Source organism: Gymnogyps californianus, chromosome 3 (genome assembly GCF_018139145.2).
Source record: "Gymnogyps californianus isolate 813 chromosome 3, ASM1813914v2, whole genome shotgun sequence".
NCBI lineage: Eukaryota > Metazoa > Chordata > Aves > Accipitriformes > Cathartidae > Gymnogyps > Gymnogyps californianus.
Window position 1 is genome coordinate 16,877,752 of NC_059473.1, and position 72,089 is coordinate 16,949,840.

The 72,089-nt window shown below is 40.9% G+C and overlaps 1 long non-coding RNA gene across 2 annotated transcripts; it reads left to right on the forward strand.

Annotated features, from left to right (window-relative positions):
* Positions 1-9,592: 9,592 nt before the first annotated feature.
* On the forward strand, positions 9,593-36,151 carry LOC127014904 (uncharacterized). Of its 2 annotated transcripts, none has more exons than XR_007766239.1 (8): positions 9,593-9,687; positions 12,494-12,688; positions 20,307-20,393; positions 22,724-22,856; positions 24,261-24,352; positions 30,472-30,669; positions 30,767-30,896; positions 34,653-36,151. It is a non-coding gene; the product is annotated as an uncharacterized LOC127014904 (long non-coding RNA). The 2 variants fall into 2 exon arrangements; XR_007766240.1 differs by having other exon boundaries at positions 30,497-30,669.
* Positions 36,152-72,089: the final 35,938 nt, after the last annotated feature.

Genomic DNA, 72,089 nt, shown 5'->3' on the forward strand with positions numbered 1-72,089 from the left:
TTATCCTTGTTGGCTGTGGGTCTGGTCATGCCACTATTGAAGTTGATAGCAAGGCTTGAACGACTTCAGTGGCAAAAGACCCTAATAGCAAGGCTTGAATGACTTCAGTGGCAAAAGACCCTAAAGGAGAGTACCTGTCTCGTATTTTTTTATCTTTGTAACTAATTATAAAATGTTTGAGCTAGATGAGCATTCTGGACTATTTTCTACCTACCCTCCTACCTTCTACTCTTATCCTCCATTTATGTATAAGTAATGTTTAGGAAGCTTGTTACATCTGATGTAAGGTAAGAGAGGCTCTGCCATCCAGTCTGTAGTTGCCACATGTCATCCTCTCCAGGCTTTTTATGTTATAAACATTTCTTTTTAATACCTCAAAGAGAAATACTCTAGTAATTATAGCAGCAATTTCCTTCCTTAGCTTTACTGTTTCTTCTCTCCTGTGCAGATTATTTCATTTAAGCTGATATCCTGAGCAATTATAGTACAACATCATTTGAGACGTAATCACCTCTGGCTAACCTCTTCAGGATCCCTTGGATATAAATGTGTTGATGTCTAAGCATCCCAGTGAGAACATTTCAGTGAGAAAAACCGATATGAAATCTAATATTTCCCAGGAAGCTTGGTCAGGAATAGAGCAGAACGAGTGCTCTCTGTTAGGGAGAGGCAAGGAATATCAGAAGAAGATATTACATTGATTTTATGGCCAGAAAGAATAACTGTGATCATCTATTCCCATTGCCTGCAAAACACAAGCCAAGATTTTGGCTGCAGCCAGTGCTACTGGCTGTAATGGGCCACATCCAAAACCCTGTGCAGTCACTGGAAAAAATGCTATTGGCTTCAGTGAGAGCTTTGGATCAGGGTCAGTGTGAACAGAAGCCCAGGAGTGCAGCACAGCTGTGGGGAAATCCCTGGCTCGTACCGAGCAGTGATCATCTGCCAGTAAACGGGGAGTATCAGTGGCTTCCTGGAGGCAGGACAGTGCCTCTTCCAGCATTTCTTCCCTGGCTCTGTAGCTGTCCTCACTGGGGTGGGAAAGAAATTCAGGGAAAATGGCCAGGCAGGAACTACTTTTCTCTACCTCCCAGCTCTGTCTGCAGCCACTGCCCCTAGGGCTGCTCTCAGCAGCAGTTCCTGTTGCTGCTGAACACCTGCACAGAGTAACTTCTCTGTTCCCTGTTGTGGATGATATAATACACACAGCTGGAGTCTGGTGCGCTCATCTAACGTTCTGGTAAAAAAAGAGCTATTTAATTCTTTGGTTTAGAACTAGTTTAATAAAAGTTGATGAGAAATATGAAAGGTGTTTGGGGGGGTTAGGTCATTTGATAAAAAAATAAACAGCAACAAATTGCTATATCAGGAATGTAGTAGATCAATCTGACTAGTCTTGGTGAAAAATGCAAACAATCTAAAATAAAAAGAATGCTCAGAAGTGCTCCTCTGGGGCTTCTTTTGGGCTTCAAAGCACAATAATTCAGAAATACTGCATTTTGTGACAAAATTGCAGTTTGCATTTTAGCAGTGGCAAAACTCAGCATAGATGTATAATCAGTGTTTCCCACTCCTACAAAAAAAGCAGAATCGCATTGTGAAGGAGATGATACAACAGGATAACTCCCACTGGTGATGTAAAACCTCTCCCACAGTTACGGCTACTCTGGCATGCACGCTCCCCAGCACAACTCTTTGCAGAAGCAGGGAAGGTGAGTGGAAGCTTGCAGGATTCAGTATTTTGCATAAAAATATTCATTTTCAGACCACAGTTTAATTCCTTCCCAGGTGACTAGTAACTTAAAAGTGATAATTATGGTGCAGGGTTTTGTGATACACAAGCAGCTGGGTCCTGCTGCTGTTCCTGATGAACAAACTCACCAAACCAGGCCACTGGCTGACCCCTTCAGCAGAGGCAGCAGCCATTGCAGTGGTCGCTGAGAAGCAAAAGCTCCCACTTCTCAGAGGATGCTCTCTCCGAGTAAGAGTTGCCGCTCACTCGTAGGAACATGTGCACTCCTCCCTGCGCTGGCCTCTTTGCAGGCCATTTGCAGCTTTGACAGGGCTCACTTACAAATGAGCTAAATAGTGTCCTCTCTCCCTTCCCCTTGAGTATCCTCATAGATAAGGGAGGGATATTTAGGAATACTTTTTTTTTCTTTCAAGTTATGATCTTTTGCTGTAAGACTGTCAAGCAAGTTGGCCAAGACAGACAGAATTTAAAGTTTGGATTCCCGTTGCTGAAAGTACCTTGAGGACACTGACATCTGAAAACTCCCCATCCCTGGGCAGCAGGTAGGTGCCTGAACACAAGTGTCTAGCATCATTTTAAATGCCCTTGGCACCCTGACTTCCAGCTGCCTCTCTGCTCCCAGGCAGAGATTTCCCTGTGTCACATCTGTCTGTCCTGTGACAGACCCACACTTTTCTGGAAAGGCAAACAGAGGGCAATCAGGTGAAAGGCCCTGACAGCCCGAAAGGATTCAGCTGCTCAAGGGGCTTTGATGGGACATGGCAGGGCAACATAGGGAGATGAGAGCTAGCTCTGCACAAGCTGATGCTGGACTGTCTTGCCATAGCATGCCAGCTGGGCCCATAAACCCTGATCAGCAGTCAGCACAACCACCCTGGCAGAGCAGCTTTTTGATGTAGCTGTTTTGTTCCTAATAACTCCATTAGTCCAGGGTTAACTCTGTTATCCTTGCACAAAACTTCATTGCACCATGTAGATACCCCCTGATGAACTGTTCTGAAGCCTTTGATAAAACAGTAAGTGAAAAACTGTGGATCGGAACTTGGAGCACAAAGCTCCAAGAAGTGGCACTGGAAAACACGTACCACCTCTTAGGACTCACAGGCAAGTTGAATATTTGGTCAAAACCTTTATCATGGCTGTAGCCGTAGGCTGATTTACACCAGTAGGGAATCCAACCCTTTGCTTTTCTCACTTTCCTGTAGCGTTAAGGTGAGCATGTGCCAGGGAGCATGGAACAGGCCAGGATATATTTTTACTTCTTCTGTAAGCTAAGGGGAAGAAATACAGCTTGTCTGCAGCTACTTGTTTCCCTTGATATGCACCCTCTTGCAGCAGCAGGAGGAAAGACAGCTCCTTTTGGGCACAAGTAGTGCCTGCTGCTCTTAGGAGCAGCTTGTGAGCTCTGCATTGGTGTTCGGGGGCAGGTTTACTTCTATCTGATTACTTTTGAACAAACACCAGCGTGGGGCTATTAGCAGCATCTCTATTATGTTTCTAATAATCTTGTTAACATGCAGGAAATGGATGCTAGGAAATGTTAAGGAGTGTACAGAGGGAAGTTAGTGTACTGTGCGTTGAGGCCCATCCAGATTTTGTCAACAATAATTGCTCTTCTCCAGGGATCACAGCTTTTTGTTTGTCCTCAGTAAGACCATGCCAATAATTGACACTGCCTGAGCTCTTTGCCTCTTGCTCAGTTATCTGTGGGCAAAACGTCTGTGCCCCAGCAACAGGGCCCGTACAGTGTTTGTCTCAGGAGCAGTGTTACAGTATAGAAGTGAAGAATTGAAGGTCTCTAAGAAAATGATTAGAGAATCAGTGAGGAAAAAGGGCCCAGTGGGAAATGAATTAACCTCACATTTCAGAAATCTTTTTCAACTCTTTCTACATTGTAGGCTTCCTCTAAGTCTCCTGGTCCAATCATTTCACTTCTGCTTCCATGCTGTTAAATGTGGATGCTAGTCCTCTGCAACACAGAAATACTGCAAGGTACTCAGATTTTAAGGGGCTGGGAGCCACTTAAGCATATTAGTGGAGTTTACTCCTCTAGTCACCATCCTGGTTCCTTTCCTCTCAGTCATGTAGGGCCTCCCCCACCTTATTTTAACCTGGAAGATTCAGAAAGCCTCTGTGACCTCTAGGAGCGAGAATTCCTCCCGCTTTATCCCTGGAGAGTCTCTGTTGGTGAACAGCAGAGTCCTTATGTAGGTGCGCTCAGGACAGAAATATTAAATACCACTTTCCCCAGTATTCCCATGCAGAAGGCACTCATAATGCAGGGATCTGCATTTTCTGAGTATAAAAGGGACCCTGAAATACCTTGCGGCAACACTGCAAAACCCCAAAGGAGTTATCCGGAGCCCCCATTGTTAGCACTAAGAGAGGAAGAACTGAGGAAGGACAAAACAGAGGTACAGGTGTAGTGAGTGCATTGCCGGATATATTGCTCCTCTGCTAGTTTCCTTCCCCCACTGCTGTCTCATGGAACAATCACTTCATCTTTTATGCTGAAGAAAAGGAAATACGACACTGCTGATTAGCACTGCTTCTGCCATTGTAATAAAATGAAATGAGATCCAATGTACTCAGCCGTTACTTGAGCGAGTCAGACTTACTGACCTTCACTGTGGCTATTAATGTGCAAAACTCTCTGTCTTCCAGCTGTAAAAGCTGTGTCTCATTTCTGAAGTGAGAACAAGGAAAGAAAAAGAGACAGAAGGAAAGAATTTTACACCTATGGACCCCTCCTCTTTTTTTTTTTAACTAACAGTGAGTATTTTATCTGTCATAGGTATCACCTGATTCATTACCTGTTCCCATAGGATAAAGAAAGTCTTGCTGTTTGCACATGCAGTCTTAGTGTCTAAATAACCTATTTCAGACCCTCAAAATATTTCTGTATTTTCAGTCAGAACCAATGTTTCTCTAACAACTACAAATCATTCATGATTTATCAGTCTGCCAGGTGGGATTTGCCCTGTGTTCACAGGGAACAAACTGTCTTGTGGCATAAGCATACAGTGGGATGAACAGCACTTGGGCTGGTGGGAGAAGTTGACTGAATGGAGGCACTCACTACCCAACATTGTCATTTTCTCAGGGAGATGTTAATGAGGCTTGCTCAGCGTTTCATGAAATTTTCATTTGCAGCACACAGGGCTCCCTGACAGAAGGGAATCTCACAGAGGTGGTTTAAGCCATTACGGTCTCCTGCCATGTGCTCCCTCTGTCCACGAGGCTTCTCATCCTTGTAGCTGTGGTAGCTGAATAAAAGAGGGGCCTGAACCTCAGCTGCTGCAGCTCAGAGTCTGATGTATTATACTGTCAGTGAAGGTGACATGCACAGGGAGGGGGTCACGCCATGATCACACCCTGACTCTGCCACAGTGCTCCGAGTCAAAGGGGAAAGGAAGGGGCTTCTCTTCCCTGAGACATACACGAAAATTGCTGCTGAGTCACAGCAGCAAGGACACCAACTGAATTATTGGGTTGTTTTAAGTATTATTACTTTTAACACCCTGCTCTTGTATGTGTCAAGGGAGACCTCAAAAAAATAGGAAGGCTCACAGATCCCACAAATTCTCAATAAACTCAAAGGGTGATATTTTAATAATTTCCTTCAAGACTAGGAACTCCACTTCCATTTGCAAAACCAGCTTGGGTGGCCCAGGTACCTCACAGCTCATATGCATGATCCGTTGTAGACCACTGCATGTTCACTGTGCCTGCCCAGTAAAAGACAGTTTCAGTTCACTGCCCAGACTAATGTAGGTGAGCATGTCCATGCTTTTAAACCCAGCTTTGCTGCTGTATGGTTTAGAAGCTGGTTAAAGCTGACTGGGTGCCTAATATCTGACTGAAAGCCAATTGCTGAATCTGCACTGGAGCTCATGCACAGACTGCAGCTGTGTGCTCCAAGTTTAATGTGGGTGGCTTAAGAGGGCTAGCATCCTATGCAGCTGTCCCTGCTATGCAGGAGTAGCCTGCGAGGAGGGAGGCCTGAGAGCGGGAACCATTTCAAGTGTCTGGTCCTCATCTGTCACACAATGTGTGGGCTCAGCTGGATGAACAGAGGTGACATCTTTAGGGACAGATGATAAGATTACTATATGTAGTTTTATCCCCTGGGACAGAGAGACATCTGAACACCTGAGTAATAACTCCTGAGCCACCACAGTTCACAGTGTGGTGTTTCAAGAAAATCAAAGTCACTGATAGTCTGTGATAGATCATGTGGTTGGAAGAGCTAATTGGTATCCAGTGGGGTTAATCACACCTAAATTCCCATAAGATGGCTCTCTTGGGCACTAGTAACAGTGAAGCTGTGAGCTGTGTGACTGGCAGTACAAGTCTGCCTGCACGTTTACCTAGCCATTGCTGTGAGAAATGTAGTTATCTCCCTAGAAGTGAAATGAAAATGTCACTTAAGCTCTAACCAATTCCTTACAGAATTATGCCAAAAGTTATGTGTCAAGTTTATAAAATCAGATTAAAAGCATCCATATTGTGCTTTGTTCCTGCTTAACTATGTTGGTAACTGCTCTGGGAAAGTGATGCAGTGTTGAATATCTTTCTGTAGTAATTACAAATGAGTGTGAAAATGAGCTACAAAACAGGGAAGTGCTTTTATCCTGATTTTGCAGATGGAGAGGTGAAGCACTAAAGGCCAAATCTAATAAAGAATTACAGTACTGCAGCACCTACCTTGCAGTCATCTGGTGCCCATATGGGATCCAGAACACTGTTAGACACCTAGTCTCCATTTAGAGGAGCCTACATATATAGGACAGGCTCATCCTCTCTAAATGGGAACCAAAATAGCCAACTTACTGAGAAAGAAGCTGCCTTAAATCAGTACTCTTGGGTGTCTGTGATTTGAGCTGTCCAGCTAAGAAACGCTATGAGCAAGGATAGGTGTTAGACTGTACGCCTTGGCTACCTCACTCAGGTTTTCGAAGAGGAGTTTTGGCTTTGGATCATCAGCCATGCTCTCCTCTAGATGGGTGTCCCACCATGTTCCCAGTGCTCGGTAGGGTTCCCCCAGCTCTTTTAAAATACCGGAGGAAGAGGAGGCCTTCTCCCCCTCTTCACAGTGCTTTAGTGGCCTGCTATGTATTCAGGAAGATCCAAGTTTAATCTCCCTTTCCCTTCCTTCCCACACTGAAGCTGTTCCCTGCATCAGAAATAATTTGAAAGCAAGGCAAGCAGTAGGAGGGAGTTTAGCTCTGCAATGTGCTGCCTGGGGATAGTGTTCAGGGAATATAAATGCATTCTGGGTATGAACCAGGACCCACTTTGCTGCATCCTGATGAATACCCAGTATGTATCCATACAGTAGAATGGATACAGTCTCCTTACACAAAATTTCCAAAATAATTTTTTGCACAATGATGCAGCTGTAACATAGCTGTGGGGATCCCCCTCTTCAGTCCCTCTGGACAGAGACAGTTCAGACGCTCCTGTGAGGTGGCAGACATGTCTGAATCCCCTTAGGCAGGTGCAGGAACTGGACCTGGGTGCCCCAAGTTGGGTCCTTTATGACAGTTATTTTGATGCCTGTCCAAGTTTGATAACAAGGAGCTTGAAGTGCCTGTGTGTAAGCTTTTTCCAGATTACAGTTCTGCCTCCTTCCTTCTGTAGCTGCCTACATGCCATTTTGAATCTGACCTTGAGTAGCTTATTTAGGTACCCAAGCAGAGTCTGCGACAGAGCAAAGAGCTGAACCCAGTCTCCCAAGTCTTGATGTATCATTGGATCTGTCTTTCCCTTCAGCTGATACAGATGAGGCCTTAGCTTTACTCACCCCTTGCCCAAGCAAAGCTTCTCTTTATGTTTAAACTCATGGCCAAATATTAATTGGAGACCTAGAGACAGAAAAACAGACGCTATTCCCCACAAGAGAAGATGAAAAGCACATTTAAGTGAAATCTTTCCACAAAAGAAGTTAGATGCTTTTGTTGTTTTTCTCATCTAATGCCACAAATACAACAACGCGAGCTCCTAACAGTCAGGCGCACACAATAGCGGCTGCCAGTTTTACTGGGTGATAAAAGCAGGATCAACACCTCAAAAGAAAGACATTTAGCTGGGGAAACCTCTGAAATAAAAAATTCTGCAGGACATTGCAAAACAGGTGGGCACCCTGAGCCTGGTTTAGCAAGTTCACCCATCACTGAGACAGTGCCCAGCCTAGCAGTGGATAAGATATTCCTGGCTGTATGCACAATATCAACATTACAAAGGTCTTAGAGACAAATACAGCTTGAAATGGCAATCCTTAGGGCTTTCCAGAAGGGGGACTGATTAAACCAGATGGGGAGTATTTAGCCACAGCAGGCCAGATTCTCAGCTAATGTAAATCAGCTTCACTCCACAGGTGATTTACAGCAGCTGGAACCTGTAGCTTCAAAGGATGAAGTTGCAGTCTCCTGAGCAATTGAGACTGCATAGATTTTTACCAGTGAAATTAAAAAGGCTAGTGTGTGTTGGGGGGAGAAGTAATCCTTAATTTAACAGAAAATGCTGAGACTTAAATAGTAATTTCTCTAGTTACAGGCTCAACAGGCTTTTCTCTTAGCTTCTTAGACCTTTTTGCTGAATCTCCCAACATAATCAATACAGAAATAACACATCTGAATGGCCTTGGATGGTAGCAAGCCGTAAAAGCTTCTGGAGACTGTTAAAATGAAAATCTTCCTTTCTAAGTCGCAGGAGTTTTTAAGGACAAGACAGCAGCTGCTTTGAAATGTCTCTGAATTCTTTTTCCTTGCAGTTAGTAGCAAACAATAAAGGCCTCTTTTCTGAGCACTGATGGCATTTCCTTGGCTTTGGCAGCTTTTGTCTTTTCTAAATGATAATAACTGTGCATGTTTGTTTCTGTTTAGTAGGGAATGTGTATCCCCGTAAAGCACACTCATTCCGCGTGCTAGCTGTAGGCATGTTGTTCTGAGAAACTGTTTCAAGTCTGGGCCTCTGTAATTAGTATTTTTACTGATACATAATACAAACCTAATAGTGCTGTTATGTTGAGCTTACATGAAATTGGTAAGTAGTGAAATCTCTCACTTGCCCAGCTGCTCAGCAGTTGTCTCTCAGTCCCCCATGCCCTGCAGAGCTTTGTGCTTCTACCAGGAATAAGAATTTGCTTTGTGTAAGTGAAGTAGAGGGACAGAGGAAAGGTTTGTTTAGCTGCTTTCAATTATTTGTTGCTGTGTAAATGGTTTCAAGCAGCATTTGAATGGAAAATCTCCACTGAATTGGCTTGTATCTCCCTTTGCTGGGGATAACAGGGCATTAGTTCTTAGAAAGCTGAAGCCTGTTCCAAGATATGCCGTGGACCCGATGTAAGAGCTATCTGTTTACCTGATAACATTTTCAGCCAAAATCCTTTTCTCACTGAGCATAGTGCCTTGACTGCTTCAACAGGCTCAGCTCTGAGCTGCAGCTGATAGATGTTTGTAATCTACAGAGTCCTGAGCTGGGGAACAGGTGCCTGGGAACACCTGATTAGCTTCAAATATGCCTACTTTATTTCTGGGCTAGGAGGTCCTTTCAGAGGAGCTTGCTAGTTGCTTTGTTCTTTGAGGATAGCTTCTATCTTCTACAGATGGTGAGGGACTCTCAGGAAGGTGAAGCTAGACATTTCATTTTAAGTTCATGTTGTCTATAGAGTTTTCTTTGCTGGGTTTTCTTCTCCTTCAGGAAATTCTTGCTTTTTAGAAAGTGAGATTCTTGGAACTGGAGAGGACTTAAGCTGCTGTCTTGAAATGCATTTCACATAAAAACAGAGAGGATCTCTAGCTTCTCCTTTAGTGTTTCTTCTTCTTTAGCAGGTGAGGACAAGAAGAATTTCTGCTTCAGAACTTGGCTGCTGAAGGCTGAGTTGCAGGGTTTGCTGGGAAGCTCCTGCCACTGTGCTCCAGGAGCTGATGGTAAGCCTCCAGCTGGAGGAGATTCCTGTTCTTCCAGTTAGTAATGGTATACTTCTAGTCCTATGCATTCAAATATATGATTCAGCTGTCTAAAATCATGAAACAATTTTACATCTGAGGCTGTATTTTTGCGGTGTTTGGGTCATATGTTCAAGTTTTATTGCTTACCATGAGGGCTAGAGCTCTTCTGGAGGCTGAGATTTTTGTTGTCCTTTGATCCAGGAGTTGGGGCTTTAATTAAAAGCGTCAAGCAGTTAGAGACTCACAGTAGAAGCATGAGGTTGCCACCTTGGACTTAAGGGAGAAGTAGAATTTTTCAGAGTGCATAAAGGCTACAAAGGTCACTTGTTCAATTTGAGCAGGGTTGGGTTGTTTGGTTGGTTTTTTTTTTCTCCCAACTAGAATCTCATCTAGGAAACCTAAGGGAAGTAGGGAAGTCGAAATGATTTGGATATGGTCTGAAAACAAAATCTGTGAAGAAAAACACCCATTTTAAGCATTTAGATAAAGATAGAAAATGTATTCAACTGATGAGTCTGGGCAAAATACTTCTTAAGGACAAAACAAGGCATAAAGTACTGCAGTTTGCAAAGAAGGGAGCACAGCACCAAAATAAATGATGTATTTATCTACAAATTAGATTCCCATTTATAAGGACGCATGTCACAAAACAATCACAGAGCAGAGCTGGTGATGGACATGGTAGATCTTCTGTCACTTGAAATATTTGTATCAAAAGTGAGCATCTTTTTAAAAGGTATGTTCCAGATCAAGCAGAGCTTGCGGCAAAGATTACACATGAAATTCTCCATGCTGTGTTATGCAGGAGGTCAGACTTTATGCTTATTATGGTCTTTTGGTCTTAACATCTATTAATCTCTTTCTGTGCACTTACAATGTTACGTGCACCAGATTTTCTCATCTCCTTGGGTTAACTAATCCAAGGGAGGGGGCTTAAGTTTCCTCTGGTTACAGCCTGTGAATTGCTTTAGGTTTTAGTGAAAACTCTTCCATCAAAATGTGTCTCGTCTGCACAAGACACAGATGCTGCAAAGAGGTGAATAGCACCCACAAGAGAGGACAAAATTAAGGTTGCTTCAGAGACTTTAAATATACATTTCTATGCAAATAGCTGTGTTGTGGCATTCTGGTTTTTTTTCTTTTTTACTATAATCTGAACTTTCAATTCCCAGGATTTTTTTAATGTTTTTTGACAAAACTCCAGTAGTGTCTTAAGGTTTTTCCCGTCACCAATAAACAGCTGTTTAGAAGCTTAACTCTAGTTTAATGAAATTGTTTTTGTCTGGGAATTTTCTGTAGGCCTTGTCGACCAGCCTTTCTTCTGCAGCACCAGCACAATTTAGCATAGAGATGGGGAAAGGGACCACTCCATTTTTCAGGTTTTCACAGTGACCACCAACCTGGCAAGTGGGGCATATTCAGCTGTCAGCTACGCTGGTGCAACCCCTGCTACCCACAAATCTGGTTTTGAGCTTGCTCTGCAGTTCAGACAGAAACATGCCTCCAGAGCTGATAAACCACTTCTAGTGGAGACAAAGCAAGGCTGTTGACTCGATGAAAGCAGTGTTCAAAATCAATTCCGGCTGGCAAACCTTAATGCATGCATTGTTTTCCAGTGACCAAGGCAGTGTTAGCAGGCTCCATAGCCTTTGCGAAAGCAATCACAATGGAGACACCAGAGTCCAGAGAGAGCAGAAGTGCTCTTCTTGACTCCTCACCTTCAGGGACAGTTGCTGGCTTTTCTAGCCATGAAGATAAATCATAAAACAAAGGAGGAAAGGTTTTTGTTTTTTATTTTTTTTCCCCAGGATAGCCGAGTGTCTTGTTCATCAGTATGCTGTATGAGATGTACTTTCTCTTATAAAAATGTGCTTGTTTCACTGTTCATTTATTATAAGAAATAACAGCGCTCACACGCCAGTTTTCTTCTATTTGAACCTAATTTCATGAATCCCTCCAGAAAGCTAAATATACCTATTCAATTTGCACTTAGGAAGTATATTGCTGCATTTATAAATACTCTAGTCTTTTCTCTGTAATAGTACAGATATTCTACTTCTGGAATTAAAATTCATCCTAATCTTCTATGTTTTACAAAACTTTGAGCATTCTCCCTGCTCTCAATTTCTGTCTTTTTTCTATCTTAGTGGTAGGCCACTATCTGGGCTTATTCTCAAGGGACCCTTCGTGAGGCTGTTAAGCTATAGTGCAAATACCTATATAATTTTTTTCTTTTTTTTTTTTTTAGGTGCCACATAATTCTTGAGCATGCTTCATAAATCCACCAAATGGCTGTTGCTTTTCCACCTGATGGCTCATCAGCTTGTAATTTTAGAGATACAAAAGAGAAAGACTAGTTACTTAGGCAGGTTTGGAAGCATGTAAGGAGCAGAGAGGGCAAAGTGCTTCCTTGGGGGATATCAGGGAGAGGTGCAAAAAGGGATTTTTAAGCCCTCAGATTGCAGCTGTTTGTTCTAGGTCCTTCCCCGCCCCAGTCAGCATCAGTTTTTATCATACAGTTTTCAATATTCCAGGTAGTTCAGTAAAATCTTCCCATGAAAAACAGGAAAACAAACGTCTTGCCATGTCACATGAGTCTGTGCCACATTCCACAAAGGAATTTTACTCACTTTTTAAATCTTTTTTCCACCTTTTCTGCATGCTAGGATCTGCTTCTGTTCTCATGGTGTAATATAAGAATTACTACTGAGGTGGAGAATAAGTGTAATAAATTAAAACCAGATCTGCTTAAGGCATGACTGACAATTTTTGTTTTGTCCTATAGTAAAAACCAGATGCATGATCATCGAAGAAATATTGCAAAACTTGTCAACTTATTCAAGACTCCTGCTGTTGAATTGCATCAATGTAACTGAAAGCCTACTCAGAACAAATGAACTGCTGTGCTGGAAACTTGTGCTTTTTATTGTAAGCCCTGCAACATTGGTGTTTTCCTTGTATTTTCAGCTCCTGGAGTCAGGTGATTTTAAAATTATTTTTCTGAACATATAAATATATATGCGTGTGTGTGTGTTTGATAGCTTGCTTTTCTGTACTTGTGGAGAAAGTTATGAAAATATGATTTAATTCCTAAAGTCTCAGAAGTGAGAAGGTAAACAAGAATTCAAATGTATTTATTTTTTTAAAATAGAAGGATTTCTTTTAGATATATCTCATGATTTTTTTTAGATTGGTTGTGTGGTTTGTTAACATTCAGGGTTGGAAATACTTAGGTTGCATATTGTTTCCAATTACATCTGTCCTGTACAGAGCAATCTGTTACACTGGTTTTTGATCTAGAGCAATATAACTGAGAGGAAAATTCTCCCTTCAAATGGACTTCATTTTCTCAAACCCTGGCAGCGTTTAAAAGTGATCTCCACCATCTCACTTTGCTTTATATTCAGTTCAATTTGAGATGTTTATTTTCATCCCCCCCTTTATATTATTTATTGCTCCCTTGAACAAAGCAATACATATTTCTTTCTCAGCAGAGGAACAACCTGGGCTTGTTTCCAAGACATTTTTGGAGAGAAGTAAACCATGGCCGCTTGCGGCAGTACAGAAGAGACTCTCAGCTATACCCTTATCAGGATAGGTTTGTGGTTATTAACTTAAGGTGCATCAGTGACCTGCTTAATTGAGAAATTCAAAGCAGAGAAAAAACAGGCCCCTGCTTCATTCATTCTGTAGTTTCATCCAATGAACAGCTTAGAAATAAACCCAACGTTGTCCAAAAAATGGCTTGAAGTTACTATGACTGCAGACAGGAATTGCTATGAATAATGTGTTCACTGGACAGATTGTTATGGGGAAGAAAAGGAATAGCATAATAGGAAGGAATAAAGGTAGTAACCTGTAGGTAATTACTTGCTATCTACAACTTACTGCAAGTATGGAAAAGAGTCTATTTTTGGTCCACATGGAGTGCTTTGTTTAGTAATTTAACCATCAGCCTTTTGATGTACATTGTATGCCTCTAGCAAGATGTTCTAGCATCCTATTTGCCTCCTTTGTTAACATAGCAGCGTATCAGGTTGAATGCTTCAGGAGTGTTTCTGAAATAACTACTAAATCTTTTTCTTGGACAGGCTGCTGTAACACCTCTCTATTTAGTGTATAATACCCACTTTGAGTTGTTGCTACAAGTCTTATTATTTTGTAAGCCTTCACTGGCTATGTATGGCATTATTTTAATAGGTGATGTTTCAGTAGTCCTTCCCTATCAGCTTTTTTTTTCCTCTGCTGCATATAGCCTCTCTGTATAGTATATAAATATAGATTATCACCGTTGTCTTTTTTTTTCTTATCTGAAGCATACAGCAGAAACAGAGGTGTCTGGAGAGCTAAAAACGATTAGAGGTATGGAAAAGACTTCCATAAGAAGACAGACAGAGAAGATTAATACTGCTTAATGTAGAGACACAAGGCCATGCTATATCTACACTAAATAATCAGTGTTACAGGGAAGGCAAATTGTGTGCATTTTGCTTCTCTCTAAGAGCAAAAGGATTTAATGCAACTGTCAAATTACAATGTAATATATGTAAAAATGCAAGGCAACACCTTTACAAAGAATGTGAATCAGGGAAACTTGTTGCTGTAAGGCAGCAATGGCTCTCTGTCCTGCCCTCTTTTACACCATGCTGGGGGCCTGATTCATTAAAAGCTGATGTTGCCACGTGCTTGTAAAACCAGTGGGAATGGAGTAAGTACAGGAGTGCTGCTGGGTGACCTGTGGGAGGGACTTGCTCTTCCTGGAAGATGGTCTGTAGTAAACATCTGGATGGCTGGCATGTTGGAGCACCTGCAGGGGGGTGCCCAAGGGCTGCCCACATGTACAAACAAGTCGTGCACATCCATATCTTCATGAGTTGCCATTGCTTTGAAGAGGTCCGTGGCATGCCAAAGCATGCAGCACCATCCATACTGAAGCATGGTGCACCCCACCACCTCGCTTAGTGCCCCAGCAGCCACGTGTCAAGTGGTCAAGGGTGCTGTTCCCAAAATTAAACTGATCCATCCTCAGCGCATAACCAGCTGTTTGGCATCACAGCCCTGGCAGTGCCTATCCCCCAATTTGCACCAACATGAGGAGGTTGTTTCCCAGTCACGTAAGCAAGACACCCGCACCCCAGCTCTTTCCTGCAGAAGGCCCCAGCTGTGTCCAGAGAGCATGTTTGCACTAGCCACCACAGCAGTGACCTAAAGGACAGGCAGGTTTTGAAGCACTGCTGACTGGCCGTTTCCAGAGGTAGGGACTTTGGTATGGATAGATGGATACATCGTTTTGATAATTCTTCAGCAAGTGCTAGAATCAGACATGAAGAAACCACTGATGCCCCTTCAGTATCAGGTTCATAGTGGTGTGACAGCCTGGCTCCACTGGAATTGCTTTGATGCATGTCCTCTGTCAGGGAAAGGGCAAGCTCTAAATTCCCTGGAGACAGCCATGTTCCTGTTGCTGAAAATCCTTTGATCCTAGAGTTATCCAGGTTGCCAAGTCACCTCCCTGGTTCTGGATGGGTGAGTTAAATTTCTTTTTGGAGATCTGGTGGCACATGGACTTACTCCAGGCTTCGTTTTATGCTGCTGCAGTGTGGTCTGTAATTATATCACGTAAGTTGTTAGTGTTGAGAGCTCTGGGCTATCTTGTTAGGTTTTTGCATGGTGAAGAGGAAAAAAAAAAAAACTTGTTCTCACATTCTATTCTCCATCTCTTTCCAGGATTTATATGCTATAGTGGGGGGCCTGTGTTATGTAGAGTTTGCATTGCATTGAGGAATCTTGAATGTAGAAGCCTACAGAGACTTAGCTTTGGACATGAGGGGGAGGAATTAAAATGGCATGCAATCTGCGGGTTTTTCTTTCTCACTATTATCTAAATTAACAGTTTACTGTTTTCTTTGTGTCTCTTCTATTATAGGCTTAAATGCTTAATCTAAAGCTTAAGGGCCTTAGCATGAACAAATTGAGAAAAGTCCATAAGGAAATACAGCTCTGGTTTCTTGAAACGGGCAGTATTTAAAGGACCAAATACCCAGACCTCCCACCCTGCAATTTTCTGTCACAGGGAGAGCGAGTGGCCTATACATGTGTGGCTCTGTGCTACCAGCACACCTGGCAAATTTGAAGGTGGGAAGCTTGCTGGGGAGAGGTAGCTCTGGTTGGCAAGCCTGATGGTCTTGGGAGCTGTGGGGAAAAAGGCCTCCCTTGGATGATGGGGAGCTAACGAAACCTGTGGCTGCAGTAGGCTTAGTTTAGTGTACATCTTACATGTACAGCTTCCCAGCTTTGTTAAATTCCTTGTTAAATCCAGAGGGATAACCTTACCCCACTCCAGAGCTGTAAATACTCTGCACTGGAAGTACTCACCTGCAGAGACCCAACAAATCCTGCTTTGCTGCTAGAGGAGAGATATCACACCTCTTCAGTAGGGACTGTGGACAGCCAGAGGACACGGAGGAGCACCAACTCAGGGACATTAGCTTATTAGAAACCTTGCATGAATTTTTTTCCTAGCAGAGCTCAAGATACCTCATATCAATAGCTTCTAAGAAGTTTTTTTAAATTTTATTTTATTCTTTTATGTTGCTGGCTAGTGGTCTTGATGAATAAGCATATAATTTTGTTTATTTCAACTTTATCAGCTATTTTCTGTTTTTGTTAAGGTGCATGGAGAGTTCTGGGCTTGGTCAGTCATTAAATGTAATTTATTTTAATTACTGCTTGAATCCCTGAGGAAATTAAATACAAACCACGTGCAGTTTAGCTACAGATCTGGCCTGCAAATACACAGAAATTCGGGATGATAAAACTGTGGTTTTGTGTTTCTTTCCTCTTGTCAGGCTTCTGCTAGCCAAGCTCAATATATTCAGGCACCAAGCACAAACTCAGGGAAAGTATTCATGGCGTGATGGAGAGAACATGCTTCTGGAGCATCATTGCGTGTGTTGATGGCACTCATTTTCCCAACAACTCCATATAGTTACTAAAATAACATTGGGCCCTGGAGCTGTTATGGCTAAAGGAGCTGCCCCAGGTCCAGCAAACTATGGAGGTGGACCAAGGATGTGCTTCTGAGTCATCTCTGTGAGTCACATGAGCCAGCCTTGCTGGCAGCTCCACTGCTTTAGACCTGTGCTCCGTGTGGTACATAGCCTGTTTTGTACTCTTTGAGATGACAACTATTTGTAAACTGGCAGCATAGGATAATTGTCTATGGGGTCATGAAAGGCATTTCAGATACCAGACAGTGGCAAACTGTCATTAGCGGAAGCTGACAGAGACAAGGAACAATGCTGATGCTAATATCCGTCAAAGGCAGAGCCTTGAGAGACTCAGTGGCATGAGGAAGGTCACCCAGATGAGAGGTCCAGCTTCTCTGGAAATGGCGCTCTAGGACTGTAAACAAGGGAGGAGGTTTGCATGGCTGTAGGGATTTATCCCTGATGTAGTAAGACTATGATACAAACACTACTGCCTTGTCGATGATTTTTCGTTAGACAGGGTTGGTTGAAAGAAAGCTTTGTCTCATAAAATGTGACATTATGTCTTAGCTTTTTTTTTTTGATGTGGTGATTGGCTAGACTGTAAGTGTTTCTTGTTTGTTTTCAGTTTAAGCTTTGGAAAAAAGCTATGCTTTCTAAAATGTCACACAATCCTCCTTCAGAAAGTATTCTCTTCAGATCATATTGTACTTCAATTTTTCAAATATATATTGACCTGAAATTTAATTTCATTGAACATTTTAAATTCACTACATGTAATAAGGAGTTTTTAGTTCTGAAAGAAAATGTCTATTAAAGTAGTGAAAATACTTGGTATGAAACAATCATTCTATAGTTAACCTGAGCTTTTCTATAGCAAACAAACTTTTAAAGTTTGAAGTGATGATGCCCCGTATACTACAACTCTGACAACTGAAAGGTTAGCAAAAAGTAGTTAAATGGTTTTTGGATCAAAATTATATTTAAGAATGCCCTTAGACCTGTCACTGAAAAAGACTGAAAAAGGAATGGAGTTGGAACAAGGAACAAAGGAGGCTCTCATCAAAAGAATATAGACACCTGTTGCCTAACCCACTCTCATCTTCTCACATTCTGGTATTATCATAAAAGGGAAGAATCTCAGATAGCAGGTCACTATGACCAGCAGCTAAACTGTGACACCACAATTGTATCTGGGTCAATCTGGGAGGAAAAAAAAAGAAATAAAAAGAAATTTTTTTTTATGCTGCTGCTGTGGGACCTGAAGTCCAGTGCTAAAGGTGTGAGAAGGAGAGTGTCCTAATCTACTTTATCAAGTTTTACCAGAAGTATGAAGGGAAAAGTACAGAAGGAGAAGTGTTGCTGAGGAAAAACAGTCAGGAATTGTACTGCTTATTACAGAAAGGCAGTGTCATAGACACTGTGCATCAGAACGGCCATACTTGGGAAGAGTTATCCAAAGGAGAGGGGTTCATTGTTACTCAGGAGTTAAGCTGGGTAAAAAGTATTTCGTTAACTGTATGTTCTGTTGTCAAAGTCCCCCATCTTTGGAATGGCCTGAATACAGGACTTATGAGGCCTGACTTTTGGAAAGCACATGCTCTCTTGGAGTTGCTGGGGCCCACAACTTTCATGGAGGATGCTTTGCTCACTGTGCTACATCCAGAGGTGGTACCTCTAGCAGCGCATGTTGCAGGGGTGGGCTTTGTTTCTACTGGAGATTAGGAGAAGGTCAGGTGGATCTGCACCAGTGCCCTGAGGACACTCATAGGTCTCGATCATTCTGCCCACCAGGTACCCCCACCCACACACCCACTGCCCATGGGCCAGGAGCCCCATATGACCCCAGCCCCAACTCTAAACATGTTGCTGGGACAGTCGAGGGACCACTTTGACAGCCTGGGTGCTGTGGGATGGTGCCCAGGGTGATGAGGGCACTGTCCCATGCTGGGGTCTCCTTGGTTCCCCACTCATCCCCTCTTGTGAAGCAGCCTGCTCCTGCTGCTCACTGACTCTCTGTTTTCATGACATCTTGTAAAGCTGCATTTATAGCATGAGTTAATGAGCAGATGCTCTTGATCTCTACTTCAGAAGAGCCATAGGCAGTTGAAAGTCTTCAAAATCTGTGTTTCTCTCTCCTTTTCATTCTTTTGCATGGAAGATATATAAAGAAACATATCTGGATGTTAGAGACACAGGTAATTTTAGAATAGATGTTAGAAGTTTGTAATTTTTAGAGGAATAAGCTTTCTGCCAGTCTCTTCTTTCCCAAAACTTACCTAGTGTTAAGGGACAATTTATGGGAATTTATGAAAAGGATTATACAATGATGTACAAAAGGCTGATTCTCAAGAAGTTTCCTCTGGTTCTGTTTCTGTAAATCTCAGGATCTTTGTGTTAGAGATTCTAGAGAAACACTTCTCTGGAGCGTGCTTATCTTTACTGGGCACTTCTGATTTTTAAGCCTTCTTCCATTGCATTAAACCCATTATTGCAAGGCTTCCAGCACCCTCCTCTTCTGACAGTTTTTCTGTCCTCCGGTTGCTTTCCTCCAGCAGAAGGGGAACTGCTCACTGTGCAGATCACCCAGCTATGCCAGGGTCACACAGGAGTCAGTCCTGTCCCAGCAGTTTTTACTGCTTCTGTAGCTCAAATTAAACTCTCAACTGGGGAGAAATGGGATTCCTCACAACCAAAAGCACGTGCTTTCCAGACTGGGATCTAGATTCTCAGTGAGACAGCATTTACTTCAAGCCTGGGAAGGACTTAAAGCTTCACATTTCTGACATCTTTATGTATAAAAGAGTTATTTTTGGTCAGTTTTAATGGTTTTCTATGATTCCCTTTGAGCTCTCTATAGCTGGTAATTACACACCTGCTTTTGCAGGCAATAGAAATATGAAATACATTTTTTAAACTGCCTTAAATTTCCATCAATGAGTTGTGTGGGTTTTTTTGTTATTTTGTGGGGGTTTTTGGTAGCTTGTCCAAATGGGGTACAGGCCTATGAGTCAAGGACAGAGAAGAGAAGAAACTCTTGCTTTTTTTTTTTTTTTTTTTTTCAGTCCGTAGACCCTTCTATCTGTTCTGCTCTAGTTTCCAAAGTAATTTGGGGGAGAATGTAAGGTGCGTGAGAAAGCAGGATGGAAAACCTCATTGGTAATATATGAGGCTACTTTGAGCAGAGCCTATACTGTGCATTGTGGCATTATGTACCATACCATGCATGGGCAGGGTGGGGCAGGGGATCCCTTAATACTTCGAGTTTGGCAGGGTTAGTCCTCTCAGGAATAGTAGCAATGATAAATTACAATACAGAGGATAGCCAGTATATGCTTCTGGGTACACCGCAGCAATACTGTGTTTGTACTCTATGATATTTACTTTTTTAGACTGTAATAAAAGCTAATTTTGTTTCAACAGCAGAAGGATCTGTGACCGTTTTTCCCCATGATGTTATTGAAGAAAAGAATATAGACACTACAAAGATATTTTCACATTTATTGCCAACTTTCTTTGACTGAAGTAGTACATGCCAGATGAATTATCACTGGTTGTCTTGCCCTATTTTTTTCGCCTAATATCATGGCTTTTTGTACCTATCCTTAGGAGATGCTGCTCCAAGGCTGACAGGGATAATGCAAAAGACCTGGAAGTCAAATAAAAAGCAGAAGTGACTGGCAGGAACAGAAGCCGGTAAGTACTGCAATAAAAGTGCTATTTAACCTGCTGGCTAATACAAAAAGGTTATTTCTACAGCAACTAGTGGAACAATATATTTAGCAATTAAGTTAATCCAAACAAATAGGGATTTTAACCCCATTGTCCTGGCTAAATTCCAGCTTAGGTAATTACATTCTGGCTACCTGCATTCCCTCTGGAGTTTCTGCTGGGTAAGTTACGACTTACAATGTGCATGTGTGTGTTGGGCTTGTTATGAACAGTTGTGTAGCATGTCAGCATCTGGTAAACCCTATCTGGTAAGAAAACCAGAGGTGAATGCATTTCATTGGAAGTAAGGAGCGACTGTTCTGTCATATTTAACTCGTTAGTAGGATTTGTAGATGCAACAAACACCAGAACTGGTGTGTTATAGTAATGGCCATAATATAAACAAACAGGCAGTGGTTAGAAATACACAAACAGACTGACAGACAAGCTGGATTAGCACTTTCTTTCCTCCCCGGCCTTCCTGTATTAGACTTTCCCGTGCTTCCTTCTGAAGCTGAACCTTTTTCTTTATGTCAAAGCCAGCTTGAAGTGGCTCCCTGTATTTTTAATCATGTCAGTTCATCCTCCTGGTTCACAGAGTAGCCACGTAAACAGATGCACAGGTGGAACTGAGGGGTGGCACTGGGGAGAGCAAAGGGACTGAGTAAACCAGCTTTGAGACAAAGCATCCTCTCCCAGTGGCACACATGCTACTCCAGGACTTTGGGACATTCAGCTGAGGCTGGCACATTTCTAAAGCCTTTCTGGGGAAATGCAGTGAAACACTGAATTCGGATCTAGCTTACATCTACTGTATCTGATACAAAGCAGTCTCTGGCTGTAGCTTTGATGCTGTTTTGAAGGGCCAGGAATATCCCAGTAATTTAATTCATTTTATTGACTGCAAGCTCATTTGGAAAGGATCTTCCCTGCGAAGCTGAAATATGAAAACATGAGTCAAGGGTAATGTACTCCGTTCTCCATGAATTTCCCTTTTCTTTTCCTGTTCCGTTTCAGAAAATATGGCATACTTTGTGAGCTGACAAGATGATTAAGCTGTAGCTAGCATACAGTGAGCAGGTCAGGGAGTCCTTTTCCCCCTCTGCTTTTTGATAGAGCTGAAGAGAAGGCTCATCCTTCCAAACATGAGGCACTAAGAATCCATTCAGATCAGTCACATACGAGATATGAGTGGGTAAATGCACTGGTATTTGGATGTGGAGCAACCAGGGAAATTCAGAACCACCAGCATTTGAATTGCAGTTTTGGGACAGCTTTGCCAAAACGTACACAGCCTGTTATCATAACCTGGACTTGGGAACTGTCTGTTCATGGTACTACTTGTAGAAAGTGAGGACACATTCACTTTCTGCTAAGAGCTGCAGTTACCTGGAGATCGGGCATCTGCATACCACCTCACAGGGAGCATCTGAGGGCAGTCAGCTCATTGTTACATGCAGTAGAATGAATTAACAGGAATAACGAGGTCTGAGGCAAAGAAGTGGTTCCTTTCACCTAGACAAATGTTTTAGCAGCTGCACAAAACACTTAGGGTCCTTGGGTGAATGAATTAATAGAAATGAACATTGGCAAGCAGATTGTAATGAGAATTGCTTTTGATCGCAAAGATCTTTTGGTGATTAAATCCAAAATCTGCGAATTTTTAAAATTGTTTTTATTTATTTATCAAAGGGAAAACATTTTCAGCAGGATAAATGGAAAACAAATGTATCAGCTTTAAGCTCTTCTTAACAAGTTTAATTTACTTCTGTTGAAATGATTCAGCCATCACCATTTCTCTACAATAGATATTTTGTTGGGGAAACTAATTTGAATGTGCATGATAGATGAACTGCATTGAAAATTCCAATTTTTATCAGCTCTAACCCTTGATCTTAATTAACTCCACACCTGTTTCCATAGAAACCAGCAATACAATCAATAAAATACTACAGCTACCTGCTTGTATTCAAGAACTATACAGAAAAAAAATTATTTTCAGTTATTTGCTTCTGACCAGTTTGTGGACACAGCAACAAGTGTACTGTATTGCCCTCAAAGGCATTGCTGGGCTTGATCAAGGGCCTGATCCCTGCTAGAGAAAAGTACATCACATAGTGAAATTCCCTCTGCTGCACATGTGGGTGAGTAAGACGTAAAATAAGGGTGGTACCTTTCTTCTCATTGATTGACAGCAGTTCTGATGGGGACAATGGAAGGAAGCACTTCTAACTTTTTTCCATAGAGAGAGGAGTCAGATCAATATTCAATATCTATTTCATGGGAGAAACTCTTGTGTTATCCTCTATCCACAGGAAAAGGTCAAGGCAAAGTGAAGGAGTACAGCTGCAGTGTCCTTGGGAACACATTTGGGTAATGTCCTCCAGCTGCCTGAGTACCTGCACCACCAGTGCTTGCAACACTCTCTCCCTCCTACAGTAATTCTTTGTAAGCCAAGTGCATTGCTATGCCATGTAATTTTCAGCCTTCAGAGTACTGCACTTAGAAGTCTATTAGTGGGCACTCTGATGTACCTTGCTATTGTTCAAGTCTAAGGTTGCAGGAGTGTAGTTTAGCCTAAGTATATTGTTAATCAGTGGTCATGCAATATATCCTTGGTTTTTGAAAAACACTTTCTTAGAAAAGAGTTATGTAGAAAGGAGCTGTGCTCTGTTAGGGTCAGAAGGGTTGATGAGGCTTGGCATATTGTCATGGTGGAATTCGGGATAGGGCGAACACAGGGACATAACCACATCACTTAGTGACATATAATCTGAAATGTGTTTACCAAGTGGGATGGGCCTGGAGAGTGGATAACAATTTTTAATAGTAAGATTTCTGTTCAGAGACACTTGTACGTGACACACTCATGCCAGCCAAGGCCCCAGCCCATCTGGCCCAGTTTGTACCAGCACCCAGGGAGAGAAATGCTCACCCTGACTGACTTCTTCAGGTCCTGGCTTGCAGCTCCTGCACATAACATTTCCAGCTCCTGCTCAGCCTTCTGCATGGCATCAGGCAGCTGTGGGGACGCACGTCTCCAAACTCATTAGGATCCCATCAACTCCACTGTGGCTGATTTTTTGTAATCTAATTTCAGTCACATGGCCAGTACTGTGCCATGTGTATTTTATCCATCTATATTTTAATACATTTTTGTATAAAGCATAATCACCTGTTGGTATGTTTTATGCATTTTTAATGCATTGATATACTCCATGTTAAGAGGTACATAGTGCCTCCCTAGACGGAAAGAACATTTTATTACTCAGGAAGTTAACAATTGGCTTAGTCAAGCACAAAAGAGGGCTGCACCTGACCTGTCAGACATATGGATGCTTCCAAAGAGGTGAGAGTAGTTAATAGTCTAATAAGAAATGTCAAGTAATTCTATGAAGAAGGATAGGGGAATGAGAATGAAACTCAGAAACTCATTGAATCCTCAAGGAAGCTCCCTCATAGAAGTGCAAAACCCAGCCTATTTCCCCAGACCAAGAGGCTCTTCTATGAATGTAACTCAGAGGTAAAGAATTGGTAAAGAACTGGAGCCTCTGCTAGAAGTCTGAGAATGTCTAATAACCTGAAAAGCTGAAAGAGCGAGAGACTTCTTTTTGCAGACAAGATACATGCATGCTTTGTAATTGTGTTTATATACTTTGGACTTTTGTAAATTAATACTTGCATTTGAAGTCATTTTAACCTGGCTTGAGTTCTGAGGGGTTTCAAGCTTATTAGCATCAAGGTATTCCATTTCTGTTAGAGGGAGATCTTTACAGTCATTGGGGTACTGGTATTTTTTTTTTTGTTTTGGTTTGGTTTTTTCCTGTACTAACTCTTTTAAATTTCTCCAAGGTGACCAAGCAGTAACAGCTGCAGGCTCTAGGACCACTTGGGATGCAGGGGGTGGATGGAAGAAATGTCTGATGGATACAGCTGTTATCCAAGTAAGTATCTTGCTGTATAGAGAGATAACAGAGAAAATGTCAGAAGCCTGAGGGTCCTGAGGGAGTCTGACACTGAGAGATAGTGGGTTTGATCTCATCTGTGTAAAAAACCAAACAAACAAAAAACCCCCAACAAAACCAACAAAAAAACTCCCAAACAAATAAACAAACAAACAAACTACTTGGCTACAGGCTCTGTGCTGTGTGGTCCTGGATGTTAGTGACAGTGTCCTGCAGCTTGCTATATACGATCACAACCATCTGGGTCTTTCACAATACTGATACAAAGTTAAGTGTCATATTATTGTTAAACATTGTGATCCTATTACCATTAATAAATGGGGCAGGGGATTCAGGAGCACAGTTGCAGTGGCCACAGAGGGTGCAGACAGATTTTAAGGTGCATATTGCAGTTACCACAAGAGTACCAGCACCTAACACTCTTGGTAATGCATACATTTAGAAATTCAGCTCCACTGTGGTACTGATAGTTTGTCCATCACTAACAAGAGCTAGCTCATTTTTTTTCAAGAGCTGTGAGAGTACTGTATGGTTGGAATATGCATTTGAGAAGGGATGTGATAAATTGCCCAGAAAATTAGTTTTTTCTGCTTTATATATTTTCCCTTAAAGAATTCCCCTGGGTGTTTTTATTTAAGCAAATGAAAACTTAAAGGCATTTGTATATGTTCATGTTTCTGTGAGTGCACATATCTAGATTATTAGATTCTTTCTTTCCCCTCCCCGTCATGGAGATAGACACACACAAAAGTTTATGTGTGTGCATTCATGTATTACAGGTAGGACTGATGACAGTTTCAGTAATTAAAGTTGCCAAACACTTCCCATTACAAGAAACTGAAAATAGGGTGTTATAGCTCTCCAAAACATGAATTTTGAGGGCAGGGTTTTCTGTAACAGACCATCCAAATTTTTTATATATATATATATATATATATATTTTTATATATATATATATATATATATATAAATTTCAACAAGAATGTTCCGTTGTTTTACAACTGAAACATGACAAAACAAGTTTCTCTTGTCTTAAAAAAATTGAGTGAGTCATCAGAAGGTTCTAGTATTCCCACTTTCAGATTGAGGCGTCAAAATCTGAACGGAGCAGGGAGTTTCTGTTAGGGAAGCTCCTGCTGTTATGTCTATTAAAAAAAAACCCAAACAATTCTACTGTCAGTCAAACTATAAGCCTTTGAAAATATCTGATTTGCTGGAGTTCAACAAAGTTCATAAGTTTGACAGCTAAGTCTCCCAAAGCTTCTGCTTGGATGGGGCATGGTTTAGTACAGGACTGAAACAGCCTGCATGGTAATTACGTGTAATGTCAGGCCTGAGCACTACCAACAAAAGGAAGGATTTTATTCCCCCTCTCCAAGAAGAGAAGCCCCTGCAGGGCACCAATACCAGAAATATGATCCCTTCACAGGAATGAGAGCTGGAATTTGCTGAGGAGGCAGGCATATGCCGGTGACAACATGAAACGAGGCCAAAGGGCAAAAGCTAGAAGTGTAGAGGTGGTGGAGGAAAAGGAGGAAAAAAAGCATGAAAGCTGTGAGGAAAGGAGATGGGGACTGCTGGGCAAGATGAGCAAGAAGAAAATAGATGGGGGAAGGGATAAAGTTTGTGTGAAGATAAGAAGAGATTACAAGACTGGCTGGACTGGAAAAATGGAAACTAAATTAATGGAGCAAGGGATAGAGAAAAATGATGAAAAACAGCTAAGATACAAAGGGTGGGATTCTTAGAAACATCTGAAAGAGGAACACAGAGGTGGCATTGAGACTGGCTGAGGAACTGGCAAGACCATTTCAGACTGGGAACTGGTGTGAGAAGGGAAGGTGAAGCTGGGGAAAGGGAAACGCAGAGAAGGTGAAGAGCTGGCAGAGTAGAAACCAGACCCATTTGAGAAATGATGCAATGAACAAGAGAAAAAATTGGGACTCTAATAGAAAGTCCTGTCATTTATTAGTCACTAATTTTTGTTTGTCACAAACAAGGCATCCAGAATTAGTGTATTTTTTCCTTATTCTAATTTCTTGGTATCTGTTTCCCTTTTGTAAACTGGGGATGGTTCTGTCCCCTCACCTCAGAAAAGTATTGGGAAGATAAATTGCATAATGTTTATGAAGCACTCACATACGCTAATGATGAGCACCACAGAAAAACCCAGGAGGAAATTAATAATTCTGTCTTCAGAACCACATCTGTAAATGTGCAGTAAATAAGGCCTGGGGCAATACATTGAACAACAAGCAGAAAACAAAATATTGAATTGCTGCTCATTAAGTGAGCACAGTCCATTCTATGCACAAAAGGAGGCAGGAAAAGTGCTGTGGAAAAAATACACTTGTATCATCAAAGATTATATCATAATTCACATAGAAAAGGGAATCTGAGCTGAGGCAGCACTAGCAATCTTAATTCTTTCCTTTCCTAACCCTAAGAAAGTTTGCCTTTATGACCTTAATAATGTTCTCCTAGTATTTTCGTGTTTGTGAAGCTGTAGGTGTGTAGCACAAAATGTTATCTCATGAAGCTTGAAAAGCACAAGAAAGCAATATGGTTTAAAGAACAGATTTCTGTTCAAGTAGCACAAAAACAATTCCACTATTAGAAAGAGATTTGAGGTATGTAATTGCATGTTATCTGGCATGGGTATGCTTATAACTGTAATAAAAATGTTCTAATCTCCCTTTTCATGCCCATCCAACCTTCTCTAGCACACTATTCCATTGTGAACTTAAAAGCAGCTCTAACATGCTAGGAGGAATGAGGCAGGAGTGTTCATGACGATCAGGATGGTTTTTCCTACTAAGTTGCATTTTGTTTATAAGTAAACATGGAGTTGAAATGGCCCCTTCTTTAGAAGTAGTGTTTGCAGTTCTACAGGTATTGACTTAGTAGCGCTACATTACCTAGCTGACTGAGCTGGATTCCTCTGAATAAGGATATGAAACTTGTACCTAGTGTTCTAATTAAAGATGAAGGCCATTCGTCTCTGTAATTGCAACAATGCCCTCCAGGATAATTTCATCCCAAATGTACCATTCTTCCTTTGCCCGAACAAGTGACTTACTTAAAAACCATCTGGAGCCTTGCCAAGCACGAAGAGAAAAATTTACTGGCTGTGATATCACACCAGAAAACATTACAGGATGAAAAATTGAATAGGTCAAGGAAAGTGGTGAGATTTTTCTATCAAGCTTCTGGAAGTATTGACATCTAATGCCTGAACATTAGTGGTCATATCATCTAATTTTTCCCACAAACTAGTAGGAGTCATCTGTTAATAAGTAAAGATTTTCTAAAATGCTCTGTAACCTTTGGGGCTGCCAAGCTTTTTCTTCTTGAGGAAAAAAGGCGAGTGAATTAGGCCTGGGAGCAGGATGTGCAATCAGAGGAAAGCTGCAGAGTGCAGTCAGTGGAGCTCTCTGGGCATGTATGGAATTTCCAGCCTTAGGAAATGGGTTCCTCTGTAAACCAGCCAGCTCAGTGAGCAGGAGTCATAGGATTATTGGGGCTGGGTTTTACAGACCCAGAATACTCTCCAGACTTAGAATTTATTTGCACTTTGTAGGACATAACCTGAATATCAAAAAAGGAAAAGAGTATGTTGGCCTTAGGCCTTACTTGGCCTAAGGATATGCACTAAGAGGCCTCTTTGTTTTTCAATGGGCAAGAATTGCCCCATTAGCTTCAACATTTATTTCACGTATTCTCTGGAGTGAGAATTTTCCTTCTGTGGTCTACCAAGCTGCTAGAAACAGTGGACATCATAACATTAGAAAGGAGATTACTAGAACTAAAGAACTTTAAGACCTCAGTGAGGGAAACTACGTGTTTATAGAATATGAACCTGATGTTTCTCTGTCATGTATTTTTTGCCTTAACTGGTCATGCACTGCTGCACCAACACATGAAAGAGATGATCTGAGGCACAAATCCTAAAAGAGTGGTAACATCTCTCTCCCATTGATTACACTGAGAATTGGGAAATTATCACCCTTCAGGCAATGAGTTTTTTATTGATCACACCTAGCTTTAGAAAGCTGAAAATGCCAGAATGCAAACACAGTATTTTTCATGCAATTTAGTGTGTTTTTATTAAAAGAAAAAAGAAAAGAAAGAAAGAAAAAGAAGCCTTGGCCCATCTGAATTCTGGCATTTCAAGTTTTTTTTCTGTGATAAGTCCCAAATGGATCATATACTACTAGCAGCCAGATCTTCTCTCTTTTAGAAATCAGTTTGTGCTTCGTATAGTACCATATGACTTGACAGATGGGACCAGGCATAAATGAATACAAACCTAGGTACATCTTCGTAAGATCTCCTCTTCCTCTTCCTCTCCCCTTCCTTTTTTCATTTCTTAAGAGCTGAAGCTTGAAAAGCAGTTTTCAAACCAGACTTTCTTTTGCTGGAACATGTTGAAAATCAATTGTCTCTATTGAGCACACCAAGAACATGATTTGTTGTTGTTGTCGCTGAGACATGGAGATCTGATGACTCAAAAAATTACTGATACCTGTGGGGGCTAAATTGCGTGCTGCTTCTGGATTACTGTGTGTCCCAGTACCCTGGGAGATACAGCTGGTGTCACTTCAAGTGTACTTAGGCAACTACATGCAGGGTGGCATCCTGCTGTCTATTAGCAGTGGCAAAGGTCTTGCAGTAATGATCATAACTCAAAATTTTATAATGTAAAGAAGGAAATGGTGGAATGATGGAGTGGGAGGTCCTGCAGAAACCTGTAATCACTGATGATCCCTGCCTCTGGGGGACAAGAAAAGGAAGACACTTGCAAAAGCAAGCTAAAATAGGGAAAAAAAATCAACTTTCTCGGCCTCCTAGTGAAGATTTCACCTTGGATTTCACAGAGTTTCTCTCCTATGTCTTACCTTGGACACTTACCCAGGAGCTAGATGTCAGTTCTGGTGGGACAGGTTCTTCTTCCACTCTGGTATGACCTGGGAGCATGTCATTAAAATTGAAAGTATTTACACTCTTGTAAATTTGAGAGCTATTTATACCCTGATTCTGCAAGATACTTTTTTATGTGTCTAGTTTATATATCTGAGTATTCCTATTAAGATCAGTCAATCTACTTAGATACTTAAAATTAGGCTCAAAATTAGTACTTTGCTGAAACATGTCTTAAGTGAAGTGAATGAAAACAATGTTTGGCTTTACGGTTGCTGATTTTTCAAAGCCTCAGTCAGGAAAAAATAGATCAGTAATGTTTGTCTTGTTTTATTCTGCAGTGAACAATAGGCTGTAACAAAAATCTTAATGGTTACTGTATAATTGTGAACCAGATATAAGGTCCAGGTATCAGTCACTGATACTCTTTGTACTGTGAACGTTTGATAGTGAAATAGTGAAACTTTTTATCTTTGAGTAAATTGCAAGAGCAAACTTCAAGTAAACTCAAGTGTCTTTTTCTTTTAATGGAATCTATGATCTGTCTAGAAAGGTACATATGAGCCTGGAAAAATGCAAGATGGAAAAACATGCCATTCGTTATAACTAGAATAGCTTTCCTTAAGACACTGTATCAGAGGTCTCATCTTCTGCTCAGACAGATGGAGAAAAAGCTTCAACCCAAAGCAGTGGCAACATCACTGCATGAGTCAAACATATGAGGGCAGGTGGGACCAGAGAATGGTTTACAGCTGGCACACAGCACTCCCATTCTCTCTGCTGGTGCCAACTCTGTCCCATTCCTCAGTGAATGTGTTGCTACCACTATTTCCACCATGATGCCTGGGGAAGGATTTTGTTCATATCTTGTTGATGAAACAGTCTTTTTTTTACTGGTGATTTTCCCTTGACTTATTTTGCCATCACCTTCCCTTTCAGATGAGGGGAAAAGAAAGGTGTTATTTTGTCCTTGCCTCATCCCTACCACAAAAGCACTTGTTGCTGGATTCTGCCTGAGATAATCTGATGCCATTCCCAGAGCATGCAGTCACAGTTCCCTTGAGTTCAAGAATAACAATTAAATACCATGTGTCATTTCTGCTGGAGAGTTAATGTGTTTGTAATTTCCTTTTTCTCTACTAAAATACAAGAAGATAACTGTGTTCTTTTCTTTATAGTCTTGTATGATCTACTGCTCTGCAGGGACAGAGATCACTTGTGTGTGAGAAAGAGAGAGCAATTGCTTATTGATGTAATGGAAGCAAATGAAGATAATGTAAAGGGCAGGTAAATGACAGCATCTTTCTGGAAGATATGCAGAAGCTTTCCTGCTTCTTCTGAGGTACTTGCAAATTTTGCCAGTTACTCGCCCTAAGGTGAGTCTGAAAATGCACTACTAGAGTAAAAGTTCAGAATATGAGTAATTAAGGAAGTCCTTATCACTGTTCTCATTTTATCTGTCTTCTGTTTCAGTGGTGTTTGTTTCCTTTCCACAAAGATGACAACAGCTCTGAATGCTGATAAAACAAAGCTTGGCAGAGTCCCAAGCAAGATATCTTGTTCCGGGACTACGGTCAGCCTGAGCTTCTCACTTACCTTGCAGGTATGCCATGATTTTTCATAGGCTGGACTGGCCACCTCTGCTAATAAAGACAATTGGGATTATTAATTGTGGTTATGCCTGTGTTTGGATGCTAATATTCAACATATTTAAGATGGCTTTTGTGGGCAGACATGAGCTCATTCTACCTGTGCTCCAAGCCAACATATTGGTCTGCTACTGTAGAAGAATCTATTAGCGCAGGCTGGTGCCATATTAACTGTGGCTACAAGGTCTTGGTGTGAAGTACAGAGCAGATAGTCACCTGCTGCACAGGCATAACCTTAAGTGCGCAAAGTCAGATCCTTCAATATGACAGAGTTACCCCTGTGGCAAGGAAGTGACTATGGATCATCTCCACCTTTGTCTTGTCCCATTTCCAACCTGGGATACATGTGTGCTACCAGTCCCTGAATGGTAGTGCCTCCTGAAAAGAGATCTTCCCCCTCAGTCAGAGGACAGCCTTAGCCTGAGGTCCTCTTCAGTTCAGCCCAACACTCTCAAATACAGGAGATACTAGAGGCACTTTGAGAGCAATTTCTGATTTTCTCAAATTGACTCATTGTTTATAATGATTTGTCATATTAGTTTTGGTTAGCTATTTTTAATGGTTTATTGCACAGCTGAGCAAATTAATCTTTGTTCATATACAGGGCATTGCAGTGGTTATTTTGTAGCATTAGAAATTTTCAAGGGAATAACAATAAGTAGCTAATAGGTAGTGCCTTCTCACCCGCTAATATAATATTCACCTGAGACCTGACAGTTATAATATATTATTGTATGGCACCTTATTGTTCTACACTTAGAGGGGAAAAAAAAGAAAAAATAGGGAAAGGCCCATACCTAGTTCATAAGTGTAGATCTAAATAAACCAGGCACTTGCAGGGTTGAGAAAGATTAGGCATTACAGAAAAGGATCTGGAAGGCCTTGCAAGAATTTTGGCAGAGCAAGAAATGAAATCCAAGCATCCCATGTCTAGTTTAGTACATTTTTGATAAGATGAATAGTGATTAATTTTCTATTGCTATAGCTTATATTGCACTGTTTGCAATATGTTTCTGCACGTGACCTTACGTATGCTTTCCTCTGCAGCTTGTATATAAATCAGAACGTTCACATCCTAGATTCCTTCCACCTTTCAGACCCATCTTCAGATATTCAGCAGGACTGCTTGATAACTTTGTATTTTGACTTTTCTGCAAGTGTCCTCCAGGAAAGCGCGTGTCACTCTGAGGCATCCTGACAATGGCTGAATCATGCTCTGTTTCACATTGCACTGAATCATTTGTAAACCACCTCACAAGTCATTGTTTATTTTAAAAAGCTATTTTAAAAAAAGCCCAAAACAGTTCTGCCAGTCAGAGGGTATATCCAATAACACAAAACTGAAGCACTGACCAAACTCTTTGTATGTGATAATTGGGAGCTAAACCCACACATTTTTATTTTCTTCTCATACATTTGTTATATGCAGAGTCTCTGTCTAATAGGTTACTTTAGAATCAATATTTACAATAAAAGCTCATTCATGTGTTGTTTTCTAGTCCTTGACAAGATGACAAAAACATTTAAAATAAAACAATAAGGAATGCAAAGTGTCAGGATGACTTTTTCAATCCATAAGATTTCTTGGTAAAATGCATTAATGCTTTGGGACATGGTATTTTTACAAATACCAAGCATTCGTCTGACATCCAGATAGTGTAACTCCACTTGTGTTTACCAGCAAACTTGTGGAACATTTCTATTCCCCAAAAATATATTAAAAAAAGATAATTTCAACCAGGTTTGGACACTTGTAATTTGGGGCACTCAATGCATTATATAGAGCCTGCAAACTCAAGGCAGTTTATTGCAGTATTTATTTTGACTGGTGCTTAAACAATGCCTAATATTGTCCCTTTTGATGGCTCTAGATATATGCTAAGATATCACAGAAAGGGTGTGGTGTAAGAACTGGAGCAGACCAGAGCAGAATACACAGTTCCGATATGACAGTCATGATTTGTCTCCAGAATGCACAAATAACTTCAGAGAATCAATTAACATTATCTCCGTGCATCCTACATGCAAAGTACAATGATTATAAACGTAACAAAACATAAAGACTGAAGCCTTCTTTCCTGTTGGATATTAAACTGGACTCTCACTACTTGGAAAATCTCTGTGCTCTAAATAGCACACTGTTTCCATGGCAATGTGCAGTTCAGTTTTTAACTTTTCAACACATAAAAATGGTAATTTATTTGTTTTAAGCACTCTTGCAGTTGTCATAGCTGGGAAAGCCTCAGGATCAGGCACTTTCCAGGAGCAGTGGAGCCGTCAGGTTAAAGACTGGGTTAACTGCCAGGAAGTACCCGACCTGAAGGTCATTATTGCCTAATTATATTATTATTTCCTGTCAGCTCAGCTTGTGAAGTGGCACTCAAAGCATTAGGCAGTCAGCACACTTAGAGCATTCAAACAAATTTTGTTTCTTTTGTTCTTGATGTTAAGGACTTCTTTGTAAGTGAATGCAGCCTGTGATGAAGTAGAGGCATAATAAATCCTGTGCCCAGAGTGCCTGACTTTCACAGCTACTACCATTATAACCTTTTTTTTTTTTTTAATTTGTGATAAGGGTACATATTGTCATCTCCTTGAGGAAGCAAGGCAATAAGTTTATATTTTCAGCATTCTTTCTGTATTGTTTAATTCTTTGATAGCTTGGCTTTCTGCTGTAAAAATCATTGGCCTTGAGACTGTCAGAGCCCTGCCTGGTGAAGTGCTAAGCATTTTGGTTTCAATCCAACAGAGCACTCAGGCAGATGTTCAGCTTCAAGTATGCAGGTAATTTTTACTGAAGACTAGGAAAAAATCTCTTGTCCTAACCTCAGAGCCTTCTGTGATTTTCTTGACTAGAACTGGAGCATTCAGTACCTATGGGATTTAACCTATGGATCAGCAATTCCTAAATTTTGAGCTCTGAAAAGAGCTTGAAAGAAATTCAGCTTTGCTTGATATTTTGGCTAGTAATGGGGTTGTCACCCTTTACAGAGAAATAATTTCATACAACAGCAACTAGGATGCTGCCGTGATGTTTTGGGAGCAAAGGAAGTGGGAACGTTTATTGCAAATTTGAATAAGCCTAGGACCAGTCTTTAAGATGTACAAATTGTGGATAAGAGAGTTAGTTCATTCACACTAAAATGACCAGCATCAACACAACCCTTCTTACCATCTCCTCAACTGGAGTAGGCTAATGCCCACTAATATATCTAGGCCACAACAGTAAGTATATTCAAACTAAGTGCAAAGAGCTTGAATCATGCTTAATTGTCTCCCTGAATCCCACATAAATACTTGGACAGTGCAGGACCATGGCTTACTTTCAAAATGTGGTCAAAAGGTTTGTAGATTATGTTAAGTTACAAAGTATAGTTAAGGGGGATTTTAAACTGAGACAGGAAAATGATTATTTTGTCATCGGTTCCTACAAAGTGCTTGGTTTTTCTGTGTGAGGATTCTCCCACTGTGATTCATGGACCAGGACAGGGAACTCTTCTCTGGTCTGCATAATTTGTTTGGAAAATTAAGATGTGGGACACTGAGGTTGGGAAAGGATTGGTAATAGTCTTGACTATTGGTACCAATAGCACCAACCATCATGAAACAGATTACAGAGTGAGCACTGCAGAACAGGTCACATCCATGGACTTCAGTGATTCCCCATCTGTTGCCATCACATTATGCAGGTTTCTTGTATTCTCCCTTAGGCATTCAGTCTTCAAAAGCCAGGAACATACATCTGTGGGAGGTAAAGTTACAACAGAATTTTGAATAAACTGAACCTGGAAACGCTTCCAGCTCAGCTAACAGAATGACGTGGTGGCCTTGGAAAATGACACGCTCTGAAGGCTGGCACTGGGGGAAATGAAGATGCAGAGTTAGAAGGGTTTTGAACACGTGGGAAAATGATGGAGAAACAGCTTCAAAATGCTTACTCAGCTCCTTCAAATCTTCATGCTGGACAACAGGGATATATATGAGCTGTAAAGAAAGGTACCTCCCAGTGAGTATGTTTTCTTTTATTTTTATAATTAGCCTCATTGGAGCACCAATCCAGAGACTTCTGGACTTGGAGGGAGACTTGTCATCATAACTGAGCAAAACAAGGATTCGGGTTTATTCCGATACTTATTCATAATGCAGATCCCAGTATGGGTAAAGACAGAGCTTATAGTGGGACTCATAATTCAATCTTGAGTCTTATCATTTGCATGTGGGAAAAGAAACCCATTCCTCCTAAGCAGACATATACCATAAAACCTTCTCATAAGGCTGGAAGGGGCATTTGCAGTCCGTTATCCTTCTCAACAAAGGAATAACTGTCCAAAGCCATTACATTTCTCAAATCCTTTTTTACAGTATTTATAGAGAAAGGCCATAAATATCCTAGAATAAAGTAACTGACCATGGACTCGCTGGGAATGCTGGTATTTTTTCTCTACTAGTTTGTTTGGTTTTTTAAACTATGATGTTGTCACTAAGTTCTCTGACACCAGATGTCATGACTAATATTCTCCTTATTTTGTTAGCTTGTTCTGTTAGAGTAAGGACTCAGAGAAACTGGGGCCATCCCTTTCTATTCCCAAAGATTATCTTTTTCACTTTAGTTGCCACTACATTTGTCATAATGCTATGAAGCCGGTCTGAAGAGCTTTGCAAAGACCTTAAAACTGGTAGAAGTCATTCTTTTGCCTATCATGAGAACAGAATCTGGCATTTAATCCATTGGAATAGCTAGATATCATCAAGGAGCTTTCTGAAAACAAACTCTCTAATCTGTATCATTTGCAAATAAATAAACAAGATGTCTGGTCGTCTTTCTCGGATAGCTACAGTGAAAGGACATATACGCAAACATATTAAAACAATATCAGAAAAGCCAGAAACAGGCTGCGTCTTATAAAGCTATTCACTGGATTTAAATGGTTGTGGATAGATCATATTAGAAAATGGACATGAACAGAATAGAGATGGATCCGTATCAGCACACAGAGATGTTTAGAACACTTTTTCATTGCAAGATACTATTCCTGTACCTCCGCTCGTCATTTTTGGTTTCTAGTGGTTCTGAACAAAATGGTATTTCTGTAGACATGGCCATCACTTACAATTATTTAAGAAATATTGCAAGGAAATATGCATCTCTGGGATGTTCACCATGTTCTCCAGAGCCAAACTGGTGGCCTTGTGTTTTGTGTCTTGTGCTCATGTGGATGCTTGTAAAATCCTAATTCATAAGTAAATCTCATATATAGAATGGCAGAGGTGTGCAAACTAGTTTTTTGTTATCTGTCACTATTCCTCGTAGCAATTAGGGGAACATCTCCGTCTTCTCCCTCCCCTGCCCAGAGTGCAATATGCATGCATATTCACAGACCAGTGAAGCACTTGTGATGAGCCCACGCCAAGATGTCAGTCAAGGACCTGGGAAACTTGCTAAAAAACCTGTTCTTGTGTTGGGCTAGTTAACTCTTTGCATACTGGTAATTGTCCCTATTAGTTAGGGGCACATGTTAGGAGCAGCACTAAAAAGATGGTGGTAGGGAACCATATAAAAGGTAACTTTAGGGACTGCCTGTATTTGAAAATATAATCAAAAGTATTAACCAGAACTACAGTAAACTTGGCCGGGCACTCAGCACAGTCAAACCTGTGGTGGTTAACATCACTTCAAGTTACTGCTATGTGTAAGCTTGACTAGCTGGTAAGATCCTGAACGTGACCATCCCTCTTCTCACCCAGTGCTCTGTGTGGTGCCAGGTAGCATATGCTGTAACATCATGGGATTTCCCATGACGATGTGCCCTCAAGTTCTAGGCAACTGTTAGTGGCAGTCGTAAAAAAGGCATCACAATCAGTTTAGTGTCCTGACCTCTGCCAAACGCCAATGGCAGATGCTGGCGGCCTCTAGTAAGGAAATAGCTGTCTGCTCTGGACAAATTTACTAGAAAAAAAGGAGCATCAAATTAATTTTCTACTGATGTGTGTGTGAATCAATTCCAATCCACACAAAGCAAAAGGAAATGGGCTATGCACATGGTAAATCAACATTTCAGTTTATAAGTCACCAAAATGATCACGAATCATTATGATCGCTCTTTGCCCTTCATAATTACAGTTGTGAGTTTGATTCAAACCTCAGTGAAGTCAAAGCAAGGCATACATTGACTTCAGTGTGCTTTGGATAGGATGAAAGATAAAATAATCTTGGTTTCATAAAGCAAAATGTGTAATACGCCCCAAGAGCTTTCTCCTGAAACATTAATGCACACGAGTAACTCTCCTCACGTGGACGGTTCCACTAAATGAAGATATGCAGCTGCATACTCTACCCACTCCTTACAGCAGCAACCCAAATTCTGTTTCTTGTCTGTCATCCTTGGTTATTTGTTTGTAGCTTGAAAATTAATATAAGTATTAATATAGAATACGAACAGAAATGAGGCAATTTATAAACGACTCCTTTCTCTGAATGTTACCTAGAAATTTATAACTCAAGGCACTACAACCATAGAAATGAAATTAACTGCCCACTTGCATGATTCACTAAACATATTTCCACAAAAGCAAAACATATTCATCTTTCGCTCATTACAAGCATATTTCTTCTGACCGTATAAAAGTGTCCCTGCTTAGACCTTGCCCAGTGCTTTGCCCAGCTTTGCAAGCATATTATGCTCTCAGTAGCTTGCTGATGACTCCCTGAAGGTATGTTTTCATGGATGGTTTTTTCCAAAGCCTGTCCAAAATGTTGCACGACTGTCTTTTGTTACATGTTCAGCTGGGTCAGAATTCCAGCATGTGCAACGCTGGCATCAGAAATATCAATAAAAATGAAATGTAAGGATAAATATGCTTGTAGGAGAAGGAGTCAGCCCTAGTATTAGGGTGTGTTACATGTTCAGTCAAAAAGGATAACCCACCACACACACAGAATATAACATGACTTTCATGAGCCATGTAAACAGGAGTAACCACGGAGGGGTCTGTTATTGCCCTGCATGTAGATAAGGACCTAGCAGAACATTTACAATAAATTTTCTGGTGTCTTTAGTGGGTGGAATTTCTTTAAGAATCTCTACTTTCTTTCTCCTCCATTTCCTCCAAGACATGGCTCATATTTTATAGCTCAGGAATAGCAGGCTATGATTAAATTTGTATATGGTGATTTTTTAAATCTTAGATACGAAAAAAAAGAACAGAAAACATACAGTGTTTCAAATGTCTTTTTTCTGCTCCTATATCATGACTCAGATTTGTTATACTCAATCATTTCCATTTCATCAGTGTAAGACTAGCTGCTATGGCATGGTGTGTTATAGGTAGATAAGATATGCACTGTTGCCATTATGTTTAAGAAGTCAGGATGATCAGGAGTCACAGAGATTAAATTTCACCCTTTCTACAGAAAGCATTGGCTTGACTGCTACATAACTTGATGCTTAGACTATTTGCATATGCAGTAGACTCATACCAACCTTTTGCAAAAAACCAAGCTGTGCCAATTTTAATTCTGTGAGATCTACCTCAGCCATTCAAACCCTGTATTAATTAGGCTTAAACCGGCTCTCGTGATTTGACAAGGCAATATGTTCATTGAAATCACTTTCCTCAAGTCAGTATTTCACCTCTTGGTGTCTCCAATTAGTACTTTAAAAAAGAAGTGAAGAACAACACAGCAAAAAAGGGAGCTTTACTGAATATGAGTATTTTCCACTGAAATATGTATGCTTATGATAGAAAATTCCACATCCTTCAGATAGAACTGAGGTTCACTGTAAAGCTTTCTGCATATAGATATATACAACAGAATTTGGAGCTCTTTGTACAAGCCACAGCCTGTACAAATACAAAATAACCACCTTATTTTGCTGACTTAAAATTGTTCCTTGGTTCCTGTATTTCCTTTGCCCCCAGGCTCGCCTGTGTAGTTCCAGTGGTCAGTCCCACGGTCCTGCAAAAGCTAAAAGGAATGGGGAGAAGTAATGACAGAGCTTGCAACATCTTTGAGGCGTCTAAAGTGGATCCATAGCCCAGGTGGAACATCCTCCCCTGCCAAAACTTTTAGAAGCACTTCTGTCCCACATCTGTGTATTTGGGCTCAGCCCAGAAACCATCAGTGAAACCTGGGAGAAGAGTAGTGAGTTTCCACTGATTTCAAAGGAGCCCATCTTTCAGGTATTGCCCCGTAGGTCTCCTGGGTCATGACAAAATGACGCTGCCCAACACCCCCTCTTGGGGGGGAAAGGGAAGCAGGGGACTGCTGTTGGGGAAGCAGGGTGTTACGGTGCTATGTTTCATGTAACTTGGTGAGATTCCTGCCACATGAGTCCTATAAGAGTCATTGCAAAGTTATGTGACTAAATCCTTCTGCAAAGGCTTCAATACTTAATCATTTTGTGTTACCTTAATGAAGCCTGTTGTGGTTTAACTGGATGTTTACAGATGACAGGAGAAAGACTGCTTCATTAAGTCACCCAACCTGTATGAAGTGTTACAGCACAAGCAGAGCAGTCACAACCCTGCTGTGACAAATCAAAACCTAATGAGTGAACGAAAGTATTACAGGTATGTCCCAAACCAGGGTAACTCATTATTGTAGCTGTCTGGCTTATACAGTAGTTAGGAGTGCTCTGTCCCTGTTTCCCATACCTGTGGTTAAAATGACAATTTTTTTCCATTTCCTTATAGATGACACTGCACTTGAACAGTAACATTAATATCTAATCTGCCAGCAGAGTGGGCTGTGTTACGCTTGACTTTGTACCTGCTCTACCCAGATGGCACAGAAAGCAAGCTGGAATTACCCTCTGCTGGTTTTCCCTCCCCAGATTGCTGGTGAGGCTGAGCTGCCCCACAGCTGAATGAACTGCGATGTGAGTAGTGAGTGAACCTCATGCAAGCTGTCCTGGCTTGGATGCATATATGCTTTGTGTGACATTGCAGTCTCACTCTTTTTCACTTCTTCCATTCCTCTTAAGTCCAGCTGGTTTGAAGATACATTATTAAAAAGGACTGATCTTCCAACAGACCATACCTTTGTGCAAGAAGTGCTACAATTCTCTTGTCAGGAGTTCAGATCCAGTTTTGCCCAAGTAATCAAATATAGAGGTAGTCTAACTTTGCTTGAGGTAAGCATGCAATAGGGAACTGAGAGGGAAAGATGTGCTCATTGGCAAGAGAGGTGGGATGGGCATGAGGTGGGGTTGGTAAGGGGCCGTACATGTTTGAGGTACCACACGTGCAATCTGTGGATGATGATGTGAGGGAAAGTTTTCCCTCTATAGATCTGAGGTGTTTGCAAAGCCATGCAAAGGGGTGGTTGGATAAACTCCTTCATATTGTCCAGAACTGTGTGCAATCATCAGCTACTCAGTCAAAATTTTTTATCTGCTTGTTTATAACAGCTGATTTACAGATTATATGTTGTTTCCCCAGACCATCATTTTCTGTTGCTTAGTGTCTTGTGTAAAAAGTAGAAAGGAAATTCTACCAAATCTTGATGTATCCCCTTTTGCAACAAGTGGAGAAGAACACTAGGTGCGAAGCCTCCCAACTGGAGATGTTGTTTCATTTCATCCGAGCCTGAATTTGGAAGCATTGGAGGTTCAGCCACTCACCTCTTATTGAGAAACTCAAGGTTTCTGAATTTCTTTGATGAAAAAATGACTTGATTTTAAAGATGAAAGGTCAGGCTGTGCCATCAGTTTAATTGGATTTGGCTGTGGACATTTTAAGTTTCATTTGTAATAGGAAAGGCAGATTTAGGGTGGTTTTAATCATTCTTAAAACTCATAAACAGAGGGTAAAAAGTTTCTGCTATAGGTCAGTGAAAATCAGTGAGGACTATGGCCCAAGGCATAGCTTAAGGAAGACTACCTGAAAAGCTGCCCCTTCAAGAGGAAAAAGAAAACAAACTAACAAAAACATGCCTGATGTGTTTGAGGTTCAAAACCTCACTGCTGTGGAAGCTTTTAACTTTTTCTTTTGTCTCCAAATGCCAGTTGAGGCAGCCATAGCTATCAATTTCTTTGCATCCTATACAGTGGCATTACGTATAATTAGAGGAGAGTCACAGTTAAGGGGTTTGTTCTTCCCTGGGACACTTCAATGGGAGTACAGGCTCCTCTGATTTGTATTTCATCCTTAATTGCTTCTGAAATTACTTTGATGTGTGTAAAACTGTATCTGTTTCATGTGTCATGGAATCATATTCTTGCTCAATGTATTGCTGCTTATTTTTGGACATAGAGCAGTGAAATTTTGCATACCCACCCCCCTTTTATTATTTTTTGGCAAGTTATTCATCTTGCCAAGAGGGAAAAAAAAAAAAAAAGAAATCTGTAAAAATTCCTTGGGAATACATTTTTGCAGTTAGCAGCATACAACTGAGCTACCATAGTGAAACAACAAAATAACTGCTATCATGGTTCTACTGATGGGTAAAAGAAGAAAATAATCTAAGATCTGTGCCTTGCCATTCCTCAACAGACTTCTTTTAAACTAAAAATAGTTCATTTGGAATTATTTCAGTTATTGAGGCATGAAGCAGAAAGACCTGTTTTGGGAAATTAAACAACAGTTTTGACAACTGTTAAAATGACTTGTAGGTTGTCAATACAGTATACCTAAGTTTGCAGGTGATGAATCCTGGGGCACAGTCCCAGGCTTTCAGTACTTTCGGTACAGCAGGGTTTTTCTGGGGTTAGGCTATAGTCAGGGGGAGCTCAGGGCTGATCCCAGATAGACACATAAGCTGTGTCTCCCTTTTGGACACCTACAGGCCTGCCCTGTTAATTCCTGATATGGGAGCAGGGAGGCTGGCTTGGATCAGGTAACGCTACAGTGCGCTGTTGTGCTCCTCCGCCTTGAATGATGTATTTCTAAACAGCCTTTTTCCTGGTGAATCACCCTACCGTAGGAACACTTATATCAGTGCCAACTGTATAATCCCCACAGGGACGAGAACAGCATGGGAGTAATACCTAATTAAAACTGCAATGAAGTAGGTCAGCTAATATTTCACAAACAACAGCAAGTGCTCTAATTGTTAATAGTTCAGAGTTCCTGTATTTACTCTGAGCAACAAAAAAATGTATATTGCCTAGAAATGCAATGAAAGTGCAAGCAGAAAACACGTGCCACAGTGGATTACAATTATAAATATTCATGGCCTCCAATGAGTGCTGTACCTTAACTCCTGCCAGTACATTCAGCAGTGGATTAATGTTGTTACTCTCCTCCTTTTTCAAGACTGCGGGAGGATTGCCAGAAGAGGGTTAAGTAGTGCCGGGTGAAAGAGCAGATGAGAAAGCCCTGCTTTCAGTCACAAAGAAATAAGGCCATTGTAAAGAAATGTAATCCTGCTCTCAGATGCCACAATTGCTTACAATATCATAGGACTACTTTCAAATGTCCCGGATTCAGACTTTAGCCAAGTCTTCTGGGGCTTACTGGTCTGCAAAAGTAAGTGAGACATGATCCTTTTTTCTGAGATTCATCACCTTTTTGACTTCATCCTAGGGTGGAAGTAACAAGAAAAGTAGCAGCATTTTCAATTTCAGTGGGATCAAGGAAGTGCAGTGACTGATGAAAATTTGTAATAATAGTATTCAAAATGTTAATGTTTCTAAACTCTCAGAAAGAACATGCACTATTTGATTAATTGTTTACTATGACTAGCTAAACGAAGAAATGTTTAGAGGCTTCACAGAGCCAGATGACCCCATTATGCTGAAATGTAGTAAGCACTTTGCATCTGACCATCTCTGCCCCAAAAGTCTTGCAACTTATCCAAGAGGGTTTCATATGAGAAGCAGGTTCCCTCACTCAGAGCTGCTACTGTGAGCCCATATTTCAGAGAAGAGCCCTATTTAAGCAGAGCACAAGTATTTGATGTGAAAAAAGCCCTAAGCTTTTATTTTCATTTATAAATACCAACAAATCAATCTAGGACAAGACACCATAAGTTCTAGATATAAATTGTTATACATCTGTATACACATAAAGACAGTTCAGCACAGTTGTGCAGAAGGTCCTGTCTCAGCAGAGCTTTCAGATGGTGGGGAGTTATAATCCAACCTCTTACACTAACAAAACAGCAATTACTCAATGACTAACCCACCAGAAACATCTCCCCTAGCCTTACTGCTGTCTCTCCCCTTAAATACACATCTTGAGTAGCTGGGCCTTTAAATAGAGGGGGAAGTCACCCCTGAGTCTCTAGGAGCAGGCAAGAGGCTTACAGTAGTCTGGGCTAACCTCTTCCTTTCTAGCCAGGTAAGCAGGTGACATAGTTTTGTTGAGTTGTGACCTGTAAGAGTGGCTTCTTCTGGCATTTTGAAGGACCTCCTCATGCTTTTCTTTGCAGGAAGTTTTTAAGCCTCTCTGCAAACCTGGCACTTTGGTTGTAATGTGAGGTTTTGGAGCCTGATGATCATATCAGCTAACATGATTTTGTGGTTGGCTTGAGAGGTTTGGGTTTTTTTTGTTTGTTTGTTTCAAACAAACCAACCTCCCCTCCCCCCCCAAAAAAAGTTTACTTTGATAACTTGAAGAAGGCTAGACTTTGATCCCTCTACTGCTTAGCACTTGATTACTCTGTTTAAGTGATGCAGATTCCCTTTGGAAGGAAAAGGGAGTTGAGCCTCAAAGAAGCCATGACATGTTGGAGCTTGTTGCATCCTCAAGGTGAAGGGAGCCTGTATTGTACCAAATCCACACCTGACCCTGTAGTGACTCTGGTGATGGGACAGCCCTTGGATGGGGACTGAAACTCCTAACAGGTGGTGTGAGGGTGTGTTTTAAGTTAAAAGAAATCAAAACAGTCTGTGCTGTGAGGAGGGGTGTGTAGTCTTTCCCTTCCTCCCTGTATGGGCTGTAGGTTTTTGTAGTGCTGATCTGATGGGCTGTTCTCTATGTCTGGTAGTATCAGTGGCACTGTATTACATTAGGTGATATAATTGAAGTAAACATGGCATGAGTCATCCAAGTGATTATGTATGCAGAGGAGGAAGGCTTTAAAATTAAGTACTTGAAGGAAAAGACCTACAAGGAATACAGGTGATTCCTTGCATTGCTTTTCTTTACCTGGAGAAGCCCTTACTGGGGAAAAGGGAGTTTTGCCAGAAGTCAGTTAAGGGATTCACCATCTCCTTGGTGACCTGAAGTTACAGCTGTGGTCACTCTCTATTCACCCAATATTTGGTCTAACAAAATAAGAAAGTTCATAATGAAGGAGGGGAAAGCAGTGACTTTAGATTTGGGTTAGATTACCTATCCAAGCCAGAGGCTGAAACCTGTCCACACAAGTAGTGACTGAGTTGTGTTTGCTGTCAGAGAGCACAGGCTATTCCTTCAGGACTGGCATCAGTCCTTTACGTGTGGTGGACTGGCCCTGACCCTGCAAAACTCCTACAAGGTTGCGTATGTGGCAAAAGAGTCTGGATCCAATGCCACAGAGAGCTTATGCTGAAAAAAGACCTATTCTCTGAAACATGACCAGGACAAGGCAGGAGGCATATGCCAAGTAGCTCAGTCTGGACAGTTTTGGGTAGGTACAAACACTGTAAACAGTTGAGTAGGTACACATCTTGTGAGCATAGACAGCTTCAGGTTTTGGCAGCAACTCAACAGGGATTTTTCTGAATCACTGTTTGAATTTAGGAGCCTCAATGTACTTGTGTCCTCTCTTAGAAGATGAAGTCTTTCAATGAACTTAGTCCTGAATCCCTCTGAGCTTTGAGTCTTCATCTTTAAAATTATGCCTGTTGCTGTGGCCGTAGTGTAGTCCAGACAAGTGCTAGCCCACAGCATCACCAGCATGTTGGAATTTTAAATTGCTCATATAAATATAGTAACAGTTCTGGCAGGGTCCTGGGGCTGAAGTATTTGTATTTAGTTAAAATGACCCACATTTAAAGCGAACAAGATTGAGCTATTCACACACTAATGAGAAGAAATCGCTCCGGCCAATCGCAGTGTGCTAGCCATTGTGCCTGTTTTATAAATGAGATTAATGACTCAATTTGCAGTAAACGGTTCAGCAAGGAGAAACTTATTTTGTTATACTAATTGTGTCACATACGTGCCTCAAAACACCAACTGTGCAAAACTGGATTTCCCTGTGGTGCACAAGATGGCTGTCCTCTCTGGTTTTATAATGCCATTGCTCCAATTTCTTTGCTGCAACTGATCATTTTGATCTTTGCGTTTAATGCTGCAGCATAAATGCTGGTGTTGGTAAAAAAATTATGGTGTAGTATAATCCTCTCCATTAGTGAAAGGACAAGCGTCTCTCTCTAACATAAGCCCCTATTTTCCCCACTATCATGAATAAAACTGACATTATTTATTTAGTCATACAATTAGTTTTTAATTGTAATGAAATGATGAATCATTGCCAGAGCCTTTAATTTGCTCAATAGTTACTGTGATTTTAATGGCTTTTTTAAAAACTTTAACATTGTCCATTTATAGGGCATACTGTGTCACTTTTAAGGAGTAAATTAATTCAGAGAGTTTCATCAAATTAATCATTACACCTACTTTTGCATTTGTTCCCATGTTCCTATGTCCTGGTTTCAGCTGGGACAGAGTTAACTCTCTTCTTAGTAGCTGGTACAGTGCTGTGTTTTGAATTTAGTGTGAGAATGATGCTGATAACACTCTGATGTTTTAGCTGTTGCTAAGTAGCGCTTATCTTAAGCCAAGGACTTTTCAGTTTCCCATGCTCTGCCAGCAAGCAGGTGTGCAAGAAGCCGGGAGGGAGCATAGCCGGGGCAGCTGACCTGAACTAGCCAAAGGGGTATTCCATACCATGGAACGTCATGCCCAGTATATAAACAGGGGGGAGTTGGCCAGGAGGTGCAGATCGTGGCTTGGGAACTAACTGGGTGTTGGTCAGCGGGTGGTGAGCAATTGCATTGTGCATCACTGGTTTCCCCCCCCCCCCCCCCCCCCCTTTTTTTTGTTATATTCCTTTTCATTACTATTATTATTATATTTCATTATTACTATTGTTAGTATTATATTTTACCTTAGTTATTAAACTGTTCTTATCTCAACCCACGAGTTTTACTTTTTTTCCTTTCCTTTCCTCCTCCTCACCCCACTGGGAGGGGGGAGGGGGAAACAGCTGCGTGGTGCTTGGCTGCTGACTGGGGTTAAACCATGACATCCTAACAGGTTTGTTAATGTAAGTGTGAGAAAATAGGACTTGCTGACAATGGACCAACATCCACGGCTGATGTAAATATAACCTTGACACACTGAAATCTGTAAGTTGCTTCACACCAGCTAAAGTTCTGCCTCAATTTGTTCATTATTCATCCTGTTATTCTGGTTGTGATATTGGATACAATTGTCCTCACATTTGTCATGCTTTTTACACCATTATAGTTTTGATGTCAGTGGAATTACTCAGAATTCACAGTGGGGTTAATAAGAGAATTGCATCTAAGCATACCACGATGGGATTTTCTTTCCAATGACAGATTTAAGATTCCTCCCTTGACTTTTGTATGCAAATATATTTGGTGAGAAATGTCGTGTAGGTTTGAATAGCTTGTTTGGCTCTAGAATTATTTTTATAAATCTGTTTCTATGCTTTATGCTTTGTTAAATGTGCTTCTGATTTCAGCTGAAACTATTAGCAGTTGCTATATACATAGCTTCTGTCATACCATGGAGCTCTCTACCCATTTACAGGGAGAAAGGACAGTGTTTAATTTTGTATCTTGGCAAAATACTGAAATGAGGAGTACTACCCCATTGTCTGGGATGTATGTGCATTTCCAAAGTGGTCTATGAAAAATCCAAAGTAGGCACTTGTGCCTTTGAAGCCTACAAAGCAACCCTCAGTGCAAGAGCAGCCTCTTTGTTGCCCATTTTGAAAAACACTCTGAAATAGTGTTTCAGGTTCTTTATTGAAAGTTAGCATGCCCCTCAGCTTCATCCTACCTTCCCGTGCTCAGCCTCGTGACAGCAGTAAAAATGATTAGTTTGTGCTCTGTTATATTTAGGTGACAGTCTTGGACAATAAACTGGGTGTTACTGAGTTCAGGGGCTTTCACCAAGTGTAATGTATAGCCTACAGATGGCCCTGAAGATGGTGCATGGACAATTCCCTTCTGTAGAATGGTTTATGACTGAAACACAAATGTAAGGGTGTACTTGGCTGTGCTTATCATACCCATGTAGCATACAGCTGTGCAGCAGTGCTGTTAGTCATCAAGGAAAACATGAAGTTCATAGATGCAGCATGGACCATTGTCAGGGTGGTGCAGTGTGTGCCCTCTGCAGCCTCATCGTGATGCTCTCTGAAGCAAAGGGGTTACAAAATTTCAGGACCCGCTGAGCATCTTTGTCTGTAAAACTTTGCTTATAATATGTAGTATTTATGCCATGTTGCCTTGCTTTATGGAAGAGCTTTACAGACCTGAATATTGCACTCTGAAATTTGTTATATACTACTGTGCATAGTTAGCAGACTTCCCCTGCTTAGCGAGCCTCCATGAAGGAAGAGAGAACTATATTAACATGAAACCCCAACCTCTTACACTGTCAGCATGGCATTAGCTGAAAATATTTCACATAAATGCAATATACTGAGAGTGTAATATTCTGACTGCATTCTTACAGGAAAGACTTCAGACTGAAAGGTTTTCCTTGTCAGAGTGTGTGTGTTTGTGTTCTGACCTAACAGTTCTCTGGTTGTAGAGGGAGCTTTCAGAATATAAACATAACTTTAGAAATCATATGATGCACTGATTACTTTGCACCATCTTTTTGAACTCTTGATTCAGAATGCTTAGTATGGAGAGGGCTGATCGCCAGTGGTATAAAAGAGAGATTTAAAGAATGTGGAAGTAAGGATTTACAAAAGGGATTGGGATTAAGTTCCCCCTAGTATTTTGCCTCACTAGCTCCCATCTCCTGCTTCTGTGACATGGTGTGAGAAGATCTGCATCCCCAGATCAGCATATGGGTTTTTGTTCCAACACTTCAACCTCATATGTTAATAGCAAGGAGATGGAGATAAAATATGGTGCTGTGCAGAGCTGAGGAGTGTGTATTTTGTGCTCTATCTGCTGCCTTATATAATGGATTTTTCTCTATCATGTAACCTCATCCTAGGAGAGGTGATTTGATTGCAGTGTGATTGCAACTACCTCCAGAAAGTATCCTGGCCAAGGCTAATCTTGTGCTTGTTAATGCCATACTACTGGAACGTGCTAGTTAATATAATGCTAAAAGCAATGTAAGAACTGAGGTACTCAATTAAAAGAGTTTGTATATTATTATTGCATGGGAAATCTCAAGTTGTACTTTTTTTTAAAAAGTGAAGGCTTGGAAACTGACTTTTTTATTTGCATAGAAATATAGATGCATAACATGAACAAATACACCAGATTTGTAATTCTGCAAAGTCCTCTGGTCCTTGTGTTCTTCTTGTAGACTATCAGGGGAGAAAAAACCAAAACCCAGGTGAATTGATCATCCCTTTGCTCTCTTTGAATAATTTTAGTTAAGCATTATGTTATTTTTCTTACCAGGCTTGCAGCCATAGCTGGCAGGCTTCTTTCTGTTAGTCTCTGTGGTTTGCTCTCCCATTTCCTATACATTTCTTAGCTGCTGAGTGGATGCTACTATGGCACATCCAACCTTTGGTATAAATAATTTATTCTGAAGGTTCAGTATGTTATAACGTGCATGAAGCATCTTGCATTTATTTTTAATGCTTCTGCTTTCCTGAGAGCTTTCTACATCCAAAGCTACCATCAGAGAACTGTCAGTCTTCAAGCAGAAGAGAGAAACTTTTAGACCATATCATTCTATTTTTCTAGCTATAAATGATACGCTTCTGGTGAAGAGTGGAGCAAACGGTTATTATTTACCATTTTGAAGAACTTGGCTTGGATGATGTGAAAATGTTTGTTTGCATTTGGTGTAAAGTCTCTGTAAGCAACTCCTGCGCTCACAAGCATGCGACTCGTGTGCTGATCCCTTATGGGAAGCCAATGAAATCAGTGAAATATGGAAGAGCAATTGGGTGACTGATAGATGTAAGTGCTAAAATCGTAAAAAGAGATGTAGCTAGGGCAGCAGTAGCCAGGAGTTGTTTGGTACTAGAGCACAACCAGGGGATGAACCCACCCCATACGACAGAGGGAGAGGCAGTTCAGTCCTATGGGGAAAGGTGAGCTGATCTCCGCTGGTAGTGGTGAGGATGGTCATAGCTATCTGTGCAGTCAAATGACAGTTTGCTCCCTTCTTTCCTTCATGGTTCCTTCACAAACCTCAGCCAGCACCATGGGCTGTTATAAGCTAGGATTTAGAAATGTGCAGGAATTATATTTTAGACAGGCATTATTTAATGGAAACATTAATGGTGGTGGGAGGCTGTTCTCTTTTTGAGGGGAGTGTGGTTTGGCAGGTTTTTTGTAGATCTTAGAAGTCTGTTGGACATACCATGCTTGAATTTATGCTGTATTATGATTAAAAACCAAGCAAACTTGCCTTATGTGAGATGTATCAGACATGTTGAATTAAAATCTACCTTGTCTACAGATAACACAGCGAATGGAGATATAGCAGTGCAAGAGACGTGGTCTCTAGTAGCTTCCCCTAAAAACTGGAGCCTGATGCTCTTTAGTGTTTCTGTTGACATGCTAGGTAGTGATATAATCTTGTGATTTGCAGAATTTCTCAGAAAAGAGGACTGGTAATAGAGTGAATAATGTCCAAGAGAGATTGAAAGAGGATGTGAAACTTCTGGAGTGAAATCAATGGAAGGATTCAACAATGATAAAAGGAAATGTTCCATACATGCTCATTTAGCATGTACAGAGGCTTAACTATTTGTTAGCCTTTTAAGAGGCTTATGTAATATGATGCAGAGAAATTGGAACTGAACCACTGGCTGTAGCAGTTCATCACAGACTTTTGAACCATTCGCATGCACACGTCTCTTCAATGACAACATTAGAAGGGGACTTCATGGTTGAAAATCAGTCCTGAAACATGGAAAGTGATATGACAGCAACTGTTACAAGGTATATCACAGTTCAGTAGCTGGAAGGTGAAGCTGAATTAATTTAATTTCAGAATAAGAGGGAGCTTTCCAGGCACAAGGAAGGAGAAGGAACAAAGAAGGCACTCCATAGGAACAGGATAATTAAATGCTGAGATAGTTTACCTGATGAGTGGACACTAGGACACTTTCAAATTCATTCCAGAGAGAATTTTAGTCTGTGCTCTCTGTGTGGATTCATGAGAAAGAAAACAAAATTTTCTGCTTCAGTCTCACTGTATTCATGACATTTTGGTTTTGAATTCAGCTGGTTAGTACTCTCAGTTAGTTACTGAATCTTGTGCTTCAGTCAATTGTCTGCAGGCCTTAAAGAGTGTGTTTTTAAAATATTTTTCATTTTTTATTTTTCCCCCCTCCTTAAATGAACAACTAGAGAGATGTAATCAGAGCTGGAAAGAGTCCAGAACTCAAAGCCTGGATGGTTATGAATGGATGCTGCTCAGTCCATTCTCTGTTTCATCATTCTTAGCTACCTGGCTGGTATTTCTTGTACATGCTCAGGATCAAATTCTAATCTATTTTAATTAGAGTTTTTGGCTCAGTGAATGGGCTGTGCTGTCCAGCAGATCAGACTGTATAATGTAATGGTCTTTTCTGGTCTTAGCATTAACAAATAGAGCTAGTTTGGTCCCTACCAAATACTGCTGTGCTTGTGGTGTTAAATTGCCTTGGCTTGTACTAACAAATTTCATGAAAATCTCAGTGCTGAGAAGTACTATGAACTAATGGAGTTGCACTGAAATTAAAGGTGTTACATCCACTTAAATTAGTTGAGAATTTGGTCTGCAGTATATGATATCTAACACAATATTGAAAAAACTAAAATCCCCAAACAGTAAGTGCTATCAGATCACAACTGTGTTCCCCCTAAAATGACAAGTTCAGGTACTATGTCATGTCTCCTAACAAAAAAAATTTAAAAAACCAGTTTTATACACAAAGCATAAAATATCATGTCTTCTATATGTTTCTGCCAATACTGTTCTTACTTTGGCTTGATTGAACCAGCAAATTGAAGCTGGATTTTTTCGTAAACCTTTTTGTAGACCAGGTCTAATTGATATTTCACTTGCATTAGTTTTATTCCTTTGGTTCTACATTAGCTTCAGTTAACTTAATCTAAACTTATACTGGTCTGAGTGGAAACAGAATCAAGTCCATAGACTTGAGCTTGATTTTTAGATATTTGTAGCTGCTTACAAACAACTTGGGCAAAATTAAGTGGAGAACGATATTTGAAAATATGGAATTACTTTCAGGGTTTTTTCTCTTTATTAAGCATTTTTTCCAAGAGATCAATCTTTTAATTACACTGTGCTTTCTTCCCAGTGATGGGAATGGGTAACAATAAGCACGTTAGCACTGGCTATAGCCTACTCTGCAGCATGTTGATGCTATGAAATGTGCTGATTCCCATATCTAATGCTTTTATTCACTGACTGCATGTTTCTCTAAGTGAATCAGTACTTTCTAAATATACGATATGACTTGCTACTTGGGAAACCATTTCCCTATGCCTGCCCCATTTGTAGAAGTTGATACCAGCAGCAAACGCCACTAGCAGTGTAAGTCTAAAATGAACTATGCTGCTAGGCCTTTGCTTTCTGTGTGTTTGCTATGCTTTACTTGCCCCTGGCAAGTTACAAATGAGAGTAGGAAACATGACTTTTTGAGGGAAAACAAGGCACAGCCTTACAAAGAAAAGAACAATAAATAATCTGGTAAATAGTCCTTGCCATGCTGAATTAAATACACCCACAATCCTGCACAAGCCATTTGTAGCACAGCATGGGCCTGATTTTTCCTTTGCTGTGCTGCAGTGACTTCACTAAAGTCCTTGGGCCTGGTTTTGTAGAACACAAATCTCCATACAGACAGGTCTACCTGCTAGCACTGCCTGCACTCTGAGCCCGTGAGCTGCCTGATAGCTTTGATTTGGGAGCTGCTTAGACACCAGAGCATGTCCAGTAGCTGTCAGTGAACAGTCATGCCTAAAAACTTCTTTGTTATCATTGTGGCAGTATGAAACTTCCTTAGGTCCTGTTGCTGGACAATATACAGTGGTGTTAGCTTCACTGGTACCATGACCAATGAGTTGTACAAGCATAACTGTGGAGGCACACAGTGATAAATCCAAGCCACTCCTTTTTAGGCTGCCTTTATGGGTACCAAAGCTATGATGGATACCAAAGTTGTTATGAGCTACCGTAGGCAATGGTACAGTCCAAACCTACTGGTTAGACGCTAGCTTATGTAGTGGTGTTGAGCTTCTTGAATGAATAACCTTTTTAGGAGACAATTAGTATTCAACAGACATGCCTGCATGGCAAGTGTTTGAAGTGCAGAAGCTGTGTACACATTGCTTCTCTTCCTTACTGTCCCTGCGAAGAGTTTTTGGAGTAATCTGACTGTATCACATGCAGGCAAGTCCTTCTGACATGAGAAGTCTAGATCCTAGAGAAATCCCTGGAGAAAGCTGTGGTTAAATCAGCAGAATTTACATGCAGGTAAAAATTGCTTAGCCAGCTGCACCATTCTTCTAACAGCACCAGCCTGGTCCTTGAAGTTTATTGCCTGCTGCTGTGCATTGAGCTGCAATTGTCAGATTAATGTAGCTTTAAAACAGTGAAGCTCCTGCATCCTTGCTCCAAAGACAGGTGGTAGTTTTGCTTCCACTGCTTTTTTGGAAGGGGTGATACACATATGCACTGATTGAACTTTTATTGGTCCTCTGCACTGTTCATGTATCACCTTCTGCTTCTGTATAGGTTTGCATAAGCTAAGAGGCACAGCAAGAGGCAAAGCTCAGGCTTGTACTAGTCTAAATGTTGGCCTAAGTATACTGCTGAGGTCAATCCTAAGTGGATTACCACGTACCACACAGATGAAGATATTTTGACTGTTAAATTATGCCTTGGAAGGCTTTACGCAGTAGCGTGGTGGCACATGTAGCCTGTATCCTTAGCTCTGTGCAGGGAAGGCACCTGGCTCTGCAAATGTCCTACAGCAAGCAAACCAGACCCAAAACAGACCTTGCTCAGAAAAAGACTGTGCTTTAGTTGTCTGTTCATCAGTCAGCATAGCCATAGCACTTTGTGAGCAGAGGTGCGGAACAGTCCTGTTCAGTGTTCAGCACTGCCAGGCTAGAGAGGACAGAAACCTCAGAACATCTTTCATATCCACTTGTCATTTAGCAGGATGGGGGCCAGCTGGCATCTCTCCTCTGTGGCCTTGTCAGCAAGCCTCTTGTTCTGTCCTGGATCTGTTATGGCCCATTTTTCCTTTGACTGACTGTTCAGGTTGTTGCTGCTGTTGCTATGCCTCAGTAACAGCCCTCCTCTGATTTTATGGATAACCTTTCCCTCTGCCAGTCCCCCTGTGAAGGTGGTGCCTGCATGGTTCCAATGGCCTTTGATGGCAGCAAACTTTATTTATCATAATACCCCTCACGTGATACAAATATTAAATCTTCTTCCATACCACTGTAGAGCTTTTCTCCCCTGTGCTATGCTATCATTTGAACAGCTGCCTCTTGTTCCCTCTTTGCAGCCCTATTCAAGACCTTCTCTGCCTTCTGAAACTGCTCTCCTTAAAGCTTCTGATGTCCCTTCTAACCTAGGGAGACATAAGTGGCAAGAGAGGGGTTTGTCCCAATTTCTGTTTCAGAGAAGCCAATCCTGCAACAGCAGGAACTGAGGTCTGTTGCACAGGAGACTCAGAGCCAAAATTCTGATTGCTGGCAGAGCAAGGACCTCACTCAGGGTTTATCCCATTTCTGGTGAGTATCTTATCGATGAGAGTGTTTGATACAGTGAGTGTCTAATGTTTTTTGGTCATCATTCCCCCCTCCGTAGCTTGGTTTAATTCAGCCTTGGAACAGAAATTCTCCAAACACCATGTGATTCATGGACACCTGTAGACAGCTAGAAGTGTCAGATGATTTAGCACTGCCATCACTTGCTATTAGGTCCATGATCATCTGTGTGTGTAACATGCTACAGCTGGAAAGAGCAGAGTGACCTAAAGGACAGACTGCTTTAGGAATATGAGAGCAATAAGAAAGTAATTTATGCCTGGGAGCCCTACCCTTTGGATGTACTGATGCATTCTCAGCCCCTTATTTAAAGCAGGTGGTGCATGATACCATGCTCCAGGCTGTAGATGGGGATCCTGAGCAGAGAGCATTTAACTTGTCAGTCATAATTGTGTCCTCACCTGGAGTGTGAGGATCCACACAGAGAGGACCAAACACCTGACCTAGCCAGCCAAGCTTCCCAGTGCCAGAAGCTAGGAGGCAATGAGGCAGCAGCAAGAGCTGTCTGCCCTTTGTCTCTGTTACAACTGACAGGTTTTACGCCTAAGGAAGGAATGAGAAACCACTTTATTTAAATAGCATATTATATGGCTTAGTGTGTATGTGTGCTTGCACAGACGTGAGGAGGGCAGCTTTAGGGCAAAATGTGGTCATCTCTGATTAAAATAACTGCATGTGTGCCAATAAGCTTAGCAAATTGTTAAATAAAACAGAAGCCAGTCTACATAGAAGACTAACTGCTAGTACTTAAAAAAAAATGTAGCCCTTCTGCAGCCCATCTCATATACACATGTCTCTGAAGCATAACAGAGGTAAAGCAATTCCCATCTTGCCCTGGTTCATTGCATTAGGGGACCTTGAGAACAGGAAATGGCATCTAGAAAAGTGGAGCTCTCCAAAAGACAGACTTTCCCATTAATGTCAATGAAATGATTTCTAGTTTCATAATAAAGCCCTCTGCATAATTCTTCCAGTATTTATACATCTCATAAAAATTCAGCCTGCATGGAATGAAAGGCAAAAGGGGAGAGAGGGGAAAAAGACAGGAGGGGGGAAAAAAAAGCCCCAACAATTAATCAGATTACTTGTAGACTGGGGAACTGACAATGAGTGTACCCTGTCCTAGAAAAAAAATGGTTGAAACCGCATCATATTTATTTCAGTAGTGTGGATGAGAGATGGTGTGTTGTATTATATTTCTATACTTCATATCACGTTTTCTCCCTCTGCTGGTAGTTGGATACAATGAAGTTGTAGCTAATAGAAAACAACAAAACTCTTAAGACTGAAGCATTTAGGAATCTCGGAACTCTGTGGCATATGCTGAAAAATTAGGTCGTACCATACTTTAGTCCAATTAGTCCTAGAAATGGCTGACAGGCATCCCATGTACAAATCAGAATAATTCTTACAGAAGATTTAAAGTACAGCTAAATGCAACCCTCTTTCCTTTAGAGAGACAACAGATATTCTCACTTGTTAATGTTGCAGTAAATATAGCCTGCAGAATCAAACTTGGAAGTAATTTATAATTTTTTGAAAGAACAACTTCAGGTCTGTAATTTTAGAAATAGTAATTCTTGGCTTTATGTTACAATGACATTCTGTGTACTCATAGGGGTTACTGATTCTTCCCTTTGTTGTTTTTTTTTTTTACTTTCTCTTGAAAGTATTTCCATAATATACAGACCTAAGGGAAAAACCTTGCTAAAGCAGTTATAAGAAAAAGATTCTGCCCTATGTATTTAAAAAAAAAGATTAATTTTGTTTCAGTTTTTTCTTTAAAACAATGGGTTTCTAAATAAATTTATGTAAGCTTACTGGCAGTATTTATTAATAATACTGCCCTATAGGAGAAAAGAAATGCTACAGACTTACTTAAAAGGAATAACTAGCAAATAAAAATATAATCTTGACTATAATGCGGATACTGCTTTCCACTCCATAGGACTGGGGTATTAACCTTGCAAATAATGTTATTCTAATGACTGCAAACCATAAACTGTAAATCTTAGAAATATATATCGACTTTGCATGGAAATGTTTATATATTCCCTGTAGCAAGTCAGAATCAGTAGTATTGAATTAATATCATTAAGCTTCTTAACTATTCTTTGAGATATTGTAGTAAATATTATAGCCATTTTATGGTTGAATAAACTGAGGCAGAAAGAAGGCTGTTAAACAGTCTAGGAGTGCTGATTTCTAATCCTCCTTTTATTGATACACATATTAAAGGCAGGTGGAGATTTTTTTCTTTTGAAGGGATGCATTTAGAGCAATAGCTGATGAGGCTTAGAGAAGTAAAGTGTATTTAGTAGGAATTTAGCTACGGGGAAATGCTGGCAGATGCTAAGGAATATTCAAGTTAAACGAAGACATCTGCAAGGAGTGGCAGTGCTGGGAGAATAATTCTGTAGTCAGCAGTAAAGGAGGACTGAGAGCGGCCACAGCAGGCACAAGTTGGGGCTGGGATGTCAGGGGGACTTTTCAGCAGTGTTGTAGCTCAGTTGAAGGAGCCAGTTAAAAGCACAGAAAGTGTACAAATAGGGAAAGCTTTAAAACATAACATTAATAGTAGTAGTAACACTAGGAATAGGAGCATCTTGGATTTTTTCATACCTTCTTGCCACTGTCCAGTTATCTGCCCAAACCTGAAATGGCTCAGTCAATGGGTGATGCTTCTTCAGCACAGGCTGCTTTCCTACCAGTTGCAATTGCTCTGTGAAGATTAGCAGAGATGCTTCTCTGTTGCCCTGGAGCAGCACAACATCTTTTATTGATTTGTTAACTATATCTGCAATGGCAGGCACCAATGCAGTGGTCCAGCTCCTTGATTTTATTACCTGTCCTGCACTCAGAAAAGTGAATGTCTTGTTTTGTTATTTTGCTGAAGAGTCAGCTTTGTTATAACATTTAAAGATTGGAGAAGATCTATACATACAAACATGTTCCCAACAACGGATGGGAAAGGTTCACACAGAGATTTAACACCTTTGCATTATTATGGCTGTATACAACAATAATGAATCCCCTTCACTCTTTCAGAGTCTCTTGCTGCGACCACAGCTTGCCCAGAACAGCACAGGTTGGACTTCATAGAGATACATCCTCCCTGTTCTTGTGGCTGCAGTGGCTACTTTAAACCTGCTTTTTCCTCTAGCCTAGATGGAAAGACCATTTTAAAAATAATTGCCTCTTCCTTTTCTCCCACTGTTAATTCCCTGTGATTGCATACAGTGACACCATGTGTAATGTTCAAGGCTCTTTTCCCCCCTGTAAAGATACCAAAGTAGTATTTCTGTTGCCCAAATACATTAACATCTTCCTGACTTAGTCTTCAGACTCTTTTGTTGTAGTTTTTTGAGGATGAACTGATAAAACATTGTCATACAATGAGAAATACTAAATGCACACTCTTGTTCCTAGATTAATTACAGTTCTCTTTGGGAACCTCATATAGAGCTTGTTGATGATTTGACAAATGGGGAACTTCCAGAAGTGAACTTCGGAGTGGACATACTACATAAAACAATAGGATATTGTTATGAGTGCATACATAAATCCTACACATTGAAGAGTAAGGCGGTGCCTAAGAAAAGCCTCTTAAATTGTGAATGGAGAGTCCTGGGCACATTTCTACAAAGCTTAGAGGGAAGGTACCTGGTAGAGTGTTTTGGAAAGAGGTGGTTGGGTATGCCCTGAATTGTGACTGCTGGATGAAACCATAAAATAAGCCTGTGCTAATAGATCAGTTGTGTTTTCTGAAAGGATGAGTTCTTTAATAAGTACTTAAGTACTTAACATATCACAGAGATGTTCTTTTCTTTTATGTAGATCCTTTAATTAAGTATTACTAAGTTATTTGTGAACCACTGCTATTTTTGTAGCATGTATTGTTAGTGTTTTCTGTCGAGGGAACAGGTGTTCTAGCCCCATTAAAAATCACCGTAAATGGGCCCCAGCCCACTGTGAAATACACAAAACATTTTGGACTGTGGGTCTTGGTGTGAATTTGTAACTCTGACTTTTTCTTTGCAGATGATATGTCTATTGACTTCAGTGATGTTCCCCTTTCACAGCAGAAGAGAAAGCCTGGTAGTTCAGCAGAGTCAGAGCCTGAGCTCAGAAAACTGAACAGGGAGAAGATCTGAACTCTTACCTCAATATCATATGTCTAAATTCAAGTATTTCCTGAGTCATCTGTTTACCTGTTATTGTCTTCAATTCACTTCTGTAGTCCTTGTGGAGTATTTTGCAACAGACTGAGTCGTTTTCCACCTTTATCAAGCTGCGTGTGGAAATGGTGTGCTAAATAGACTCTGAAGATTGTCTCTGATTTTGCGTTTAGCAGTTAGTAATGGTTACTACTGCCACCCCCAAAATACCATTGTTGCAGTTAGCACCGATTTCTTCTGGGTGCGAGAAAATATATGCTGAAACTGGTAAGAGAGCAATGCTGATTTGAATAGTGTATTGAAGTAATAGGACCAGTCCAAATGGATGCCAAATGCTTTCAGCTTCCATTGGCCTCTGGGATTTTGGAACTCAGTGCTTTTTAACCTCAGGCCTTTAGAAAGGATTTATTTTTCTTTTCATTATGTTCTGATAGAGATGTGGGGTTTGGCGCTTCTTTCCCCCTCTTTCTCCACAGAACTGTATGGAGGAAATGTCTTGATTTCCTTTGTCATAAGGACAGTTCCCTCATTCTATGCCCTGTGGTCAAATGTAGGTTCATATGTTGGCCAGCTGATTGTAAGGATTTCCTTCATGAAAAGTATGTCAACAAGCACGATATGTCCTGCAGCATCCTGCAGCGTGGAGGGTGTGTAAATGACAACAACTAGAAGATGTGCAGTTAAACATGAAGTAACAGGGATTCAGCAAAACAAGTATGAAAGAGATTCAAGTGCATACTGAGCCAGTTTTTATATGACTTTTAGACAAGTGAACAAAGATAACTTGCAAAGGAACCTCTCATCCGATCAAAAAGATCTTTCACTTCCCTATGTGTATTTTTGAGGAACATATAAATGTGGTAAGAAACACTTTGATAGCAAAGTCAAGAGGAAAATATAGTCGTACCTACTAAGATACGTGTGTATGACTAGTAGAGTTGATATGTATATACCTTTAAAAGGAAATGTATCTGTACATATTGTTGCAAAGCTCCTAACAGTGCTTTTTATTTTTCATTATTCTACATGGACAGTGTCATTCTCCTTCCCTAAACATCAATCTTACTGGAGAAAAGGTCAAATAACACAAAGTCTCACCGTATGGAAGATTTGTTTGAGTGGGGCAGGTAAGTCCAGTTTTTTTTAAAACATTTTCATTCTTTTTGCTTCTGAATATTAAAAAAAAAAATAATTATATATTTCTTTCAAAGTCCATACCAGTCATGCACTGTAACCTTCTACATATGTGCTCAGGTAGATGATTGTGCTAATGAGGACACAGCTAACTTTGGCAACTACCTAATTTTTACAGGCAAAACCAGATTTTGCTTGTGCATTGAATATGTCTGCTCCTGTAGATGGTTCTGTCTCCCTTTCAGGCACTTGAAAAAATGGGCCACTAATTCACAGGTGGTTTCTTTAGCCTAGCTTGCTCTTGCTAGCTCCAAAGAATTTAGTTGCTGAAAGGGCAAAAAATATGGGAAGGGCTAAAAACTAGGGTTACATGTTGGTCTTCTTTTTTTATGACTACTTGTATTGCTATTTGTTAATGGTATTCTTTTATGAATTATGGTGCATGAACATACACGTTCATGCTGACCCAGCAATTCATCTATTGTGTATGCCTGACAGCCTAGTCCTAATAGCTTTTTGCACTATTAACACGACACAGTATGGAAAGACACATTAATGTGTTTTTAATGTGTTTTAACTGTATGGTTCTATTGGGCATGTAGGATGTTGTAGCAGATAGATTTCATGTAAATAACAAGTGCATTTAACCTAAAGAAACAGAAAAATATGTCACCTTGCCAGAAACCCTTGCTTGCAAAGTAGAAGAGCTCTCTGCCTTGCCTTCCTGGTGGCAGCTGGTCGAGACACTTATAGGAAACAGATAATTGTTTCATCTTTTAGTGCGCAGTATTCACTGTGGCCTTATTCATGCATGTAGGAAGATGTCTCACAACTGACCTTAAGAAAAAAAGGTATGATGCAAGAAAGCTAGCAAGAAGAGGAAGGGAGTGATGGAAAGGATGGGGGGGAAACACTATGAGATTATTTAAATATTTCCTGTATGGACAAATTGAAAAATTATAGTAGTGATCATTGGGTGCATTTGCCTCAGTCATGAAGAGTTTCACTTGTATTTTAACTCGGTTCCATATCTTTTCCTTTTTCTCCTTTGTCAGCTCTAGCCTGACATAGTTTTGCTCATGTCCATACTCTGCTATACAAATGTGCTGTGTTATCAATCCAAATTTGGTGTCTTCCTGCTATGTCAGGTACATTTTGCTTGTATGTCATGGAATAGCTTAACTCAGGATGGTGCTTCAGCCATGTGTGCAATGAAGCCCAGGCAATACCACATTTCTTCAACACTGGGTGTGCTTTATTATGAGTCAGGAAGATTTGAGAAATTGATGTAATACACAACAAAGCATGCATTATTCAATGAATATTTCTACTTTTCATATTTTTTTCAGAAATCCCTAAAACCTGCCAAATATTATCAGCAAGTCAATATGTTAGTAATTCAAATTCTTCAATTTATTTTTACAGCAATTTGTAAGCAATACTGAAGTTTTATTGAGAAACTTTTACCAAAAATAAACTGTGGTTTGCACACTGCTTGCAATCATTTACAGAAATTCTGTATTGCAGCAGGTGTCAAAATACAGCATGTGATGTGGTTCCTGTCTCCTGTCAGAAAGGATTATGAGTAACCAGTGAATTTGAAAGTTTGGATCTGAAAATAAGTTATCAGCTGAAATTCATAGGTTTAAGTTAGGTAAGGGATTGCTTATATACTTCTGGGAATATAAGCATAAACATACTGATTTTTGCTGTTTATTTGTTTCTAAGTGGTTGCACAATGAAAACTCATTAGGTAATAGACTTAGAGTGAGTAAATGCAATGAGTTGACCTCCTAAGCCAAACTGCAGCTCTGTCAGAGTCCTAAAAGAAAAAGTGAAACAAAGGGAGGAGAAATTGGTGTTCTCAGATACAGTGTGCAAAGAAAGGAAAACAGAAGAATCCTATGATTTTTCTGGAATTTATATACATACTTTTAAAATGGAACTTCTTTTTAAAGGAAATATAGGGCAATTTAAGTTGCTCTGCCTCTCCAAAGTACAATTGTAGAAAAATAACTGAGGCTTTGCATTGAATTTATGCTGTTAGACTCAGCAACCTGATACAGTAATAACAGCATTCCCTCTCATTGCATTTCTATAGTAAGTATGCTATACATTCAACATCTTATATTATTTTTTCTGTCAATCCACTCAGCCAATTGTTCATAGACAAACTCATTTGAAAATCTAGATAATCTTGCCTATTTGGCATCTATGAAAAGTGGGTAAATGCTATGGTATTCAAATTAGAAGCAATTACATTCTCCATTTCTGTCCTTATCCTTGATTATAGTCCTTGCTAATCTTGGTATTTCAAATATTTTGTTAAGCAGCCTCCAATCTATTTTTTTCCACTGGCTTTGTAATATGGCTTTTTTGCAAGTTCCCTGGGAACAAAATCTCTACCTTGGTACTAGAGACTTGCTGCGCAAAGGACACTTCAGTTGCAAGTGTAAATGAGTTATTGTTCTGGATAAAGGGTTGCTCCCTATGGCTGGGACCTCTCCACCAGTAGAAAACAGCAGTGGGGAAGGAAATCTGTGGACTAAGCAGGGGGTGCTCTGCACCTCTGCAAGCTTGCAGCCTGGGAGCTCCCTTTGCCTGTGACTGCCCATGGCACTGGAGTGAAAAGAAACATTACAGAGCTGAGGGGAGGGAAAAAACCACAAAAAGAATGAGTGGGAAAGCAGGATTTTAATGCACAACGCTGCACTTAATGAACAGAAAAAAGGGAGAAGGATCAAACAAGGGTGCTGTGTCCTTACACCCATTTCCTTAACTTCCCCTGAAGGCAGTGATGTTTATTCCATCTGTAATTCAGCCCAGGCCTCCAAAAAGTCAAAGCTTGAAGAAAATGACCCGTGTTTTGAGATTTGTTATAGTCTTTATCTTTACTGTAAATAAGGTGTCCACACTGCCTGCATTTAGGGGTATTGAATTGCCCTGTGGAAGCTAGCGTCTCTTTCCGTTGACTGCGTTAAGGAGTCTAGAAAGATTAGTCTCCCAAGGAAGGTGTCTAAAAAGCTTGTCCATAGTTAAAGGTTATCTCCTTCCCCCAGTACACCTTCCTTTTATACCATTCTCCACTGTGATATTTTGGAACAGAAATATTTTGTCTGGTTTCTTCCTTAAGAAAGTTATATTTGGAGACTGCTGTACAAGAAAAAAATCTCTGCAGATGTGTTATTATTTTTTTACCATCATTATTTTTTGCTTGCCTTGGCTTATTTTTATAGTTCTGCCTTTCTTCCTCCTCACCAGATTGTTTATACTTAAAAAGAAATAAGCCTTCTGCTTGTTGCATAGTCAGTTCTCTTTACATTTTTCTTAAGTTAATGTTGGTTTCTGTTGTCCTTTTCCGTGTTTAGACATAGCCAGGATAAATTTCAATGACAGCCTTTCCAACAGTTTCTAAATATTTCTCACTTTTCTTGCAGACCAATTTCCATATGTTATAAAATTCAAATCAAAATTCCATAAGGCGTTCTCTCCATCCCTCCAGCCATCATCCCAAAAGTGAAGGGGTTCAGTTTGTTCAGGTGGAGCTCGCTTTCTACGCCCCCAGCACCAGCAAATATGTTGGGAGTAGGAGGACGGTGGAGCACGCCGCCCACGGCCACCTGCTCTGCCAGAGGACCCAGAGCCTTGCCAGCACAGTGCCAAGGCACCAGCTCGGGGTGGGAGTCTGCAGGAGGCACAGATCAGCTGGGAGATGCGCTACTTCACTTCTCCCTCGCTCTCTCTCTCCTGGGTAACCTTTGCTGACAAAGATAAAGCCTGTTGTTGTTTTTTTGGTTTGTGGGGTTTTTTTGGTCTCCCTCCTGGCAAACTACTTGCTCATCTTACCTGTAGACATTTAGTCAGTTGTAAGATTATAGCCTTAGTTTTCTAGCTAGACTGAAAATTGTGTAACACAGGTAGAGTATAATTACTTCCTCAGTAAACTGGTTAGCGGTGTGCACAACCTTGCTGTTGAAATAATAGCATCTGCATTGGAGGTGTGACTGTCAGGGGAGGAGGCTTCATCGCTTCTACTAGGACATTATTTTTATGTAGACAAGGCCTTAAACAAGGTCTTATTGGGTGCTTTTCTAAAAAAACACAAACAGCACCAAACCAAAAAACAACCCACCAAAAAAACCCCAAATCCCCCCCAAACCACCTCCCCCACCCCACCCAAAAAAACCCCAAACCCAAAAACAAACTTCATGTCTCATCTATGAAAAATAGAAGCTACAGGCTCTTCTACCCGTATAAGCACCTAACTAGCATCAGCAGGTTGAATGTGGCTATTCAGCTGTACTGCCTGCAGACACTGCAGCTTTGCTGTAGTCCAGCCTCTCCAACAGTCCAACCCTGTCGAACCCCACAGGGACTCAGTGGGAGAGAGAGAGATGCCAGCTCCAGACTAGCATTAGGAAATCTTGCAATGCATTATTGCAACTGTGGCGTTTCAAACTGGAAATCATGAATAGTCCTCAAAAAGTTATCCTGGCATCCCCCCTTACTTATTGGGAAATGGGTATTCTCTCATGGAAAACAATGAGACTCATAAGATTAGAAATTAGGTCACTGATTACTGTTGTTTTAATATTAGCTGAGCTTACTTCAGTTATCCATTAGGTTAATTACAATTCCATGAATTAAGTCCCCTGAAATGTCATTATTATTGATTCCCCAAACCTACAGAACTCTATAATGCCAGGATCTAATCAAACATATGTTGGCTAGATACAGATTGCCCCAGATGAGCCTACTGTCTATACTGGGAGAAAGCAGGGCAGCTTCCAGTACATCTTCCCCAGCCTGTTGGATTGTGGACACCTGAACTTGCCCAGGGTGGTCTCGAGCATATTGGAGAGTGCACTATGGGCTGTCTACTAAGCCCAGTTCTCCTGCAGCTATGTCAAAAAGCCTGGCTGATATCGTCTCTCTTTGCCCCTTTTGCATTGTTCCTTCTTTTTTTTTGATGCAGACAATTTTAAAAACATCCACTTTTACTCTGTGAACCTGTACAGTCGTGAGTATTATCTGATATGGGCTGTGACTGCTTTCTTTGGGACAGCTGTTCTAGTCTTGAAGAGCACAGCTGTACTTCGTGTTCTTTGGGTAAAATTGCGTGCTGGAGAGGACTTGGCACAGAGTCTGACTTTCACATTAGCCAGAGATTTTTGCAGCATCAAACAGCATGGGGTACCAGGATCAGTGATGCGGGGAGCACATCAGATACCTGGCTGAACCTGGGCCTGGGGAGGTTAACTGCTGATTTGCAAGTGTTTCTGCAGTATGTACCTGATCTCTTAGGAATCTTGGGCTGTGGGGAAAGAGGTGGGGGACTATGTAGTTGTCTGGACACATACATTTTGCCATGCAGACATGGACGTCTATAGGGGCAACAGGGTGGTGGATGTGTTGCAGAACAGCCTGTGCTCACAGCCACTCTAAAAGTACTTTTGCATGACCAGGTATGGTGGCACAGCCACTGAGCTCAAACAGGTCCTTTCCATAGACTTTGAGAGCAAGAGCATAATTCTCTTATTCTCTTGGTGGGGGGAAGGAGTCAGTAATAACAATCCTTAGCTTGATTTTCACTTTTTTTTTTCCTCTGTCTAAATTTCTTTACAAGTTAGCTAAAAGAGGGTGGTGATTCAAAAAATGCTTATGAGTGTTCCTTAAGAGCTTCTTCAATATTTGTATTAAAAAAGCATCAAAAGAAGTAGTGAACAGGCTGTTGTCTTTCTGGTGAGAGACACAGAAACTTAGCATAAGAGGTACAGTACCTAAAAAATAACATGATTTTATATTAAGCTATAAAGATAATGTTGAGGGGTTTGCAGTCCCTCAGTCTCCCAATGATTTCTGGTAATAATGTGATCATTTTGCAATGCCTTCTATTTTCACTACTTCCGTTGTCACATAAATAAGGCATCAAAGTTTTAATACTTTGTGAATAGTATTCCCTAAATTACAGTAATGTAGTATACTACTTTGACCTTTTCAATATTGTGTGATTTGGTTGGCTGGTCTTTCTATTTATAGCTGCGCTGAGTGGTATGGCATGAGTGAGTGGATACCAGCTAATGAAAATATAGAATACTGGAAAAGTCAAGCGAGGGTACTATGTTAGAGCATAATATAATATTTCACAAAATATATAGCATTAAGTATGGAAATTCTGATAAATCATTCTTGTGACAAAAGGTATAATGAGATTAGAAATTGCAGCAAAAAAATTAATCCTTTCTAATGACATAGATTGTGCCTAGGCAGGAAAATGGTGTGAATTTAACTATATCTCATTATACTCCTAAATTTGTAATCTCATTTTCCTCCTCAGATGCTTCACTTAAGAAGGCAGCAGTGTGTGTGTGTGATTGGGTGTGATACATTCTATATTTTGGAAAAGTTACTTAATCCTTCAATTTCAGTGCACCAGGAAGTGAGTAATCTTTGAAGCAGAGGGAAACTTCCCTCCCAAGATTCAGAAGAGTCTTTTGGTTCTTATTCAAGGTTCTGCAGAATGCAACCAGCGTTGCCTGGCTCCATAAATCTTCCCCGTTCCAGTGGTCTCAGCCCTTAGAAAGCCTGTTCCAGCCTGTGAGGAGAGACACACGCAGAATAATTAGAGCAGAGAACTCCACAGCCAGGACATAGATTACAAAGATGAGATTTTGGCCGTCAGCGCTGAGCAAGAGCTATGGTTTGAACCATAGCACACCTGCAGTGGACCTAGGAGCCTCTCTTAGCCAGCCATTACCCTCTAGATCATGATTTTTTTACTCACTTGCTCCATGAAGCAGATGGTTGAGGGAGAGGCGGGAGGGAAATGAAGAATGTTATTTCTTTGGAGCAAGTTATGTCTTTTCTCTTTCCCTATTTACCATATTCTTTCAGCTATGCTGTCTAAGTACTAAATGATTGCACTCAAGGCTCTGACAGTTTTTTAGCTGTGCTCATTTGTCCTGCAAGGATAAAGGACTAAGAAGAACCTGCTTATTCCTGTGCATCCATAACCAAAAATGTGAGCACATGCAGGAGCATCTTTCCCAATGTGTGCATACATAGCTCAAGTCACAGCTGAAGTAACAGAGCCCCAACCTAAAAATCTTGTATGATCTCCTGCCTTCTCACTGAGAAGGAAAGAAATAATGTAGAATCCAGGTTTTAAGTTGCTGTCAGGGCTGGATATGCAGCGATTTCTTTCTCAACCTTGGGCTAGGAATATGCATGCACAAGTAATGAGACATTTAGGAGCTCAAATTAGTCTCTTCTCTTAGCAACTTCCTTCTTCCCACACCTCAAAACACTCTAACCAGTCCTTCCCTCTTTATAATCCACCTCCAGCATTTGAGCAACTTAGAAGCTTCCAAAACGCAAGTGCTTTCAACAGGAATGCATCTAACATAAGCGTCTGGCCAGAGCAGGAAGATGTGGGGAGAGCTGGATGGCAGAAGCAAGCTTCTGCTCCCCTAGCTCAGACACCAGGGCCAGGAAGCAGCTACCACCAAGAAGCTGTGTGCATTGCACAGAGACTCCAGCCTCCTGGCCATGCCGCCTCATCTGTGTAACTAATAGCTGTAGTATAATTGCAATGTACAATTCAATCCTTTTTTTTTTCCCTAGTTTTGTCTCTGTCAGTCCATGGCTTGCACACTGCTCATTAGAGGATCTCTCTGCTGTGGGAGACCCATGTGAAACTTATGCAAGTGTGCCTGTGCCTTTGTTCTCAATCATACCGAGCAGAGCCATCTCTCCTGGGCTCCCTCTCTTTCCTCGTTTCCATTTACCCACCACTCGTTTGCTTCCAGCTATCCTGCTCGTTGCTGTTTTCCATCTCCTTCCCAGTCTGTCTCTTGATGGCCACTGAACAACTTGTCACACCCCTCCTCCACTCTCCTGGTTTCTCTCTCTTCCCAGTTGTCCGTTGTAAGGCTCTGCTTCCCAAACTGTTCCCTGTGTTCCCAATATCAGCCCCTGCCCCTCTGTTTTGTTACTGCTGACATTGGGATCTCCCTGTTGTCCTCCTCTCCGCTGCCCCAGTCCAGCAGAAATCTGAGCAGAAGAGCACAAGATGAAATCTCCCCTGCCAAATTCGTGCACACAGGTTAAGTTGCAGTAGCCCATCTCTGGGACTTAAGGTGCTAAACTGTAAGTAGCTTTTCCTAAGAATAACCATGTTGATAGTGAGGGTAAGGAAAAATGTACAAAAGCTTTTAAGATGGTTGATATGGTACAGATTTTCGCAACAACGGCCATGAGTGCATTTTAAACACAAAACCTACCTCCTGCCATATTTCAAAGCATGACATGGGTAACTGGAATTTTTTCAATTCATCATTTACAATTTCTTCTAATCTGGGCAAAACTCTGTGGGTGCGTGGTGTGTTATATTTATATTCTATACTCTACAGAGCTAATTAACTTGAGACAGACAGTGACATAGAACACGAAAGTTTGGCAAAGCCATTAACAGCTGAAATGGATTGAAACAGTTCAAAATGGAAAGTGTTGGGCAACCTTAGTATTATGTAGAATTATCAGTCATGCCTGTAGTAAATAGTTTGTTAATACAGAGTCGCTGGAAACAGCGTTCAAGAAGGTGTATGACTGTGGGTTATGCAGAGTCAGAAAACTTTTTGCTCACTGAAAATTGCTGCCTTGTACAGTTCTGTGTGTCCGTAAAGTTACCAAATGTGGGAGGATTATGCTCTTACTGTTTTAATTACAGGTGCCTTGAAGGGGGATTTTTCTTCATACAAAAAATGTTGCAGCTTTCCCTCCCCGCCCCAGTTTCTGGAAACTTCATGATTTTTAGCTGTCAATGAGGAGGAAATCAGTAACACAAAATTATCTTTTTGTTACAGATATATTTGGATTAAAAAAATGTTGCCACAGTGTCTCATCATCTCCTGGTTGAGTGATATGTCTATGGAAAAAAAAACATCTCTGTGAAGGTAAGGAGAAGTTGCATCATGGGAATCTCTGTTGTGTGCACCAGGGGAAAAAAAATACAGTCTAGCCTTTGACGAGCCACTGGGGAGATAAAGAAGCAAGTGACTCCTGTGAGGAAATTGGGGAAATTAGGTTTTTCCCCCCCTCTTTTTCCTACACTTTTGTAAAGCCGTTGCACACGTGTGTTGCCTTTCATGACTGTCTTCCTCTGGGGATGGTTATGTATGTTATGCATGTATCTATTCACGAGTTTGTGTATTTCACATTGAGTTCTGCGACACAGAGAAGAGGTCAGACTTTCTAACAAGAGACTGTTTTTTTGATAGAAAAGTTCATAAAAGCCAAATGTTCCAGTATTTAAAGGGTGGCTACAAAGATGATGGAGACTCCCTTTTTACAAGGAGTCACATGGAAAAGAAGAGGGGTAATGGGTACAAGTTACTCCTAGGGAGACATTGATTGGACACGAGGAAAATCTTTCACAATGAGAACAATCAGCCATTGGAATAATCTCCCCAGGGAAGTGGTGGATTCCCCAACATTGGACACTTTCAAGATTTGGCTGGACAGGGTGCTGGCCCATCTTGTCTACACCGTGCTTTTGCCAAGAAAGGTTGCACCAGATGATCCTTGAGGTCTCTTCCAATTTGATATTCTATGAAATGTATTTTCATTTTGCGTCTTGTTTGCCAGACAGAAAGCCTGACTGGTTCCCTGCAGCTGTCTCGCCAGTCCCTCATGGCCTGGTTGGGTCTAGGTCTTGGAGGAGTCCCTCACTAGACCCAAGACCTGGGGGCACTGTGAGCTCACAGCTCTCACTTGGCCCCTCCTTCAGGCTTTTTTCAGTTTCCCAAAGCAATTTTCTGCCTGGGCTGCCCAGCTCTTACTGCTGACTGAGCCAGGAGGCTTAAGGTGCCAGCAGAGCGGGATCCTGAGCCAGGGGCAGTCCTGAACAGCCAGGGCACTGGGACAGACCTTCTGTTGCCAAAGCACTATCCCTTCAAGCAAGCACACCGGAAGTATTTGCATTTCTCAGGTTTTGTTTTACACAAGCCCAAATGAGAACAAAGTAACTTTAAAGCAGAGATAGTCCTTTTGAGGACAGATGTCCTTTTATGTTGCCTTTTGTTTTGCTCTTTACTTCACCTCTTGCAAGATGAACCCTTTTTGCCTGTTGTGTGCTCTGTTCAACCAACTTTATTACAACTCAGAAAGCCGCTATGACCTGGCACAGGCTATTCAAGCCCTCAGCAAAAGGTACCCCTTTTTCACCTGCAAGAACTTATCTTTGCAAGAGTCTGTGCTCCAGCTGCTGTTGTGGTGCTGGGGTTGAATTAGCAAGCCCTGCTTGCCGCCTTCTCCCCCTGCTGTACCTTTGAACCCCAGTAATTCTCCCTCTGCCAAACCTACAGGTGCCAGACGGTCACCTTTTGGGAACGGTTTGTGAAGCAACCACATGTATAGCTTGTGCACAGTCTTCCATCTCTTGTCTTAGGTACATGAGGAAATACCAAATACCATTCCTGATTATAGTGTATTGCCCTTCAGGTGGAAAAACAAAAAGATATCCAGAAACTCCACAATTACCATGCATGTGTATCTCACATACTGTGTTACAGGATGATCAAACTGAAATGTATCGATATATCTGAAAAAGCCTCAAGTTTCTGTATTGAGGAAAACTGGTGGTGATGGGGGGAACAGGGTGGGTTTTAGTTTGAATTGGATGGAAACTGAATTATACTGTGCTGAAAGTCCACCTTCAGCTGGAAGCATAGTCTCAGTATACCCCAGTATGCATTCACAGTTTTTCCTGAGTTCAAAGAAGAGAAACTTGCTTTTGCAGCAAAACTATCATTTAACATAAAAAAATAGAACATTATGAGTTTTAAGTTCACATTGTGTTTGTTATCTTTCCTTTTTCTGCGTTTACAGGATTAGTGATGCTTTGTGTGATTTCTCTTCCTTGCTGCTCCATTTCCCCACCCTCCATTAGAGCCATTATGGCAATATTCATACCTAACTGGATAAATGTACTCACAGCTTTTGTTTCAATATACATTCATCTGCTGATTAAGTAGTTTTCTGGCAGCATTATGTCTGGTTAAATATGTATATTTCTAAATTTACTGCACCAAAATAAAATGCAATTAACAGTGCAAAATGACTTTTTGAACCATTATCATTGTATAAAGATACTAAAGTACTGTTTTGAATTGTCTGCAAAATCCTTAGGAGATGTAAAGGTCTGTTGCTTTGGAGGATTTCTAAAATATTAGACCAAATTCAATACCTGCACTGACATGCAACAATGATCTGGTGGCCTAAAAGCAATGAGCCTGCTTTTTTGTGTTCTGAAAACTTGTGCAACAAGCAATTTATAAATCCCTTTCTTTTGTCAGTTGTTTTACTGTCTTAATGATGTTTGAATATAGCATATACTTAGTGCATTTAAAAAAAATGTAAACAAGCTCTTGAACTGAAATCCTTCCTAATTTGTCACATGCCTGAGCAATGAAAATGAATGCAATGACCCGACTCGTTTTGTGGCAGTGACAAACCACCTTGAGCTGTTGGGAGAGGTCTGAAAGCATCACCTGATACTCCTTACCCCCAAGACCTGTTGAAACAGTGCCCCTCAAACCTTTACCATATCATGAAGTTTTTATACAACGTAAGTCAGATGTGTTCACCTCACTTAGTCTGGACAGTAATGTCCTTCAGCCTCCATTTCAGAAGCGAAGATGACCTGCTCAGTTATCCAAGTTCATATTCAATTAGTGGTTAAGAATTCCTAATTTAAATACCTCTAGGGAAAACATAAGCTCTTTAGAAGAGATACTTAGACAAGTTAAGCGTGATTCATATTAACAGCAATTTGTAAAGGCTTGGTTTCACTGAAGATTACATCTGTTGTTAAGAAGTGTTAACTTGAATAGGCAGAGACTGTGGTGATTAGACGTATTATCTACACTCTGGGCGAGCTGCTCTGTGTTGTTATTATTTGAGGTGAGTTCATGCTGTACTACTGAATTTGGATGGCAAAACTTCCAAAAATGTGGCAGTGTTTACACTGAGTGTCAGAGTTGCAACAGTTTCCAAATCACACTTGAAACTGGCTTGTATAAAATGCGAAGGGTCCATTTGTCCATCCTCTTCTAGGGGGAGGGTTTATGGGCAATTTAAATAAAAATTGCAAAACATGGAACATACCCTAAATTAAACTTGGTACCTTGTAGGATTTTCTATGGTGAGGCATGGTAGGGCTTTTTAAAAATGTCTTTTTTTGCACCTATGCTTGAAAGAGCACATCTTTCAAAACCTGGGAATTGATATTGATGTAAACCTTTAGGATCTGAGCCAAAGCCAGCTGTCTGTGTAGGTGCCAGGGAGGCAATCCTGCTGCCATAATGCTTCACCTACCTCAGTGTTTCGTCTTCCTCCTGGAAACAGATACTGCGGCAGTTGCTGCTGAGCGGACGGGTAAACATTGGGAAACGGCTGATCCATAACAGACTGAATGGGGGACTGATCGGTGGCAGGCTTTGAGTTTGTAAATTTGTGCATCTTTTCCAAGTACAGATCCTATCTCCCCACCTGTGGTGCAGGGCTCCACACTACCAAAGAAGCAGTAACAGGAAAAAAACGATCGGGGCTGACTCAGGCTCAGTAAGCCTGTTAAGGTGAGAAAATCCTTCTTTTTGCCATTGATCTCTTATTGGGGGGGAGGGGGGAGGAGTAGAATTAAGCAAAACTTGAGCCTGAAAATAAGTTATTTCAATCAAAAAGTTTTCCGTAGTACCTTACAGAGTTATAGTTCTGATGTGTGGTTCCTTATTTTCCCTTGGGACAGCATGACTCTGACTGGAGCTCTTGCAGCCCAGGTTGCTGCCACAGACTCCCATGTGCGATGGGATATAGTGTTCAACTGGGAAGCTCACTGCAGGGGCGTAGATGGAAAAGGAATATGAGC